The sequence below is a fragment of the Lissotriton vulgaris genome, chromosome 12 (assembly GCF_964263255.1).
Source record: "Lissotriton vulgaris chromosome 12, aLisVul1.2, whole genome shotgun sequence".
NCBI classification, from domain to species: Eukaryota; Metazoa; Chordata; class Amphibia; order Caudata; family Salamandridae; genus Lissotriton; species Lissotriton vulgaris.
The window spans coordinates 63,590,980-63,662,349 of record NC_141700.1 but is presented as its reverse complement, the minus strand read 5'-3'; the positions used below and the strand labels follow the sequence as shown (position 1 = coordinate 63,662,349).

The following is a 71,370-nucleotide window of genomic DNA, read 5'->3' as shown; positions in this document are numbered from 1 at the left end:
GGCAGCCACTTGGAAGTCGGTTCATACCTTTGCTAAGCATTACTGCCTGGACACTGACGCCAGGGCAGACGCTCAGGTTGGGCAGGCTTCGCTGCGGAATTTGTTCGCACAGTAGTGGCGTTATTTTCTTCTCCACCGCCGCTTTGGTGTGGGGATGGGCTTGCCATTCTATTCACTAGATTATGACTATACACAGAGATCCCCCTACTACAGAAGGAGTAGTTTCTGTCCTGTAACTCCAGTTCTGTAGTAGGGGTATCTCTGTTATAGTCATAAGCGCCCGCCCTCCTCCCCGGTGGAGATATTTCGTCATGTACGGAATGCGACAGGTCTGGCGTGCTTCGCCTTCAAAAAGAACTGAAAGTAGAGGGACCTGCTATGCATTCTGGATACTGGGAGAAGTTCTGGAAAGTTCTCTTAAAGGCACAGTATCCTATTTAAGCCACATAATGGCAGCCTATGGGGCTTGTCTGTCCATGCCTTCCTCTCTATCATTCCAGTGTCTTTTACTGGGGGAGGCAAGTTTCTCTATGGTAGAAACTGGGCAGGCTGTATTATGTGTGGTGTTATTTGGTGGAATTTCTAGTTGAAGTACTGGACAGTGTAGCCTGTGGATATAGGCTGCATTATTTGTCTTTAAATTCTCTCTTAAGTGTCTTTGCAGTTTTCTGCATGTTTTGACAACTTACGAGATTATTTTTGATTGCCGGGGTCCACGCACATGGGCGGGACTATTCACTAGATTATGACTATAACAGAGATACCCCTACTACAGAACTGGAGTTACAGGACAGAAACTACTCCATACCCACCATGCTTGCGTGGGTAATCTCAAGGTGTTCTAACAGCCAGTGTGAGTTGATCTTCAGGACACTATGCTATTAAAAGAATGTAAACAAAAGGCGACGAGGGACACAAAGGATTTTTGGGTTCCAAATACAAGGTCAGGGAGGATCTTCACTTGGCATCTTTGACACAGGGAAAGACCCTGCTATTAGAATACCTGGAGGACCACCACAGAGGGTACTGACCGTAAGGTGTCACTGATGGAGAAATACTTGGAGTAGATGAAAGGGAGGTTGAATGAAACTGAGAACAAGGTTGCCTGTATGGAGAAACATGTGGATGAGCTGGAGGTGAAAACTTAAGTCTACTACGGCAGACCACTTCAAGATGAAAGACTGTCCACTGCCCACCATTCTTCATCTGGTACAGCAAGAGGAACTTTGGGAAAACTTGGTATGGGCTGCCGAGTTGAGATTGTTGTGGGGGAGGTTAGGGGGGGTGTCACCTATTTGCACCCGCAAAAATGATGGAACACTGATGCTTGTGTTTTTTAAACCGGACGTAGAGAGGCTCAAAAACCGGGTTGCACTGGACACTTGCAGGCTACCAGGTTACCAAAAAAGGGCCCAAGTGAAGGCACCTGATGGAGGCACAATCTTGCTAGACTCAGACCCAAAGTAATTTGGAAACAAGAGACCCGGCGAAGAAAACAAATTACTACAATTCAGGGGTAGCAAGATCCTGTTCTTCCCTAAATGAAGTTGCGAGACTTGAAAAATAAGGGGCTACAGTTGAACTGTTGACCATGAACTGTGATATGTATTCTTAAGATTGCCTGCACAACGCAGTGTCTTGTGAATGTAGGTCATATACCTTCACACAATAAGAAGTTGCCAGACCTTTACTTAAACACTGAAAGTAACACTGCTTACGACTACAATATACAGACCAAAATTGGTCAAGAATGGTTTTAATCTAGATACGCAAGGGCTGTACCCTGAAATGGGGGACAGGCTCCGAAATAGATGGTCTTTTAAGTAATTCTGTATGCCAGCACGAAGTCAGTAACCTGGCGCTACACTGGCTTAACTGGAAGACTGCACTAAGATGCCACACTGCAGCGGCAACTGAACTGCGGGCAGTAGTAAGAAGAGTCAACGAGATTGACTCCTGAGTAAGGATAACAGGTCAATGAAACCGAGTTCACCAGTTCTAAAAGGATTAGGTGCTTTATAGCCAGTGGTTTGGAATGGTAGCTCCTGAGAGCTCAATGAGAGGCCGGGAGAGGACGGAGTCTCACAATGGACCCATTGAGGGGTCCTGTGGGCCATGAGACGTAGGGATTGCACGTGGACAATGTTTTCGGCTTGACCTCACGCTATACATGGAGATGTAGTGATAGCCTCAGTTGTGAGCTAGGGTCACTGGAGAACAATGCACCCCCTCAGTGCGGCAGGCTGCACTCAGAGATATGACGATAGCCGCAGTGATGACATCGGAGGTCACTGGGGAACAGTAAATGCCCTCTTGACCGTCCAGGCTCAAAGATGCGACGATAGCCTCAGCTCTGACGTGGGTCACTTGCGAACAATGTCTCCACTCTGCCCAGCTATCTTGATTTCGGGCCTTCCAGTGGCTCCTTGGACGATGGGCTGGGCGGTCTCCGGGCACGACCTTTGGCCTCCTCAGACGTGGGGATTCGGCGTCGCTCTGGGCCCAGCCACTCTCTTAAAAAAAACAAGCAATGCCCCCGGAGTCAAGACGCCCACACTCACTGGGTCTTCTGTGTCGGGGCTCTTCTCTGGTGCTACGGCATTGAGCGGGGCTCTTCTTCACACAGGAGAGCCCCCGCTTGGTGCTGGCCTCTTGTCCGGTCCTCTCCTGGGACCGGAGCCGGGGAGGGCTGACGGCGAGATTGAAGACAGCTTCCTCCCGCCTGGGGGAAGCTGAAACGGCGCAGGCTCACCTCTCTGCAGCTCACCTCCCTCACTCCTGGGAGCCCAGTGGAAGGCGCTGGCTGCAGGACTCTGCTACTGCACCCCGGGGTAGCCCCGGGGAAGAGAGGTCACTTCCGGGTGTCTTGTCGTCCCGCCCCCGGCCAGCCTGACTTCCGGGGTCGCGGCTGCGGCCAATAGCAGCGCGGCCCTGGGTTGGGGGGCGGGACAGCGCCTTACAGGATCCCCAGGCTGGCGGCGGTGATCTTCACGGCGGGAAAAAGACACGGCAGGGACCAAGATGCGGGAGGGGGGCATGCAGGCACATGGACAGCGGGAGGGGGGCGGCAGGCACACGGACAGCGGGAGGGGGGAGGGAACGGCAAGAAAGGCACTCACCTGGACTTCCTCGGCGGCGGTCGGCCTGCAATAACAAACCTTCCCCCCCCAAAAAGAATAGGAACCGCCCACCGCCGCGATGACGATCAGAAAAGGGTGGAGAGGGAAGAAATCGCGGGAACGCCCACGAATCTGGTCCGGCCATGACGGACAGATCTCTGTTCCAATGGCTAGCCTCCATTTATGGAGCTAGCCAATGGAACAGAGGGCGGATTCCCAAACCAGTCTACTGTTCTCATTAGGTTTTCACCTGCGTGAAAATCTGCGCAGTGCGCAGCTTTCACTTAGACGAAACCTAAAAATCTGGTACTAATTTGTTAAAGTTAATCCACCACTTTCACTGATTGGTTTTAGCACCTCCAGAAGTACTGGCTTCAAAGCACAAATACTTATCAAAGTATCTGAATATTGAAACAGACATCTGAAGGTGAGCCATAAAGCCACTTCAAGGCACCAACCGCTTTATGGTCCACTCGCTTGCTATCGACGCACCACACACAAGACTTTCATGCCCCAGGCCCATTCCAAAAGATGAGTGCACTCACAGCAACATGCCGCCGCCATGAAAGAACTATCGCATTCATACTCCACTGGACGGAATCAATTGGACTATATTTTACCACGTGTCCAGTAACCGCCTCCCTCTGTCTGAACATTATCTAATGAATGCCTAGTGAATCTTTACTAATGGCTCCCATGATACCCACATGAGGTTCAGGAAAACATGTACTTCTTGCGTCTTCAGCGCACTTACCGTGCTAAATTCAACTCCTTCCAGTTTGTGGATGCAAGTTGGTGGTGTCTGAGTAAACCTTCCTCAGAGGGTTCATTACTGAAATTGAGCGAGAATATCCACCATTAAAACTAAGGCAAACACGCTGAGAAATACTGCCTAGGTTTCCTAAAGTAATAAGTCACACAAATGTCCTGTGGGACTCATTCACCAACACTTCTACTTTTTCTTTGAAAGTGTGAAAACTCAATTACTAACTTGTATTATAACCAATACTAAAGGAGTGAAATCAATCTTCATACACAATATTGTACCCTTCTTCAATACCATTGCTCATCAAACATGTTAGTAATTGAGTTTGCACACTTTCAAAGCAAGTAGAAGTGTTGGTGACTAAGTCCCACAGGACATTTCTTTCTTATTTCTCTTACTCTGGTTCTCGTGGGCATCCTTGTGTTATATATTCATAAGTTCCTGAAAAACCACTTCACAATCTAGTCAAGCCTTTAAAATGTTGCTACACAGGGTAATCTGTGACAACGTGGCTTATGTTCTATCCACCTTTTTGTGCAGTGGTGTAACAGGCCCCCGCGTTATGGGGGGCCCCAGACCTGCAGGGGGTCCCCTCAGCACAGTACTCAGGCCTAGGAGCTCCGGATAAAATCCGGAGCGGAGGGCCCTTAATCTACCTTTCAGGGGGCCCCTTCAACTTTCGTTATGCCACTGGCAGTATGGGAACTACAAAGCACTTGTGAATATTTGAACACAACACCAACCACGTTCTGACTGCTGACAAAGGTGTTGTGTCGAGCAGACAATGAGCAAGTCCATGATTTCCTCAAGTAGAGACACAGAAATTCTACAGCAGCTTGCCTATTGAAGTAGTGGCCCATGGAAGGTAGGTATCCATGTACAGCCATTGAAAGGTTTACGTAACGGAAGCTCCACTTTTAGTCAATTTCCCAATACTTCACTTTTGTATGGTACAATGTGAAGACATCAGAAAAACACAGTGCTGGGTGAGATGGGCACTGGGGACAGTATGCATGCTTGGAGCAGACTTTACGATGATGATGTCGTGGTTGAATCAGTTTAGCTGTTGCAGGAATGCAATTAGCAAAGTGTCGCTCCTGCTGCCTTGCCACATCCTCCAGAGCTTATGATATGGAGGCTGCTGCTTCTGTAGGAGTAAGACTTTCAATGACGGAAAACAGAAAGTTGAGGAAAGGCATAAGTCTTCTTTTGGTTGTCTGACGATAAACAACGTACGCATTGTATGTTGCCATCTCAAATCAGGTGGATGAACAGTTTCTTGTACTGAGTGCGAATTTTACGACTCGCATTGTATGGCTGAAGAACCTGAAGGCTCCTATTCACTCTGCCCATGTACTTGTTGTAATTAAGTATACCGGTTGGCTTGTGAACTTTGGCCGTCTGACCCCTATCCGTGACTGGGGAAGTGCTATTGTCATGAATCTTAGGGTGCACATACACGTCATGCCTATCAGAGAACTTGACTGCGAGCAGTTCGTTGGAATGCAACGCAGTGCTCCGAAATTTCTGGAGTTTCTTACAAACCAGCTCCTGCAGGAGTCCTTTTGTGGCGATACTGAACTGTACTGCAGGCCACAATGCCAGCTTCGTACAGCTCACTGAACAGCTCTACTCCTGTATGGAAATTGTTCTCATAAAGGTTATAACCTTTGTGAAGAAGTGGCTGGACAAAATCCCATACAATCTTCTCTGACTTCTAGCGGGGATGTATAACCTACAGAGTTTAAGAGTTGAGTCCTTCCCTGTATACACTCTCAAGCTGTTCACACAGCCAGTAGAGCACGTCACACAGCATGTACAGCTAATGCCATAGCAAGCTCATTTGCTCGCAATGTACTATCTGAGCAGCAGCAGCTCTTTGTACAGGACCAAGGACTCGTTGATGGCTACATTCTTTCTGGGAGTATAAATCTCTGGAAATTTGGCAGACAAATGTTCCACGACAGGCTGAATTTTGAACATGTCATGGTCTGGATGGTCTTGGGACAGTGCAGATGATGAAATGCAGCATGCCCTGCAATAGCACAATAAAATCTCTGCTTATGTACGGTACGAAGATGGGGGCTACACAAACCATGCCAGTGGACCAGTAGGACTGCAAGGTTGGTTTGTGTTCTAACCCCATTTTGAGCGGAAGGTCCAAAAATATCTTCAACTCTTCTAATGAAGTGGAAGTCCACTTGTAAGCCCAAGAATGAGGCCAAAGAGGGCCTCCATGCTCCCTCTGAAATTGTTTGGCGCACAAATTTGTTTGCTTCTTAATTTGCTCAAGTAAGTCAACATCCAAAAAGAGATGTGCGTAGTCAATTGACAAACAATTGCCCCTATCAACTTGACATTAGTGTCGCCAGTGACAGTTGTAATTTGGGGCTGAACTGAATTGGGGGGGCTGCCAAGAAAGGACTCTGTTTGCCGCTGCATGTGCCTAGTCTCTGGGTTGGTCTAACTTGCTACAGTCGTCCCCCTGCACAGACTTGCAAAGGGACAACAAAAGTGTCCATGTTGAGTCCCTCAGAATTGCTGGAAGATCACTCGTCGGATGGGACTCTGAAAAATCACTTTCAGATTCTGCTCAATTTTCCTGTCCCTCAAATGCTGTCCCAGTATCTCCTGTTTCAGTCTCTGATCCTGTCTCCGAGCTGGACACCATAACCCGGGTTAGGGCCTGGGCAGCAGTCATCCACCGAGATGCTAGCTCTGCTGACTGACTAAAACCTTCCTTCTACAACACTCTCCTATGTAGTAGGCAGAAGTATTGCTCTAAATCACTAAATCAGTCAGTGGGTGCGTGCTTTTGTGAAATGTGTGCAAAGGTAAATAAACAAAAACTTACTTTTTGAGTGAATCTGCAGGTTCTCCAAAGGCTAAAAAAAGTGACGAAAAATGACAGTATTCCTTCATCTTGCCACATAACCAAACCACAGCATACGTGTTTTCTTCACTTATGCAAAACATTATTGTTGTGGGAGCTGCTGGGCAATTTCCAAAAGCCACAAATCAATCTTTAATCTCAAAAAGCACCGGGGTAAATGGGCCTATCGTTACACAAGTAGTAACTTGTGCGTTAGTGCAGCTCGCTGACGTCACAGATGGGCAGGAGGAGGGAGCCACGGAGAGACGTGGAAGCGATTACGTGCCTCACCCAGCATTTTCTTTTAAAAGAGGAATCCTCTGATTCTTTTAAACCCTCCCTGGTGTGTGTGTGTATATATATATATATGTGTATATATATTATTATTTTTGTAGGAAATTCACACAAAGTCTAAAGTATGGTGTGAAATTCTCTATAAATATTCAGACCATGATCAACAGTCTGTAGAGTTTCTATCCACCACGCTTCCTTCTTATGTCGTTTTTTGGTCCTGTAACCACCTTTGTGGCGACCCCTGACTTGATTCATGCCTGTAGGAGATAGCTGGCATGCATGTTTTTTTCCCCAAACTGTAATTGTTAGATGGACTGGGAGGGTCGGCCGAGGACAAGAGGAGAGGTCTCCGGGGAGAGCCGTCTCCAGCGATCGTACAGACGAATAACTTCCCCCCCACAGACGTACACCACACAAGGATAAGGTTTAACGTTCTTTATAAGCAATCTTTAAGTACGGTAGAATGGTACAAGGAGGTCTGGACTCAGGGGTCCCCTCGATTCTAGTCTCTTGGGCGGAAAGGGGGTAGCGGGACAGTCTTGTTACCAATCTGGTAGATGCGATGATAAGATGGATAGCTCACAATCCTCGAGCTCGGCGTTCTTAGATGGACGGGCCGCGGCGGAGCCAGCAGGTCCCGAGATGATCGTAGGTAGCGACGGTCCGCGGCGGCGCCAGCAGGTCCCGGTGAAGATGAAGGGTTCAGAAGGTTTGCGGCAGCGCCAGCAGGCAGGACAGTAGTTCACAAGGCAGGGCTACGGCAGCGCCAGTAGTCCGTCAAGGATGAGTTCGTCACGGTGTCTCTCGACTCCAGGATACAACTGCCTTCCTGCTCTGGAGCTGCCCCAGTTATAGGTCTGGCGTCCTTTGATGTCCGGACCCTCGCACTTGGAGGTCGGGAGGTCCGGGATGAGGGAGTCCAGACACCCAGCAGGGGGGTGGAGCCAGCGCCCGGGGGAGCTGGGGGCGATCGGCACCTGGCGGGGGAGAGCCATCGACACTTCTTTCTCCCATTGACCTGCCAAGTGGGCCGCTCACCTCCTGGGTGGATGGTGGTGCCGGGATGTCGGGCCCTGGCCAGGCCCAGGGTTAGGGTCGATCTGAGGCCACGCGGCCTCGTGGCGGCCGGGCCGGGCGAGGGAGCCAGTAGTGATTCGGCCCCATGATGCAGAGATGTCCGGGGGCAGGAGTCCCGTATGAGACGGGGTGCGGGTTGGTTCTGTGGGTAACACCTGGAGGGCCGGGCTCGGGCCCTGTCATGCGGGGAGGAAGCAAGCCCTTCACGTGGCCTGTCCAACAGTAATGATGTTGCAAGCAAAAGAACGATGGATTTTACCCAGATCTGTGACTGGAGGTGAATGCTTGACAATATTCAACATTCCGTCCATCTTTTTGTGTTGCATTTTCACCGTATGTGGGAAGGGTATAATCCCCAGACGTGGTTCCTGTGCTCGCTATGCCACCGCTTTCAAGCTAGCCTGGCTGATGAGGGGTGAAGCCCCGAAATCTGTCCCAGGATCCTTGTTTTCCGATTCAAAGAGGACCTGGCTTGACAGATCGGGCAGAACTGTTCCCATAGAGAACAGGGCTGAGACTGATTTTCATATTGGCTGTGTCCAAACTGAAATGGCGGGCGAGCAAAATAACAATGGATTTAACCCAGATCTGTGACTGGGGCGAATGTTTGACAACGTGCAAAGCATTCCGTCCATCTTTTTGTGTTGCATGAATGCTTTGTTTCTTCTGAGCCCTCTTCAACCTTCATCCGTGGATTTTTAAAAAGAAAGTTAAGTATACCATATAATTACCCTTGTGCAGGGCTTTAAGTGGGATAAAAAAACTGGGGGGGTCTCTCAAAGGGGCGTGGCCAATGTAATCAGGGGCGTGGCTTAAAACTCGTAAACCAAAAATCTGTGCTTAGCATAGTGTGCTGCCCGACTTGTATTTTGCTGTTTGTGTCATTGCATCTAAATAGGATACAACAAGCAACATCATACCTACAACAAGTCAGGACTATTGGCTTTGACAATGGTTGGTAGTTGCAAAAGTTAAATAAGCAGCATCTTTGGCCTGTCGATAATGTTCAGAAAGCTTCCACTTAAAGTCCTGGTGACGCCACAACAATGTTGCTGCTCCTGAGTCTCAGAAAGACAAGGGAAATCCAGAGAGAAAATGACTCCCTTCAAAGGATTTCCCTTCCCCTACAACGCTCACCTGGAGTGACCTCATGCCGTCACTTCTCCACTAGTGAGAACTGAGCAGTGTCAGCAGTGCACATCGATGTGCCTGCAGTCTCTAAACGGGTCTCTATCGGGCTCTGTTCTGTGCCCTGGCACTTTTTCCTGGACTGCAGCAACAGCAAACTGTCACTGCAGTCCGGGAAAAAAAGACAGTCTGCCTGTGCCAGGGCTCAAAACAGAGTCTGATAGAGACCCGTTTCGAGCCTCCCTTAAAAAAACTGCTGGTGCTCAGACCCGGAGAGACCCGGCCCACTTAAAGCCCTGCCCTTGTGTCTCCTGCGTTATCAGCTCCCCATCTTCCTTTTAGCTTAAGATCCGTGTCGTTATTGGTGTTAACGGTTATTAATGTTGAAGTAGACCTCTTCTCTACTTCTGTAGCCACTCTGTCCTGAGCACTTTGATGCTGATTGATACTTTCTCAAGCCATTAGTCAACTTGGGTGTGAGAAATTCCAGCAAACCATTTACCTTCTGTGAAACCTCCTGAACACATTCCCCCCTCCTGTGGAGTTGCCCTCTGTCATGTCCTGCAGGGGGTCAGTTCATCCTCCCAGTCCATGATCAAGGATCGGAAACTCTTCTGACCTCCTTGAAGACTGTTTTTGCCTTTGACCTCTATTTTTCTTTAGTATTTTCCTTGTGTCCTTCACTTAGCAGGACATCGGGTGGACTTTACAAGACTTGCTGTTGAGGAATGGAAAATTCCATGCTGTAAGAGAACAGAAAAGTCTGCTCCAGAACAGCAACAGGATATCACCTGGTCATTGTCGTGGAAAAAGAACCCAGAGCAAAAATGTAATCCTATTTTTGATCTCATTGCAGTAATCCGATGGTTGAAAATGCTGATGGTAAGGTTATTGTTGGTTCATCAAATTCGTCCTAGCCTACATCAAGGAGATCGCATATGCGCCTTAGATCTTCATAGGGAATACTTTTCAATTCATTTCTGCACAAAGCAAAGTATTTATAAAGTTTCCTCTGATTCAGAAATGGAAATATACAAGTGACACCTTTAGTCCAGCACATTTACATTTACATTCTTGTGTGTTACCGCAAACAAATGATGGACGGAATGCTGACAATGCTAACATTCTCCCCCAGTCCAAAGATCTGGGTTAAATCCATCGTTATTTTGCCCACTACGCCACCCCAGTTAGGACCCAGCCATATGCAAATCAGTTTTGACCCTGTCTGTGCTCCATGCGAACAGTCCCGACCAAACTGCCAGGCCAGGTCCTCCCTGGACCAGAAACAAGCCTCCTGGGACCGGTTTCAGGGTATGTCACCCTTCTTCAGCCAGGCTAGCTTGAATCCAGTGGCAAAGTGAGCAAGGGACCCACGTCTGGGCATACCCATCCCACTTAGGGCAAAAAGTGTTACAGCAAACAAATTGTTTTTTTGTGGGATGAAGTCCCTGCTCCTGGGCTTTCTCAAAATCTGGTGCATGTTTTCTTCGTCACAGAGCATTGATGGTTTATCTCTTGGGGACCAGGTGGCTCCTATATGCGGCTCTCACCGAAGGGCCTTCTGGTGGGGACTTCTGCCTGCAGACTCCATGATTCTGAAGTCCCCCTGAGGTGCCAGAATAGACTACGGAAAGTTGAACCCCTTGCATGCTGATGACTGTTCCCGTCCGTCATGCATCACGGTGGGCGTGTGCTGATGTCGGCTGGGGGCCATCATGAACCCGCCCACTCTTCAAAACGGCCGCACAGGCGCAGAATTACACCTGCGCCCAAGGGGTTAAATGTCTCATGCCTGCAGATGTTGCCTTGACTCAAACCTGACTTCAGTGCCTCCCTGGATGTGAATTCTGGCAGCTGGTTTTCTGCAGTTCTGGACAGTTCTCGGGGGTTATACTGCGCATCTCTGTTGGGCAGCGGTGGGCATGCGCAGATGTGCACTGTTGCCTCTGAGCAGGCCGATTGAGCATGCATCTCCATGCACCTTATTGGGAGTACCGGGTGCTCAGTTCTATACCCCGTGGCCACTGTCTAGCGATGTCTGAACGCACCATCTAAAAACGTTTTTAAAACTTCTCGTGAGTGGGTCAGGAGCCTATATCTCTCAGTGGCTTCTCTGTTGGCTCGGGGGCCCCAGCCTGGCACCGCCAGGTTTGATTCTGGGACTTTCTCCACCTCTTCCACCTTCAGACCGTCTTCCCCCAGGACTAACCTTGACCCAGGCAGAGGCCTCAATGGGGATATTTTTCAAATTTGAAATAAGTCCAATATATATTCTTTGAATCAGTAGAAAAAACCGGCACGAAACGTGTTCCAATTTTTTTTGTTAATCTTGCACTCTGATATTATTTGATAAAACCTAGTTTGCACAAGTAAAATTATTTATATAAGCAAACCATTCTTGCATGTTTTAAAAGTTATTTCGAACTTTTTTTAAAAATTTTCTTCCCTGGTGTAAAGTTATTTAATGTCTAATAATGCGGGTGGGGCAGTATGAGTTTGCACAAGCAGCAGCGGTGCTGTACATGGCTCGGCCCGGCTCTCTCCCCGGTGCCTGGCGGCTCGCCCTGTGCAGGGCAGGGTGCTGATGGACAGGTCGGGAGGCTGGCCTTGCGGCCTCCTCTTCCTGTTGCCATGGAGGTGTCCGCGGTGCTTTGTTGACTGTAACAATGCACCCATAGCCAGGGCTTGGACGCCTGTGTCTGTCACACTCTTGTGGCGCCTGGACCCCTTGCACGGGCGGCAGGCAGGCGGGGGGCGTTTGGGGATGTCTCGGTTGGACTGCCGGGACCCGGGGGCCGTCCCACGCAGGACTTTGGAGGCCGACTTTCCGGCCCCCTTGAACAGGTGAGCTGCTTTCGGAGTTTAGTGGAAAGCGCTGGCAGCTTGCAGTTATGGACTGTTGTGTTAATATAGCGCTTACTAATCCTATATGGGGCACCGAAGCGCTTGGTACAAGGCGCTTTGTTTTGGGCGTTTTGTGTTTTTTTTTTAGCTGTGCGGAACATGGCCTGGAGAAAATGCAGGGCGGGGGGGTTCCCCTCGAACGTAATTGGTGGACCTTTTCTTTATTGGGACGTGTCCTCAGGAAGGCGCCTGGAGGTTGTTAGATGTGCGCTATATATAACAGAATGAAGATGTATGAACTACATTTACTGGTTCACTATATACCCCGCGGTCTTCTCTGTAATGCCATCTCAAACAAGTAATACAAACGGTGCTGTCACCATGGCAGCCAGGGTCATATATATATATATATATATATATATATATATATATATATATATATATATATATATATATATATATATATATATATGGTCGGGGCCACACAACCACAATTTCAGTATAAATTATGAATGATTTTAGGCAGGACACGAATGTGGTAGTCCCGTGCACGTGTGAAATATTGTGCAATTTGATACAATTTAAGATTGGCCAATTCCGTATTTCATTGCCAAATCTCTCGTGCCACCTCCGAACGCACGAAGACCCTCGTCCCTCATACACAAACACTCCTGCACTGCCGCTCATGCTCAGCAGAGGGCGCTGGTGACCCTTGAACGTGGTGAATGGTGAATTCTCGCCCCGAATTTTAATAATCGAGCCAGACTTCTAGGGATCGGAGGTTCGCAGCGGAGAAAATTTTGTAACAAGCAATGGTAAAGCCAATGCGTTTCACTTTTGGTAATTGACTGCCAGTACTTGCAGACATTTTCCCAGGGGCCTAAAAGCATGGCTTCTGCTGAGGGACCCAATAATGCCAACAGGGTGAGGCCCGGGAATGCGATGGGTGTAAAGAGGGCCTGGGTGGAACGAAGCGTTAACATGATGCGGAGTCGGACTGAGACTCGTGGATTTATTAGAGGGGTTCATTCCATACTGCCCTCTAAATCATGGCCTCATGTCCAGAAGAGACACAGGTTTAACAAAGCTGTGTTATGCCTTGTATTCGTCCCTGTCCACCTACCACCCCTGGGGTAAACGGCAGGGCACAAGTCGTAAACAAGCATTTACAATGCAATGGTCTCGGCAATATTATAGGTAGAGCTATTGGTATTGCTCATTTTTTATTTTTTTTGTATCCCTAAATAAATGGCATTGTCATTTCTATTGGCATTAGCTTTTTTGGCATATGTGATACCTATTGCATTAGCAGAGAGAGAGTTAGGTAGTGAGATAGAGTGAGGTATTGAAATAGAGAGAGAGTGAGGTAGTGAGAGAGAGTGAGGTAGATAGAGAGTGAGGTAGTGAGATAGAGAGTGAGGTAGTGAGAGTGAGGTAGTGAGGGAGAGGGATGGTGTGAGGGAGAGGGATGTTGTGAGGTAGTGAGATATAAGCATAGAGTGATGTTGTGATGTAGTGAGATAGAGAGAAATAGTGAAAGAGAGTGAAAGTGAGTTAGTGAGATAGAAAGAGTGAGGTAGTGAGATAGAGAGTGATTGAGATAGTGAGAGAGAGTGAAGTTGTGAGGTAGTGAGAGAGTGAGGTAGTGATGTTTTGAGAGAGAAAAGTGAGAAAGTGAGGTAGTGAGAGGTGCCGAGCTCCTCGTCCCAGAGAGGCCAAAGAGTGAAGTCCAGCTCTTTGGCAGGGGGGATGCCATCCCCCCTTTAAAATAAGTGGTGGGACGCTGTCCACCCGCGTGGTACCTCAACTTGAGCCCTGCAGTAACCCCCTAGACCTGTGTACCCTTGGGCCTCTAACGCTGGTGGTCTAACAAGGCTCCATAATCCGACACGCCATGCCGGGGCTTAGTGTGGCAGGCTACAGACAGCACTTCCGGCTAGGTGCCAGCTCGGTCTCGAGACAGATACAGAGAAAAGAGAGAGAAGAGAGAAGAAGAGTAGAAAGAAGGGAAGGGAGAGAGAGAGAGAATGAATAAAGAAGGAAGTGAAGAGAGAAGGAAGAGAAGGGAGAAGGAAGAAAAGAGAAGAAGTAAGAGAAGGGAGAGAAGAGAGAAGGAAGAGCGGAGAGAAGGAGAAGGAAGAGAAGGGAGAAGGAAGAGAGGGGAAAGAAGTAAGAGGGGAGAGAAGTAAGAGAGGAGAGAAGTAAGAGAGGAGAGAAGGAAGTAAAGAGAGAAGGGAGAAGGAAGAAAGAAGGAAGATAAGTGAGAAACAAGGGAGAAGGGATAGTGGAGAGAAGAGAGCGAATAGAGAAGGAAGAGAGAGGAGAGAAAAGAGAAGGAAGAGAAGAGAGAAGGAAGAGAGAAGAGAGAGGGGATAGTGGAGAGAAGGAAGACGGAGGAGAAGGAAGAAAAAAGAGAAAAGAGAAGGGAGAGAAGCAAGAGAGAGAGAAGGAAGACAGGAGAGAAGAAGTGGAGAGAAGGAAGAGAGAACCTGGAGAACTAGAGATCTATGTACGGCAAAGTGCATTCTGGAACATGTAGTCTCGCTTTTCTCCTTTCCGCCATGGGCAACAAGTCCAAGCGTGCAGAGGGACAGTAGTTATAAGCCCTAACCTGAAATCGTGCTGGAAGCTCAGGGTGCGACATATGGCACGTGGTCGCATATCATCATGCCTGATATTTCACCCCTGGCACCTGCGCGCGCTGTACAAGCCAATGGGGCGGAGGTGTCAGGTCTGCGGCAAATCTGCCCTGTGCATTACTTAACAATAAGGGGCACAACAGTGACATGTTTCTATATAGTATCTGTTATGTAAGCCTGTGTCTTTGCAGCGAAGAGACGAAGGTGTGTGACAAACTCTATACCCGAGGATGCTCAAGCGGACACAAGGAGGCATGCTATAGCGTCAATGAAGGCAGTAAGGAACGGGGCACAATACCCAAGATCTGCTCTAGCGCCTTGACTCGATTTAGCCCTCGAGACCTAGCGCGCCCGATACACCTCTGAGATACACATGGCATCTGCTGCCACGTGCCCCTTCCGAACCCCCCCCCCCCCCCCCCCCCCCAACTACTCTCGCTGGACTCCGTGGCCACTCGAAACGCACATAAAAGTAACACAGACCAAGATACAGGTAAAAGAAGGCACCCGAGCCGTAGTGCTTTTAAAAGCACGAGAAACAGCATGTGCCGTGTACTGCACTCTCTTACTTAACACTGCGATAGAGTAAGCCCTCCGGATTGCGAATATATCCAGTTTAGTGCAATAAAGCGCTCAATACTGACTCCAAGCGCTCTGTGTTGGCAGATAAAGGAAGTGAGCCACAATGGATGAAGAGATTTGCCCACGATCACTCAATGTGGCCAAGTGAAAATGCTGTTCGAGCCTCCTGGGTCCACATTAAACACATGCCAGCTCGCCGGGGACACCATGCATCCCTCCCCACACACACACACACACATGCATCCCTCCCCACACACATGCACACACAACCCTTCACGTCACACCCTGCAGCCTACGCTCCCCCGGTCAACATCACTGACAGATGCCACCCCCGTACCCCCAACAAACTCTTACCTGAGGGCCGTGGTCAGAGGCATAGCCAGAGGCCAGAAGTGGGAGGCCTCGAGCCCTGCTCTAGCTGTCAGCAATAGACTGCATCAAGACGCTGTTCTGACAATATATTTGCCATCCATGGGCCAAAGAGAGCGGGATTAGAGGGGCCTCTGCCAATACGATCATGAAAAATGTGAGGCATGGAGCTGCGGGCTGACACACATAGCACTGGGAACAAATCACCGGTTAGCCAGTGTCAGCACAGACATTATATACAGCGATATGATTACAAAAAGGGGGGGTGGCGAGGGGCGCCGACCTCAGGCTAAGTTTCACGGCGCTCGCAGCTCTTGACCAATAGAACAGCATCAGCTACGTCAGCATTAATAGCAATGGGCTTTCGTGGCGGGGCAGCGGACTGGAGTTCAAAATACCCGCAATGGTTCTGGCATCAAACTAATACACGTGAGCGCCTCGACATGCGGTAACGGGAAGCAAAGTCCAGTAGCAGCAGCGCTTCACCCACCAATCTCGGGGTAACCATACTCACTGTATTGAGGAGCTCCAACCACCGGGCAGGGTCTTAGAAAAATAGGCGCAGGCACGGAAGGGAGGCCGCATCCAGTGATATCACACTGGCGCCGGTGCGGACATCCGTCTTTAAAGCATTACAGCATATCAGCCAGCTTTACAGCATATCAAGTCCCCTTCCCAAATGCGCAAAGGACTCACTTTCCCTACAGCACGCGCCTGGGTGACCTGAGGACGGCACGCGCCTGTTAAAGGTGACCCGTGGAAGCGGAGGGCCGCACTCTGGCCTCGGCCCCCGCTCGCATGCGGCCGGTAATTGCGTGAATAAGTGAGCCATAGAGAAGCTCTTAATCCGGGACGGGCCCGATGTTCACTCGTGCTGCGCTAATAAACCCAATATTGACAAAGATGCCGGGGATGGAAAGCTCGTCTTTCCAGGTACAATTCGTTTTACTTCAAAGTCCTACTGTCACACAATTGTTTTAGTTTAACGAGTGGGCTAAGCATGTCGTCTTTAGTAGCGCCAGTGGTTTATGACTTTAAATGAACCCATGTCCAGGTTACCTTACTCGCAGAGTCCACCAGCACACTGGAATCTTTCCTACCATATTACTAAATGCGGCTCGAAGGACAACAGCCACCACCATGTTGCCTACGGTATCACAACCACATGAAGCGCTATACCGTCAGTAAGGAGCGGGGCACAATACCCAAGATCTGCTCTAGCGCCTTGACTCGATTTAGCCCTCGAGACCAAGCGCGCCCGATACACCTCTGAGTTACACATGGCATCTGCTGCCACGTGCCCCTTCCGACCCCCGGGGCTCTTTTTACACAGGAGAGCCCCCGCTGGTGCTGATCTCTGGCCTGGTCCGCTCCTGAGACCGGAGCTGCGCAGCGCTGCCTGCGAGCTGTAGAACAGCTTCCCCCCACCTGGGGGAAGCGGAAATGGAGCCCACGAGGCTCTTCTTTGTCCCAGCCGGCCCTCCCGTACCCCCAACAAACTCTTACCTGAGGGCCGGCGGCAGCTCCAGGGCCGGAGACATCAGCAGGGGGACAGAGCGCTCGGTCACCGGAGGAAGAGCGGGGGGTGGGGCAGAGGGCAGATGGACGGCGCTTAAGCTGCAGGCGGGGAGCGGGGCTCTTTTTACACAGGAGAGCCCCCGCTGGTGCTGATCTCTGGCCTGGTCCGCTCCAGATTGTTTAAAAGACATGCCAAAAGGGGCGCTCGCAAGAAACAGCTGCAGACCTCCACTGAAAAAAACCCCAACTAGTGCAAGCTTCGCTGAGAGGGGGAGGTACCTGCTCCGAGCGGCGGAGGATGGAGGAAGGCAGCTCGTCGGAAAGCCCAGAGCCCCGGACCGCCATCCGCCGATACTGCAAGGCCGTACTGTTCCAGCACTGAGGGCCCACACAGGCTGAACTGTGCACCCCGCTCCTTGCCTGCAGCACCCCAACATTCCATTACCAAGTTTTTGGGGAGCGGACTTGCGTGCGAGCCTGTAGGTGCTCGGAGGGACAGTTGCAAAATGGCGGCTGGAAGCGTCTGATTTTTTTCGGAATTGGGGGCGTGGTTTTGTGGTTCTGACTGACAGACAACGTCACTGTCTAAAGAACGCAAAAAATCACGCCCCCAAATCCGAAAAAGACGGAGCTTCTTTCGAGGGACGGCTCTCTCCTCCAATGGCTGGCCTCTGTTTAGGAAGCCAGCCAATGAAGGAGAGACGAAAACAGAGGCGGGGATAAAGCAGCCTACTAAGTCACAATAATTCTCGGACTTCCGGTCTTCGACCGGATATTACAGAGACCTAAAAAATAAGTGGGGGGGACGGACACTGTCACCGGAAGTGACGTCACGAAAGGTGCCGAGCTCCTCCTCCCAGAGAGGCCAAAGAGTGAAGTCCAGCTGTTTGGCAAGTGGGGGGACGCCGTCCACCTGCGTGGGACCCCGACTCGAGCCTTAGTAAGCTGCCTCCGCTTGCTTTTACAAAGTCAACTATGCAAAGGAAGTACACTGATTATTGAATGAATAAAATAGCACCTTAGGCCTCAAAATCTCCATATTCTTTTAGTCTCTTATCTGTAAACATTAGGAGTGCTTAGAAACAGGCTCAGTTAAAGTAATAAGTAAAAAGTATAAATTGAAATGCTATATAAACGCTGACTCCCGCTTTCCTGAGACTTGCACTATAAACATTGCTTGTGCACGGAGCGTTGAATCTGTTCTTCTAATCGTGGTTGGTAATGTCTGTGCACACGCTTCCTTTATTGCTTTTGAATATATATATATATATATATGGCTGTGTATTTTTACATTCTTGTGAAAGGACTTCTGAATAAATCTGTGCACGTTTTTCTGTGGATCCCCTAATGTTTGGTTGAGATGTGAATTACAGATTGTAATCCAGTAATTTGTGTATTTACTTCAACGGTGAAGACTACTCCTTTTCACCTTTTGTGTGTTAACATTCAGCACTGAAGTTAAAGCCGAGCTGTACACACACAATATTTGAGCAAATACGTTTTAAATTGCTGTATGCGGTTTCCTTGAAGTCCTGCGTAGAAACAGAATTGTTGAAAAGCAGTGTATGAACTAGGGCTCATGGTGAATGACCTTTCACCCTTGGCATGCACCGTTGGTACTGTGTAGACCAGCAGTTACAATGCTGTTACAATTTTCCGAATGGTTCGCTACATAAGAGCAGTGGAAGGATACAAGTAGTCCATTCAAAAGGATGGTAAAGAAGCTGTGCTGCAAAGGAAGGTCATGAAAAATATGGCTGGTCAACAATCTGTTAACACAGACTTAGCTGCGCACAACACTAATGAAATTTATTGATCAAACTTCACTTTTTACATTGTACTCATTTTTAATTCATATGTATCTTGACATTCAGTCAAATCTTTTCAAAGGCATTCTATACCCATTAATCAACACAACATTTACAAAACAATATACAACATTATGTACAATAAAGAACATTAGATTCTCTTGTGTGTATCGTAGTTCGCCCAATGCATTTCGGGACAAAAGTAGGGTCCCTTCGTCAGGGGCAATGCTGCAAAATAACATGTACAGGCGCATAAGTCCAGTTGTAAATATATAGCAAGATCACATGGTTCATTACATTTCATTAAAACACCTCCACCTAAAGAAATAACACCCAAAGTGCATAAACAAAGAGACAACCAATGCCCTTAAATAGCATGTAGGTACTACTCACATATACACGAGTAAATAAATCTTCTCTTTCTTCTGAGCTTCCTAGGTCCAACACAACTCTTAAAGAATGATGCATAAAAAATCAAACTGTCACCTCGGACTATATACAAACAGACTCAAACAACAACAAGCTCTATCGATATAAATACAATTCAAATGCATACCTGCAGTTATTCCAGGATAATGCAATGCATGGACACACTCCCGCTTGAACGCGCAATCGATTTTCAATACCTGTACGCAATAAAGAATGAACCGCTTTATGAGTTGTCCATATGCGTAGCCGCCCTTAGTTAAAACGAAATGCGTTTACCCAAATGCCTGCTCTTACCGCTTTTCAAAAGGACGTAGCTCATCAGTAATCCACCGGGTAATCTTCCAACATTCGAAGTAACCCGCGTTTGTGTAAGTGACAACGTTTCCTAGTATAACTACTCTAACGCCTCACCCTATTGGAGGATTCAGCGATCAAGTCCTCCAATCAGAAACGAGATAACACTCCTTTCTACCTACGTAACGAGTCACTACGGTAACCGCCCTCCCGTCTCAACACAACTCGCCACCTCGAATACCAACTAGCGTCGATCTATGACATTTGAATATATCGACTATAAAAAGCATGACAATCAGACTTCAGTGTCAATATCTCATAGACACCGCGTTATACCGTTTGAAAAAGCCGTTTAACGTGTGTCAACACTAAATCAGCAGATAACTCAACTGTGCGTGAGTCTCTAAACCACGTGTTTCAACAAGTCAAAAAACTTTACTGAACCCAACATGAAAACAAATGGCACTGGTTAGGCGCGACAATAACTCTATGTGATTAAATGAAAACAAGCACTAGCTACCACAAATTTGTACACTTATAACAAAAGTGAACAAAGTGAACCAAAAACGAAAAAAAGTGTGAGAAAAAGGAGTAAGGTCATGAACCAACATTACTAATACATTTATGTTTGTGATAAACAAAACAGTCAGTTATTTACATTCCAAACAACAGGTACAAGTATTATCATTAGGGACACAGTAATGATATTATTCACAGGAAACTACTCAATTCAATCCGGTCATTCAGTCCCCCGGGGGTCAGAGTACCCAGCATTTTAATCCAAAATGATTCTCTCTGTAGTAATTTTTTATTCTTGTCAATACCCTCTTTCAATAATACTATTTCAAGAATGGTGAATCTCAATTGAGCTATAGTGTGTTTTTTTTCTAGCCAATGTGTTGCTAAAGGTGATGTCATTGATTTATTTCGTATTCTACTTTTATGTTCTGAAATACGAAGGTCAAACACAAGAGGAGGAAGAAAAGCCATTGGTTATTAGCAAGCCAATCAGATTGGCAGTGGGCGGGCCCCAAGCTCACTGTAGGTATTGGTAGTGTCCACAATAAGTTTTCGACTGGTCAGACCTAAAAACAGGTGGGCAGATGGTGCCTTTGCAAGGGCAGAAGATTTTGAGGAACTGAATCGAAAAAGTAAATATAAGCAATAAAGGTTGTTTGGGAAAGTGTCACAAATGCCGATTTACTAAGGGAAGGGGTGTAGTGTGTTTCTCCCGTTTGTTTACCAAAGTAAATGTCCACTCAAATGAATGCATGTAAGTATTGTGTGATAAAAGCGGTCATAATGCAACAATACTTTTGAGAAAACGTTTACATTGTAGTACAAATATGTGTGCACATCTGCAGCCATGTACGCTTCCTGAGGCAATTCGGTTCCTGGTTTTTTAACTCCACGTGCTGTCAATCTGCAGTCATTGGTCCTGCACTCATGACTGACACCACCCACTGAGAGTAACTGAAATGGAAACCTGCTTTCTACTTTTCAATTTTTAAAAATACAGTTAATAAAACCAGTTTCCATCTGTATTTATGTGTAGAGTAAAACGAATGTCAATGTAAAACCTATTAGTTCTGATTACCCTTGAGGTCTTCAAATCATGTCAGTGTAACAAGGGGTAGTGCGGGTGATGTAAATAAACCTTTTGAGTGTGATGTCCTTACACCCCCAGCGATGAAGTGATCACGCTGCCAGGACCCCTCAACGCCCCCATAATAAAGCAGGCGGTGAGATGGAAGACCACGCCCATGGGCAGAGACGCGCAGTCTCAGGTGTGGTACACGGGGCTGTCCAATGGCAACAATCGTGAGGCCTACAACCGCTGGTACGACTGGTACAAGAGGCGTGAGCTGAAGTCTGTGCCGCACGGTAAGGAGGGGTACCACATGTGGGTGAGTGATGTGGAACAGGGGTGATTTATTTCTGGGTGTTTGCAGATAACTTTTTTAAGTTAACCAGGTGAAACTGCCCAATGCCCTCTGTCTCAGTCTCCAGAGTGTCATCACAAAAAGAGATAAAGCTCATTTTGTTTCTGAAGAATAATACAATTCAGGCCATATTTTTAAATTTTCACCAAATACTAATTAAGTTAATACATTTTTATGCAATATTCTTATAGATCACTTTTTCGTTTTGTTGCTTGTTTACATTGTTCCATTGCAACAAGTAAACCTAAACTAGCACTTCTTCCTATTTTGACTAAGGGGCTCTTTGTGGTGTCGGGCAGAATCACTTCCTCCTGACACCGACTCTGGCATGGGACTGACCGATACCCGGTCAGCGGTCCCGACCGCCCCATTAGGATGTGACCGAAACTGTTCAGTTGTATTCCTATATTTCACTTTGGGAACATGCATTACGGCCATCAATCGGCTAGAAAGCATTCTCCCATAGTGAACTGGGAGGTGCGGTTCATCCCTGCAACCCGTGACAGGCACCTCAAGGTGGCTGAGTGAGCAAAAGAATGGTGATGGATTAAACCCAGATCAGTTGACTGGGGGTGAGTGTTTGATTTGCTCAAATGCTCCGTCCATCATCCCCTTTTGTTTCGCTTTGGGATCCACAGGAGGGCACAATAGATGCCCTCTCGGCCTCCAACCGTAGGCTGGGCACCAAAGGGGGATCTGCTGGGTGCCCTCTAACAGGCTTTCCGACATAGTTTCCATGTCGGTCGGACTGGCAATTAAACCATGTCGGAAACTGTGATAGTAAGTAATCTCAAGGGTAGAAAGAGCCGCCCTTGAGATTACATTTTTTTTTTCTTTTCAAAAAACAACGGCCCTTGACACAAATTCAAATTGGAAATAGTAATAATTATAGGCCACGATGTGCGCTATAACAGCAAAAGAGTCCAGCCGGACTTGCAAATGTATTAAATACTCAGTTTAAGGAGCAATAAAATAGTGGGACACAGTCCTGTATCCACAACGCTTACATAAATTAGGAGACAATACAAACACAAAAAATATATCAGGCAAGTAACAAAAAATGGAGCAAGAAAGGAAACTCTACAATGTGCTTGCTTCACATATGTGGCAAACAAAACAGATTATGCACATAATAGTGAACTAGTGTTAAGCCCACATATCATGTCGACGGCGTTTCGATCCATTCAAGAATGGTGGATCATCATCAGGACTATTGCTCACAGCTGGTTAACCGTGGAAGGCTGGCGTGCTTGTGCCGAGTGCCCAGGCGGGGATGAGGCAAGGGGATCGGCACCGCAGTAGAAAGAATCTGGAAATAATTTAACAGGGTAGTGCTGCGGGGATCTTGGTAGCGCTATAACTGGGGGTGATAGTTATGGCAGTTGGCGCTTGGATTAGAAGTTGACCTGGGATGTAGCGCGTCTCGAAATGGGAGGCACCGATCTGTGAAGCCGGTGGGGGTCCAAGGGAGTGGGGGACCCTCGGTTGCGGCTATTAGTGGAGCTGAGTGGCTTCCTACCTTCGTCCTCGATGGAACGACAGGAGATGTCCCGGTGCACGATCGCGCCGTGGAACCCAAGAGATTACAGGCCAGATTCCAACAGGCGGACGGACGGGCTCTCTGAGCTTGTCGGAAGCCGGCCATAATGACGGGCCGGTTTCCTTTCCAACCCCCTCCATCATAATGAGGCAACCGGAAAGGAAACCGACCGGCCTATTCGTCGGAGCCTTTACAGGTCGTATTGTAATCGGCCCCAAAATGTTAATAAAATAAAACAAAATCTCTGACTTGGTTGATATTTTAAAACATGCAGCATTTTCCCCTGCAGCGTTTCGTTGCGCTTAAGTATGTCTTTTCTTAATTACACAATCAGCTTCAAATTGCTTTTGGCTAAATCGCAATAAAGAAAACAACTTATTTATTTTTTACATATTAAAATATTTTCATTATAATAATGAAATTTTTCTTTCACTAAAGTGAATGCAGCTTGTTATTGCTTTATACTGAATGCAAATAAAAATAAAATAACTTTAATTTTTTATTTGCAGCATTGTAAAATACTCAGAACTCACCAAGCTTAAAAAAGAAAGTGGTTAAAATAAAACCAGTTTGCAAAGTTGCAAACTTTTTATCTCCCAGTTTTTTGTTATTTTCAAAACCTTACAGCACTAAGAAAACTATGATGTATGAATTCCCTGAAAAAATATTTGAACATAGGTCTTGCAAAAAACTTTTAAAAAAACCTCACAAAGTATTTTTAAGAAACATCTTCTGATAGCATAGAAGCAACATTTTGCAAAGGTCTATAACGTCAAGACCCTCAAATTGCTACGTTTGTAAAGGTTGCAAAATTTACTTTTTCAAGTTACCAGACCCTGTAAAGAATACTTTTACATCAAAAAGTGCTCTAATCCGAAAAGAAAACAGAAATTACAGAAAAAATCCTGTAGGTGCTTTGTAACAACACCTTACCTGCCAGCAAAGTTGTGCAAAATCCATAAACTTTGTAACTTTATGATTTGCAAAAATTGGGTAAATCTAAGGCATGGCACTGTGAACTAAATGCTTTACACTGAAGAAATGCAGTATTTTAGAAGTGATATAATTCTGCATCCTACAAGACAGACTCCTGTTTCCTTTGTCGGTGACTTGGGTACCTTATTTTGGGTAACGGCAACATCTATTATTTGCAGTGCTTAGAAACAGCAGACCTGAGACCTTTAGTGTTGGATAAAGATCAGACTACTAATACTTCACTGTCAGAATTTTGATTTTGCCCACATGTATAAGTGGACAAATTAGTTATTTTAAAGTTCTAAATATTTTATCGCAGTTAAAAATTTCGATATTTGTTATGAATATATTTTTAAACACAGTTTATCAAAATAGTAGAGGCTTTCTTAGTATAAAGCAATAATAAATTCGAGCCACAAGATGTTAAAGGAAATGGTCTACGATTAATATATATTAGAAAAAAGGCTTAAAATAACAAGAAAACTAGCAGCGCAGTGCAACAGCCCCAAATGCTGCGTTGCATGTGAAGAGAGCAGGAGAGCGCCACATTTACAGAAATATGGCACTCTCCTCCCATCTCCCTAACGCAGGCGCAGAAATGTGTGACTGCGCGTCACAGACACACCTATGCGCCATAGTGCAAAGGTGTCTCTGTGAGTCTAACATACATTTTGTAGTGGAAGGATACCCTTATGGTGCAAAATACTATGCTTAGAGTAACTTTAAACATTTCCCTCACTGTATTTGTGCAGCACACATGCAAAGTCGGAAAATAAAGAAGAAAAGAAGCCTTTCTCCTTCATAGCGCCTATCTGAAATGGGCGCTTTTTTTCAGACGCTAAACCTTGTCAACTTTTTTAAGTAAATGGCGTTTAGTATTAGAAACCTTGGGTGGTTGCATAGGAACGTCCACGCACCGCCCAGGGTATGCCACCTTGGCGCTAAGGAATGTGAAGCAGCGCTATGCATGCTTTTCACTCCATGCAAGGGATTTTCCAGCATAAACAGGTCTTATGCTAGGTAACCAACGTTTGTGTTTTGCTTTTGCATCACTTTTGTTCGGCAAGCACGGTGTTAAATCTTAGTATTAGACCCCAAATGTGTGTGCAATAAACAAGGCCACAGGAATTAGACGACGAGGAGGACCTAATTATTTAGAAAAGTTGACTAAATTATGTGGTAAGATGAGGCAAAATATGTGCCGCAATGCAGTATATTGTGACCGTATCACTGCATTATTTTGTCTTTTTTTTTCCTTTCTACTCATGGGCACACTGTCCAGGGAAAGGGCCCGCCTCATTAGTTTAACGCTCAAAAACAGCAATAGGCTATTGTCAACCTTTGTGAAGCGCCTCCCACTGCTTAGCAACACATATTGCAGCGTCTTTAGTAACTGTTGATCCGTTTGAGCTACAAAGATTTTTTTTTATTGGGTAAAATATGCACATTATGCAGCAGATGATGCATTATGTGGCAAACGCGGCGAACCCATAATTATGCGGGCAACCCTTCCACCGCAGAATTACATAATTCTAGTGGCTTTGGGCATTCTTAACAAGTGGCTCCCGGAATACCTGCTTTGAGGCAAGTTGCTGTGTGGTTTGATGCACAGGCCCAACCAGATACCCCATATGTCACGTTATCATATGCATCTTAATTTGGTAACGCGAGATGCCGTTTGCATGCTGTTCACGCGTGGCCTGACACACAAGCTGTAGCCGGGCTCTTCGCGAGCACTTGCAGGTAGGCGACAGTAGATGGCGCTCCAGGTCAAGGCTTCACAGCGGACCCATATTCACCTTACGTGGCACCGAGAAGCTGGCCATGGGTCAGGAGGAGGCTGCTCCTGCTGCCAACCCCTGGCACACTCCACTGGCGGCGGTATGTGGTTAAGGCCCTGCCCGTGCGGCGCGTGATGCGCTATGACGTAGTCACAATTAGCGTCTTATTTCACAAGGGGATGATGTCACCTTTTGGAGGTACAAAAAGGCCCTTTTGACGTACTCCAAACATTACAAACGGACATAAAATTGTGGGCAGAGGAGTTTTAGCTTTTGAACGCGCGCCAAGCCGTTTTTCCTCAAAGGAGAAAAACTGAATTTACACTCATCAAATTATTTATTTACTCGGAGAAACATTTTTCTCGGTTGGAGATTTACTCTTGTCAGGGCAGGAGTAAATATATTTTCAGGGTATTCATTTAAACCGGTAAATACAACTATTGGTAGAGTTGTACAAGGGGTTTCTGACTGGAGAAAAATATTTCCCCATTGGAAAATAAGGTTAAACGATGATAGCCAGTACATTTGCACTTCAATTCAGTAACTCACTTTTAGAGAGGTAGAAAGGAGAGATTTACATACAGTTGGGATGGGTATTGAGGAAATACAATAAAATCCATAATTTAGTTAAGAAGGCAAAGTATAAAAACATATTTATAAAAATCCATTTATACAATTCCAATGTTTGGTTCATAAAAGCAATTCATTGTTCTACCAATATTTAAAAGAATCCGAGCAAGTACATTTGCACCTCTGCTGTATGGAAAAAAAGAGAGACACGTGCAAGGATAGAATTCACAAACGGATTTCCGGTTAACACCTGGAAACTGCGACGACAGCAGATTTGAAGGAGCATTCTTCAAACCATTGTGAACTCAAAAGAGATAGGACAACTGCCCCATGCGAGGTAACATGCCTGCTGCATAGTTTTGATTTTTTTTTAAAAAACATCAGGCCCCTCACGTGACTTTAACTGCTGTCAATTCACACATCTGTGCATCAAACACGCACTTGCCACTCTCCCAGAGCCGGGGGGAGGAATCCGGGGAGGGCATTGCTGTATGTTCGTGTTATATTATATTACAATATTATATGACGTTATATTATATGTTATTATATTAAATGACGTTATATTATATTTTATTATATTACGATATTATGTTATATGATATATTCTATTTTATTACATTCTATTTTGTTATATTATATTTTTATTCTATTATATTACGATATATGATGTTATATTACATTATATTACGATACTATATATTATGATAGTATATTTGATATTTCATTCTATTTAACTATATTACATTATATATTTTATTATATCATGTAATATATCATAATACATATTGAATCATATATTATACCATATATTACATCATATATTATATTATATCATATTAAATCATGTCATATTATATCATATTCTGCTGTTTCTGCTTCCCCCCTCCAGCCTACGCTCAGCACCTGAGGGAGGCGTGCTTTTACGACCCAACAATCCCGGCCCAGTACCTGCACCCCGGCACCCGGTGGGGGCCCTTCGAGTGGAACGACAGGCCCATCCCCCGGAAGGAGTTTGGTAAGGATGAATTGTTACCCGATGGCTCCAGGTCACCAGGAGCACCGTTGACCAGTACTGGCGTTCCTTTAACATCCTGGTGCATGATGGGAGTTGTAGTATTGGTTTAGTTCAATTGGACCGACCAAGTGCAGCGTCAGAGCTGAACACCATGGTTTCTAGATGGAAGCCCAGGACGTCACACAGGGACCCGGATGACATGGGTTCAGTAGGAACCCTGATATGGGGATGCCCAGTGTTCGACCTAGAAGGGGGGGGGGGGGCATGGGGAGAAAGAGGCGCCTGGGTTGGCCGGGTGAAATGTGCAAGTAGTACATTGTGCCCCATTAGGTGAACAAGCAGAGTTGGGCGAGCCAACAAACCAACAGGGAGAGCCGAGCCCTGAAAATACTTGGCATATAAATCATGCAACAAACATCATGTGAAAAGATAATAGACTCTTTAAAATCAAAAAAGGTAGTTCTTTAAGGTGCAGATTATTTTTGTACAGCACCCACCTTGAACTCACATATTGGGTGGCTCCCTCATTTGTGATATGAAGATAGAAGGTGGCTCTATAAAATAAAATATTTGCCTAGGATCACACAATTTGGTCAAGCTGGGATGGCAGGATTGGTCCCAAGTTCCAGATCATGCAATTCACTCACAAGATGGCTACCTACCTCTTTCCCTTCTTTTTAGCACCAAAGGTTTATGTTTTGTTTTTACTTATTGGCGCATGATGGTAGGGCGTGGGTGGCAAGCAGTGGCCACGTGAAAGCTCGGCTCGTTTTGGGCTCGGGGTCCAAGCGGACCTTGAGCTGAGCCAGGTCCGGGCTTTAAGTGGCTGGCCCACCTCTAACGACTAGAGCTGAGGCCCCCTCCAATGACAATGAAGGAGGCCACACAGCCCTGACTGTAAGTATCTGGCACAGCCCTGCTCCCTAGGGGCTCACACACACGACACACCCACTCCATGCACTGGCCCCTGGACACTTCCTCCGAGACCTGCCCCCTTGGGCCTCACTCAGCCCTTCTCCTCTACTGCCCTCCTGGAAGCTTCCTCAACGCCCTACCCCCTAGGAGCTGACACACACCCACTCCATGTACTGCCCCCTGGACACTTCCTCCGAGACCTGCCCCCTGGGGCTCTCTCAGCCCTATCCATCTACTGCCCTCCTGGAAGCTTCCTCTCACCTACTTTATGTTCTGTCCTCTGGCGCATCCAGCGGGGGACCCTGCCCCTCCGAATAGGCTTCCGGCGGCAGAGCCCCCACCCACTCCTGCGAAAAATCTAAATTTCAACAACATTGCCAGTGGCGCCCCCACCCCATCGAGGCTGCACCCGTGCAGTGATTTCAGGGAATGCCCCATTAACCCTTTGCTGAGGGAGAGGCCGCGGAGCCTTCACCAGGAGCGGCCCGGCTCGGCGTGAGAAGACGCCGCAGGGCCGGCCGGTGAGGCACAGAAATATGAATTTAACGAGGCACTGGGTGTGAACGAGGGCGCTTGACGTCAAACAAACAGGATACAAATGGCCGAGGTACTAAAAGGGGATGGACCGGCTCAGGCGGTGCAAGGGTGCGGGCACTAGTGAAAGCACTCGTGCGTGCGTGCCTCGGGTGGAGCTGTGAGCCCAGCCCTGTGCACCCGTGCAAGCCGCCACCATGGAATGTGGCACCGCGGATCCGCGGCCAGAGAGGGCCAGGGTGAGTGGCAGCTGATGTAGTAGGCCTGAGGGCAAGATACGAGCGATGCCCAGCGTGCCTGGGCGTGGGCCCGCCCTGTGGGGTGCGAAGTATTCGTCAAGGTGCCCATGTGGCCCAGGAGATGGCTGGTACTGAAGGCCAGCGAGAGATGGGGGCCAGCTGTGAGCAGAGCCACGTGCGCCCGGGTGTGCCGGGCCACCCGAGGTGGGCGCAGGCAGAGGCATAGAGGGGGTGAGGCGGTGACCCAAGGCAGCGAGTAACACGTCAGACCACACACAGAGGCAGGCAGGAGCCGAGAGCTGCCCCTGCGTCCCTGGGGCCGCCATGACCCAGTCTGTCCTTGTAAATCGCTTCCGGGGCCCCACGTATCGGGTCCCATGGACTGAACCGAACGTCCGATGGTGATGGTGGGGCTTCTCAGTTTTTGCTGCTCTAACCTGTGGTGATGCTCAGTGCAATGTGAGGTTCCAGTGAGTAGCCCCCCCCCCCCCTGCCCTTTGGCTGCGGCATGCATCTTGTTTACAACCTACTTGGACTACACAAGATTTATCACTAACGTTCTGCATAAGCACACGATCTTTACGTATCGTGTGATGACCTCCAAGTGTCACTGGCTAGGTTCCGGTCCATGGCCCTGGGGTTCGGGGAGGCAGGCGAGGCAGGGCTGGCGGCCTGCAGCTCAGCCAGACATCCATGTGTCTGCCACTGGTGCCCCCTCGGTCCATGGCTTGGTTTTAGAGTCTCTTGGCCCCGCCATCCGTCCTATGCGCCCTCCCTCCCCCACACTACAGTTTAACCTCTGTGGGATCTCTTCCTCCTCTTTCAGTGTTCCTATGTTGTTTCCGTGGCACCCTGGTCTACTGCTAGATACGTTCATGGCTGGGCCATGGACGGCCGGACAGGCCTCTTATTTGTCCGGGCATTACCCCGGTGGGTTGGAGCTATTGGAGTACAGTTTTGAAAGCCCAGGGCTGCCCCTGTTTCCTCTGTCACTTTCCCAAGCAGTCTCATGGGGCTTCAGGAGAAAGAACAGACAGAAGTAGGAAGGCAGAGAGAGAGTGACCAAAGACGGAGAAGAGCGAGCGAGAGGAGAGAGAGAGAGAGAGAATGGATGGAAAAGGTGAGACTGCTTCAAGTTGAAGGGAGCGGGGCTGATTTAACCATTTTGTGCCAGGGCTGTTTTTGCTTCCCTGATCTGGCCCTGGTCATTAAACCTGAATAGATGAGTGAGTACTCACCAGACCTGTAGTAGGGGTATCTCTGTTATAGTCATAATCTTGTGAATAGTCCCGCCCATGTGCGTGGACCCCGGAGCAATCGAAATAGTCTCTTAAATTGTCTTCTGTGCAGTCCTGCATAGACACTTAAGAGAAAAGACAAATAATGCAGCCTAAAACTACAAGGCTACATTGGCCAGCACTTCATCTTGAAGTGAAAAGGATAGCCAAATAATATTACATTTTACACATTTTGTAAAGTTTCACATCTAGAGAAACTCCCCTTCACAAAAATCCTTTGTCATGATAGAGAGGAAGGGTGGGACAGACAAGCCCCATGGGCTGCCATTATGTGTCTGGGAAAGGGATACCGTACCTTTAAGGAACTCTCCAGAGACCCTCAGTATCCCAGAATGCACAGCCAAAGACCTTTTACTTTCAGTTCTTTTTTCCGGTTCCTGCTAGCAGGACCCTGGAGCATTGAGCTCTACCTTTTTGGGTATAACTTCAATTTTTGGAAATTTTCCATGTTTTGAGTGTTTCACTCGACATCTGGGGTCTTCCTCTAACAGTTGCTGTGTTTTTTGACCAGTTTTGCCACCTCTATATTGTCGAAATGCCAGCTTTATTCGACAAGTGCCCTGAGTGTGGTAGGAAGAAGGCTAAATCTGACCCCCACAGAGTATGTATACTCTGCCTCCCTTCCACTCTTATCCCTGACTCCTGTGATATCTGTCACTCTTTCTCCAGGAGGACCCTGCGTGACTGGGAGAAGATTCGTCTCCAAGGCCTGGAGCAGAGGAGACACCAAGAACCAGGTGGGACTTCTGGGCATGGAGGGACTCTGTCATTGTCCTCTGCCTGTGCATTGGCATCTGGGGGGCTCCCCAGTCAAGAAAAGGCCCAGAAAAGGCACCGGTCCCGGTCAACGTCGATGACTTCGACGTTGGCGTCGAGAGGTATGACCACCATATACTCCCCGTCGACCCAGGGCTCTGGGTCGAAGCGGCATCGCCATTCGACGTCGAGGGGTAGGACGTTGAGACCTCGGACGAGGTAGACGTCGAGGACTTCACTGGCGCGACACACCATCTACGTCGTGATGTATCCCGAAGACGAAGGCGCTCGCCATCAAGGCGACACCGCCGTCAACGTCGACGCGAAGGTCGACGTCAAGGAGAGATAAGTCGACGTCGAGGAGAAGACACTCGTCGTCGAGGAGTTAGTCGACGTCTGGAAGGTCGACGTTGAGTAAGGAGAAGTCTAAGAGGTCGACGTCTAGGAGACAGTCAAGGCCCTGGATGGTGTCTAGTGCCATAGTGGTTAGTCTGTCATCTTCATCGGCGAGTCCCCGGTTGCGGCGGCCCCGGCACTCGTCCGCAGAGAGGTCTGCCTCCAGAGCATCCTCCCTGAGGCCTGCTCGTAAGAAGAGGAGAGTGCTTAGGTCACCGGAACCTGATTATTCACGAACCTATTCGCCTTCAAGGCCCAGGACGCCTACTACTCCTGCTCTTCCACTTCACAAACCACCTCCTCCTCCTCTGCCTCCTCCGCCACCACCACCTCTGCCTCCTCTTCTTCCGCAGCCGCATCCTGGGGTTCCGGCGCAGCCTCTTCCGCTTCTGCAGGTTCCTGGGCCAGCGGGTCCTGTAAGGCCCAGAAAGCCAAGGTCAAGAGGGAGGCATCGCTCTCGCAGTGAGCGTCGATCTTCGACGAGGTCACACCATCGTCGTCGAAGGGAAAGGTCGCTGCTCAGGGGGGCAGCGAAGTTGGGGATCACATTGGCGGTGCCCACTCCCTCCACCTCTGTGATTTTTTAAACATTGCAGCGCAGACACCTGTCTCGTCCTTTGCTGCCTTTGGTGCCATGACTTGGAGGAACCAGCTGTAGGAAGGTACCTCCTGACTATGGTTGCCCCCAACTTTTTGCCCTGTGTTTTAGCTGGTTAATGACATAGTCGACCTGGGACCCTGCCAATCAGGACCCCAGGCCTACTGCTCTCTCTGTAAAATGGATTCCATGTACCTTAGGTACATTTCCAATTGGTACTGGGCCATCTTATCAGACCCTGTAACTCAGGGCATAGGTGTACCCAGGGCCTACCAGGGGCTGAAGCATGTATTATGCCACCCCTGGCTGGCCTCCTAAATTTGACACAACTGGCTGCATGACAGCTGGGGCAAAGTCGTGTAATCACCCTTTGCTGTAGGTGTAGTATACCTATACCTAACCCTAAAATGGACACACAGATTCCTATCAGTCACTCCTATGGCAGGCCTTGACAATCCTGAAGGCAGAGTGCTTGGAATCGTGTGAGATGGTGCTCTGGCATGAGCTGAGCCTGTCTGCAGCTTGCGGAACCAAGTCCTAATAGCTGTTCCATGATATCGCATACCATATACTCTTAAGTGCATTATAATCCTCGCGGTTAAATGCTAACTTTGGTATTGCTTTATCAAAACATGTCGAGTAAGGTGTCATACAAATTGGAATACTAACCCCTCGCCAATTCTGGCGACGGGGTTAGCATTCCACCCTTCTAGAGGGACACGACATGTATATAACTGTGAACCCCGGTTAAAGTTAAACGAAGCCTCAGCTCCACAAAATGGATGCTGCCACCACAGACACGAGTCTGACCCCCTGCAGCTGGGAGTCCTTCCAGCGAGGGGAGCCTGGACAAAGGGTTTCCTGTCAGGGGCGGTGCTAGCACCGTCCCAGACATGGTTTTGTGTATCCTGGGTAGGCAGGGCTTTTCAGGAAGGTGACTGCTGAGTGGCACCCCGGTGCTCACTATGCATAGGCCGGTCAGAACCAGTTCCAGGGGCACACCAGCCCCTGGCCTGGGGAAAGTCCGGCATGGCAGAGGGGTGTAACCACCCCCCTCCTAGTCCCACCCATAGGCAGGACCTAGTCACCGGGTCAGCCCCCTTTTTTTAGTATAAAGATGGGAGCGGGCCCCCTGTTCAAATTAGATCATCTTTGAAATCAAGACACGACTTTCTACGAAAGGACATCAAGATTTCTTCTTCAAGATTCTCCCTTGTGGCTAAGGGGTAGTCACCCTGCATCCGCAGGCACCATCCTAAGAACACTGCGGTCTGCTGCAAGTCCTTCTTCACGAATCCGACGACCCAGCTCGACGAGACCCGGCTTCCCTGGCACCTCTGACCTCTACTCACCTCTACAGCAAAGCTGAGAACTGTGAGTACGACGAGACCTCGAGGGACCGACGATCGCCAAGACTGCACAACTTCTTTGCAACAAGCCCACCGTGTGCTCCACTGGTGAGTGCTTTGGGGTCCGAGAAGCCCCAACCCTGAGCAGTTCCGCACCGAAGATCAGCCCTCCAGCATCTCCACGATCTGCGTGGGGCCCTTCTGCTTTTGCGTGCTCACCGCGCTGTGTGGCTACTAGCCGGCTGGCTTGTGGCCTTCTTCACGACGCCCGACGACATCACTGCTGCTGGTCTGGTTGCTCCAGACTGGCCCTTGCTTCCTTCTTCAAGAGAGGCACCCCGGACCCTCCTGGTCCACTCCAGACGCCATTTTGAGTCCACCGCGTGGGCTTGAATTTGCAAAGGCTTTGTTGCCCAATCCTGGGTCCAGCGACGCCGACAGCTTCATCCATCGTGGGACAGCTCGCTCCTCCATCCTGGTCGCCGACAACGCCTCCTGGTCCGTGAGATCTGCGAGCACAGCGTCACCCACTCACCTAGTCGAGGTGACTACCATCCGGTGCCCTCCTGGTGCCACCTGACTACTGGCTAGTATTCTCGAACTTGGTCCCCTCTGCTTTCAGGTGTCATCTCCCTTCGATCCAGGCTTGGATCCATCGAACTTTCTTCACTGGTCGCCTGCCAGCAACTTCTTTCTTCCAGGCTCCTGGTCCGTCTACGAGGATTCCCGACGTCTTTTGAGACCTATGCAGCTGCAGCCCCTGGGCTAGGTAACTTCGGCATTTCGGTGCCCCAGCATAGCCTCACTATCCAAGGGTCAGAATCCACTTTCGTTTTCCTCCTACCAGGTCGGGTTCGCCCGAGAACACTAACTTTGCAATTACTAGCTACCATAGACTTTGTCCCGCATCACGCGTGAGAGTGCACACTCTGCACCCGAGTCCCCTAGGCCTCCTATAAGTAATCTGAAGGTTCTATAGTCAAGTCCTAGCGATTCCTAAGCCTATTAGTACTGTACTTACCTGCTAGTAATTTCGCATTCCACTTTCAGAGTATATGGTTTTCCGTGCCCCTCGGGCATTTGTATATACTGTGCTAACTTAAGTATTTTCGTAAGAGTTTTGTTTTGTGCTTAGTACCCTGTCCTCATAAAGAGTACAGGGCTGTTGTGATTCTTAATAAATATCTTGTTTATTTTCATAACACTTGTGTGGTGTCCTTTCACTTGGTGTTCAAGGGGTATATGTGTGGTAAACAGCTGGCTTAACACGCCCTCTCGAGTCTTTAGCCTTAGACTGCTCGTATCCACGCTACTAGGATAGCTGGTCTATAAGGTTGACTTACAACCAATCATCAATAAGGGTTGCTGGACTGATACATAGTGTTCACTAGAATAGTGAGCACTGCATATCAGGCCACCTTCTCACACCAGCAATGGAGCTGTTTCTGATGCCGGCCTCGGTGAAGTCAGCACCATCTCGACTTCAGAAGAAGTACAGGCCCCCGGATTCTGATCCGGCGTTTCTACGGTCAGATCCGGTTCCAGATTCTGTCACCGTGACAGCGGCCAAGAAGCAGAATTCTACTGCCCCTTCATCTACGGTCCCTCTGGACAAGGAGAGCCGTCAGATGGACTCTGCAGGAAGGAAAGTCTGCAGTATGGCTGCCACATCCATGAAAGCGGCAAGTGCCTCAGCACTTTTGGGTTGCTGTGACCGCTCCTTGTGGGAGTCCCTGCAGCAGTTCAGTGAGCTTGTTCCAAAGGGATAGGAGAGAAGAATTCCAAGAAATATTGAACGAGGGTATGATGGTCTCAAATCAGGTCATCAGCTCAGCGGCAGACGCCTCTCTCCTGGCTGCTCATGGGTACTGCCATGGTATCAACTTACGACGCCAGTCATGGTTGCACCTTACCTCTCTTAAGCCGGAGGCACAACAGAGGATCGCTAACCTGCCCTTCTTGGGATCTACCCTCTTCGGGACTCATGCGGATGAGGAAATGGCCCGCATGAAGGCGGAAGTGGAGACGCTGAAGGCTGTGGGTTTGGAGAAACCGAAGGAACAGCGGAAGTCCTTCTGTCCCGTCCAGAGGCGTTACTCTTCCCAGAGGCGAGGGCAAGGTCGCCAAGCTGGCCAGCAGCAACAGCAGCAGCAATACCAGCACCAGCCTTTCCAGGAGCGTCAGAGGGGCAGAGGCGGCCAGCAGGCCTCCTCGGCGAACACGGGCCCGGCCGGGTCTAAGCCCTGAGGAGTTACTTCCCCCTCGTCCGTTACCCGCTCCGGTGGGGGGAAGAATGCAAAATTACTTGGCAGAGTGGATAAAAATTACTCCGGACAAGTGGGTTCTGAATATTGTTTGCAATGGATACACTCTTCATTTTCTCAGCCCTCCTCCAGCAATTCCACTGGTTCGTTCGCAATACCAGCTGTGGAACCTCAGGCGCAGGCCGATACCCTGTTAAGAAAAAGGGCAATAGAAGACGTCCCTCTGTCTCAAAGGGGAAAGGGTCTATATTCAAGGTTCTTTCTAGTAAGAAAAAAGGACAAAAACGAGTTCAGGCCCAATCTGGATTTGCGACAAGCAAACAAATGGATTCGTAGGGAGAAATTTTGCATGCTGTCTTTGCACCAGATTTATCCTCAGCTGCAACGAGGAGACTGGCTTTGCGCAATAGACCTGCAGGATGCGTAATTCCATGTGCCCATTGCACAGAAACACCGAAAGTTCCTGCGCTTCCTAGTCTGCACCAATCACTATCAATACACCGTACTACCGTTTGGACTGAAGTCTGCACCCAAGACTTTTTTAAAAATGCATGGCAGTGGTGGCGGCACACCTGAGAAAGAACAATGTGTTTGTCTACCCGTACCTGGACGACTGGTTGATCAAAGCCTCCACCTTCCAGGAAGCGCAAGTACATTTCAACAGGACGGCTGTTCTGTTGAACCAGCTGGGTTTGCACATTAACATGTCCAAGTCCGTTCCGACTCCTGTTCAGTGCCTGCAGTACTTGGGAGCCTCCATCAATACTCTCTCAGCAAGCGTGTCTCCTTCGGCGGAGCGAATCTTATCGATCCTTGGGAACGCTCAGGCTCTCACGTCCTTTCCATCAACGAGAGTGAGGACGGTGTCTTCTCTTCTGGAGTTGATGGCCTCTTGCATCTTCCTCACACCACATACACGCCTCCACATGAGACCGCTGCAGGAATGTCTGGAGGATCAGTGGGCCCAGAAACGAGGGAGCTGGGACGACAGGATCCGACTGTCTCTACACGCTCAACAGTCCCTGAGATGGTGGTGTTCGGCAGAGAATCTCCTCATGGGGGTTCCATTCCACAAGGACATTCCCATACAGACTATTGTCATGGATGCTTCTCTCCACGGCTGGGGAGCGCATTCCGACCATCTACAGATCCAAGGAACCTGGTCCCAGGCGGAATCCACGTACCACATCAATTTTCTGGAACACAGAGCTGTTCGTTTGGAGCTGAAAGCCTTTCATCCATCCTTCCAGACCATATCCTTGCTTGTACAGACAGACAATACAACCACAATGTATTACCTCAACAAGCAGGGGGGCTCGAGATCGCGCACACTGTCACAGGAAGCGCAGGCGATCTGGCACTGGCTTCTAGCCAGAGGACTGACGATAACAGCTACCCATCTGCCAGGTGGGCAGAATGCTCAGGTGGACACACTAAGCAGGCTGGTCCAGGAAAATCATGAGTGGGTCCTAAACGACGAGGTACTAGGAATCATCTTCGAAAGATGGGGCACTCCAGACATGGATCTTTTTGCCACCGCAGAAAACAGGAAATGCCGAGACTTCGCCTCCAGGTTTTACCAACCGGGGACACTGGGGAATGTGCTGTGGATCAGCTGGTCGAACAGCTTTCTGTACGCTTTTCCCCCATTCCCCTGATTCCGGCAGTGCTCATCAAGCTGTCTCAATCCAGAGCACGAATGATCCTCATTGCTTCGGAGTGGCCTCGACAGTGGTGGTTCACAGACCTGCTCCACCGGTCTCTCTAACCCCACCTGCGGCTGCCATGTCAGACGGACCTTCTCACGAAGTTCAGGGGGCAGATGGTGCACCCCAACCTCTCATTGTTGAGTTTGGTGGCATGGCTCCTGAGATAGTGCAGTATGGACACTTGAACTTGCCTTACAATTGCATGGAAATACTCAAGGAGGCGAAGCGACCTTCCACAAGGACTTCCTATGCCTACAAGTGGAAGAGGTTCTGCATCTGGTGCACGTTCAAGGATTATGATCCTACCGCCTGCAAGGAAGATGTCATCCTTCCATACCTCTTGCTTTTGGCTCAATCTGGCCTTAATTTTCATTCTATTAAGGTTCACCTCGCAGCATTAACTGCGTATAGGAAATGCCCTTCACAAACCTCCTTCTTCCAGATTCCTGTGATTTAAAGATTTTTTAGAGGGATTGAAGAAAGTGTTTCCCCCTGTTAGGCGTCCTTCGCCTTCATGGGAGCTGAATGTGGTGCAGTCCTGCTTGATGAAGGAACCTTTTGAACCTATTCATAAGGCTTCTCTACAGCATCTGTCCTGGAAGGCGGCCTTCCTTGTGGCTATCACTTCGGCCAGCAGGGTGAGTGAAATCCAGGCCTTGTGTTGCCAAGAACCTTATACTGTATTTCATGCTTCTAAGGTTGTGATGCGAACTCACCCTAAGTTCCTTCCTTAAGTGATTTCTGATTTCCATATCAATCAGACGATAACTTTGCCTACGTTTTTTCAACATCCTTCCACTCCCGTGGAGCGGCCTCTTCATTCCCTGGATGTCAGAAGAGTGTTGAAATTCTACTTGGATAAGACCAGGGATATTCATAGGTCTGACCAATTGTTCGTTAATTACGGGTCGGTCAGGACTGGTCTTGCCACCTCAAAACAGTCCAATTCTAGGTGGATTGTGTCCTGTATCCCGTTATGTTGCCAAAAGGCTAACAAAACCTTAGGGGGTAAGCCCAAGGCTCATTCCACCAGGAGCAAAGTGGCTACAACGGCTTTCCTACGTAATGTTCCCATTGCAGATATCTGTAGGGCGGCCACGTGGAAGTCGGTCCATACCTTTGCTAAACACTACTGTCTGGACTCTGATGCCAGAGCAGACGCTCAGGTTGGGCAGGCTTCGTTGAGAAATCTGTTTGCACAGTAGTGGTGTTGTCTGTTTACTCCACCGCTGGTTTGGTTTGTGGGGATGGGCTTGCCATTCTATTCACAAGATTATGACTATACACAGAGATCCCCTACTACAGAAGGAGTAGTTTCTGTCCTGTAACTCCAGTTCTGTAGTAGGAGTATCACTGTTATAGTCATAAGCGCCCGCCTTCCTCCCCGGTGGATGAAACGATAATTTACTGAATGCTACAGGCCTAGCTTTATACACCTTCAAAAAGAACTGAAAGTAAAAGGCCTTTGGCTGTGCATCATGGGATACCGAGGGTCTCTAGAGGGTTCCTTAAAGGCATGGTATCCCTTTTCCAGACACATAATGGCAGCCTATGGGGCTTTTCTATCCAACCCTTCCTCTCTATCATGACAAAGGATTTTTGTGAAGGGGAGTTTCTCTAGATGTGAAACTTTACAAAATGTGTAAAATGTAATATTATTTGGCTATCTTTTTCACTTCAGGATGAAGTGCTGGCCAATGTAGCCTTGTAGTTTTAGGCTGCATTATTTGTCTTTGATTTTCTCTTAAGTGTCTATGCAGGACTGCAGAAGAAGACAAATTAAGAGACTATTTCGATTGTTCCGGGGTCACATGGGCGGGACTATTCACAAGATTATGACTATAACAGAGATACCCCTACTACAGTACTGGAGTTACAGGTAAGAAACTACTCCATCACGTCCACCTGCAGTTTACTCACCTGATTGCATGGCCTAAGTATATCACCAATGCAAAATACCACAGACACACACCAACAAAACCTGCTAAACCAATCTGCCCACAGCCTCATGTACACAATACCAAAGCCACTCTATGCAGCAAAGCAATGCCTCTCAATCACACAACTTCCCCTCACCCACACCAATGCAGGACAAATCAAACAGTCTCACCGCCCACCTTACAATACCAAACTCAACTACTGGGCAGAGTGCTGCTACCCTAACAGTACACCACATTCCGTACACAACCACATTCGACAACAACACACCCACACACACACACAACACAGCATCCAACCCACGTAGCTGGCAAAGCAGTGCCGCCCCAGCATTGCAACACTCTGCTTACACCCGCCAACAATAGTAGATGTACACAATACACATACTAGTTGTATCCTCCTGCACACAAGGATGCACCTGACCAGGTTAGGAGGTACAAAGAAGCCGCCTAAACAGCAAAGCCAACTTCCTGTGTGTTCACCACACACACAACTGGCCCACAGAACAGGAAGATCTGACCATCCGACACCAAACACTGCAACCAACGCCAGTACCTTACAGCTAACCACTAGATGACCCCCACCCACACAGCAGACTCCTCTCTTATAGCAATGACCACAATGCACCCTGTGCGCACCCTCAGGTCACAACGTGGCACCAATACCGCATAAGTACAAGGGGAAGATGTCCCAGCAGAACACCCTGGTGCAACTGGCTGGGCTATGGATGAACTCACTTCACACCCTACCCTATACTAATATCTCCTACTCCACCCCCAGCCACTTTGTAAAAGGCAGTGGGGCCCAAACCAACATGACAGTATTCGTCTCTCAATATTCTATGGTTCACGAGCCCAAACATTCACATCAAACCTCCAATTAGAAGTAGTTATTTCTTCAAGTTGTAAAGCAGACAGAGTGCTGCAACTTTTCCCTGGTTGGTTCTGAGAAAATAATGAGTAGCGCTCTAGTCATATGAGTCTAATACCTTAATCGGCTTCATTCTGACTATCTTCTGGTACTGGGAGAAACATGGAAGTACTCCTGAGGCCGGGCTTACATCCCCCCCACCCACAAAGAAAAGTAACATAATGGGGAGTCACGGCCAATAGGTCAAGGGAGCCCGGGTCAAAAAAGTTTGTGAATCACTGCTTTAAAGCAATTAACCCCTTCACTGCGGCGGCTATTCCGCCGCAGTGCTAAGGGGGCGGGGCGGGAGAGTGGCAGGCGCATGCTGGTGACGGAACCGCTCCGTCACCAGCGTCGGTTGCGCTGTGCTTGTGACGGAGCGGTTCCGTCATGGCCCGCCCCGCTCAATAGAACGTCAGCGCAGGCGGAATTCGCGCCGCGCAGGCGCGCCGAGCGGGCCATGACGGAACCGCTCCGTCATCAGCACAGCTCACCCGTAGCTGATGACGGAGCGGTTCCATCATCAGCACTTAAGGGGTTAAGAAACACCCATATACAGACAACATCAACAATAATTCTCGGATCTCAATGGAAAGGCACCCAGGCTGCTGGGAGCGCTACAAGGCCATCCAGATGGAAAAAACAGGCTGTAGAAATGCTGAAAATGCAACAGAACTTGCTTCAACAGTGCCAGAGGTGAGGTGTAGACCATGTACAACTGTAGGGATGGGCCTAAGGCGAGGGCATCAGCCAGGACTGGTGGTCCCGGAGGCGGTTGCCATCCTCGTTGAGTCCATGGGCTTTGACAGGGTGCGAGAGCAGCTATCTGTGATAAGAGGAGAGAAAGGCGGGAAACGAGATCTGAGAGCCAGTCTCTGTTATCCTGGGGACACGTGCTCGGATACCCGATTCGGGTCAAGTTTGCGCTATATAAAACTCTGTAAAATAAATAAATGGGCGCACTTGTTGATGCCACATAATGTATCCACGGAAATGGGTGAACTAGGCTGACCACCTCACTCCTGGGTCGGTCCGGACACTGTCTCAGGTCCGGCTTCTGATTTCAGGTGTTTGTAAAACAAGGTCACTGCACCAGAATGCTTCCGGCTCCCACGTAAGCAGAGGACTGGAAACACTGTCTGCACTGACCCGGAGGGAGGTAGTTACCCTAGGGTGAGCCTGGGTGGGGAGTGGACTTTGATACAGGAGAGAAGGGAAACAATGGGGGTGCTCATGTTTGGGTACAGACACTTCAATATAAAGGGGGACAGGGCAGGAGTGCATTCTGTGATAGGGGAGATAGAACCATAGGGGATGACCCTAGGGGATCAGAGGTGAGAGGATGAACCAAGCCAAAAGGGCCACTGGCGAAGGGGAGACCGTGGCACTGAGGGACCCTGGGGTGGGTACTGCGGTCCACGATCGCGCATGGTCAAAGGAGAGATGGGGCCATTGGAGTGACCTGGGGAAAGGGCAAAGGGCAGACTTGAGGAAGAACAACAAGAGCGGGTGGGCAACCTGGATCGGTACAGAGGACTCAACAGGGTTAGAGAGTATGCCCTGGCTATCTTGGCATGGAGGGTGGCACAACAGCTGAGCTAGAATTAAGCAAACCCAATGGTGCTGCAGAGCTACCGTGCACGGGCCGCCTCTCCAAGGTCTGACCTGGCTCTCTGTGCATGCACTTGCGGCAGCGCTTGTAATAAAGAAAACTAGAATGATCAATATTCCTCAAGATAAGTAGACAATCCAGTAACAGAGCTCAAAACCCCACACCAGGAACCTTTGCCAGACCCTGCATGTGAAGAATGCCGCCTGGTAGTTCCCTTATATGGACAGTAGGCGGCAGTAATGCGGACAGGGAAGTCTGGATGGATTTGGTCTGTGAATTACTGGTGGGTGAGTGGAGTGCTTTAGATGTACCGAGGCGGGTTTTTAAGGTGGTGGTGATGGAGGTGGATGAAGGGACAGATAAAAAACGATTGAGTGGATGGATTGATGAAATTGCGCAACTGGAATTTAGGACCTACAGGGGAAGGAGGGAAGGACAGCTGTATGATACACAAGCTTCTTGCAGACATTTGAGACACCCTTTGTATAGACAAGATTATGCATGATGGAAAAGAAGTAGAAATGTTTGCTTCAGATTATAATTTGTTGTATAAGAGCGATCTTGCCCCACACGTTTCCCTGAGAGTTTCTCAGGCACAGTACATTTGGTCTGACTGATCACCTCCAGAGATTCACTTAACTAGACACCTTCTGACCTTGTCATCTCCCAGCCTCAACATGTTTTCACTGTTACTTCTTACCTAGATGCATTTTAACCATCATTGCTTACAAACGTGATGCTGTCTAGTCTTGGTGTCTTCGGATCTAGCTGCCTCCCAACCTTATTGTCTTCTGTCCTTCATATATTCTAACTTTGACATTTTATAACCTTGATGTCGCCTTAAAGTCATCTGTCCTTGACACCTTTGGACCTTAAGTTCTCCTTGCTGACAATTTTTAACTTAGATGCCTTTCGAACTTGACCTGGGTGTCTTGAAAATTGGCTAGTTAGGACTGAAGCATCTCTTGGCATCTCAGCCTCCCTTACTTGATGGCTTGTGACTTTGGCATCTTCCCTTCTTAACTTCTTGCAAACTTTGCGATTGTAATCTCAACTGTGTCTAACTTTTGGTGTCTTCCATCTTTGGCTGTCTGTTAATGTAGGCATCATACAACATTCACATCTTCTCAGTTTGGCTTCTCTTTCGCTTCTCAGAACTGAGACAAATGTTGAATTTAGCCCCTGTCCATAACATCTTGTACCTAAGAAATCTTTAGACCTTCACCAACAAATGTTTTTCTTTTCCAGTTGTGAACCGACACACGTTTGGCACTCGACCTGGCCAGACTGAGGAATGCCTTCACCCCTACATAGAAAAATTCTGAAGATCCACGAAGAAGAACTGGCCCGAAAAAACATGAGTGACTTGTCTGTGGTAGTTCAACAAGCATCACAATAAACGCCGCCTGTCTGCTCAAATTTTCCAGAGTCTGCTTCTTCTTGTCTGTGGGTTGGGAGGTGCTTAAATCATCCCTTTTATAGTGCTCCCCTAATCTCTTCTTCATCTTGTGGGAGAATGCACTCTTGTTGTAGCTGCATACATTTCAGTCACTCAATTAAAATGCCTACAGCATCCGTAAGGAATCACTAATAGACACACTATATATAAATAGGCCCAGTAGACGACGTTCAGCCGAAACGCGCTGGCCATATGGTTTATTTTATTTTTTGCACCCATATATGCTTATGCTCACCTGAGGTTTGTAATAAAACATATATATATATATATATATATATATATATATATATATATATATATATATATATATATATATATACATGCAAACACATATATACATCTGGGTACATACTATATTTTAGAGAATCCACAGTGTGTGCTTAAATGGCTTCACCAGTATATTAGTTCCTATGAGTGATTAAATCGTAATGCTCCACTTTTCGTAACCCCACTGTATAAAAGTCACACTATACGAGAAGAAAACTTCTCTTAGACAGATGATACTTTGGGCTCAACTTCATATGATACCGGAATGGATAAAAGGCAATAATCCGTAGACAATCCAGAAGGCATTGGTGCTATTGGAATATCGATGCATATTTATATAGATCACTAAACTTGGGTTGAATGCAACGGAGGACTTGCACAATTTTCTGTAGGAACATCCATTTTCGTACAAAAATCTGCATTAAAATGTACATAGGGATCATGATGTGAGCACGTTGAATATAAATGTAAATAACGCGTGTGTATGTATATATATGAAATTCTGAATAACAACACCTATTTTTAGGTATTCTGTAGTCCTGTTCCTACAAGGGTTTAACTGCCTTGGTTTTTCAAGCAGTTCAGTTTTTTAAACAAACACATGGAACTTTAGTTATATGTATTTTGGTGATTAATTTGCACTGGTAATTTATTCAGCACTTTTTTAGGGATACACACTAGTTTCGATGAAATAATTTCCTGTATAAATTTGATTGGGATATATTAATAATGTACAGATGTACATATATAGCCATATATAGGAATTCGAATCTATGTTATATGTATAAATATATATTATATTTGGGTGTTGTTGTTGGTATACAGTTTTTAGTCATTTGTATGACGGTCTTAAGCATCAGATAGCAGTGTCAATGCCATGAATTACAAGATTTATTACGGACTGTGGAGATTTGCTTTCACACTTAATGAGACAGATTCTGTTGTATGCATTATGTACTTGATTACCTATGTTTGAATTAACCGTCAATATTGGTTCAACAGCGCATTTATGCGGTTATATTTTGTTAAGTCTGTAAGATGTATGGGACAACTACCTAATTAATAGCACATTACCACATGTGCATTAATAGTGTCTCTGTGGACAAATACATATGCGCATTCAAGCGGGTATATTTTTCTAGCAACTCTTGTAAATATGTACTATGCATGGACTTCGTATGTGGCAATTAATGTCTCTCAGTCGCAATATTATGCGCATTCAAGCAGGTATTTTTAAAGCAATTCTTGTAAATATGCACATTTCATTAGCTCAACAAATTTACTTTTGTAGCAATGCAATTATATAAATGCTCAAACTTGCATAATTGGGCACTGTACCTTTAATACATCTGATGTTGCAAATGTTTTACCACGTGACTCACGTTTGGAGGTGGGACCTGATGGGTGTGTCCACACTGCTTAATGATTCAAAAAGTTTCCACTTTGTGCAATGTGGTGTGTGAACAAGACTACGCCAGTAGTCGAAACGTTGCATTTGGAAGGCACAGGAACCAAATAAAACATCTTGCCTGGAACAACGTGGGGTCTGTCTCTTCATTCGCCGCTGGGCTGTGGAAGTGTGAAGATTCTGTGCTGATATATATATATATATATACATGCAAACACATATATACATCTGGGTACATACTATATTTTAGAGAATCCACAGTGTGTGCTTAAATGGCTTCACCAGTATATTAGTTCCTATGAGTGATTAAATCGTAATGCTCCACTTTTCGTAACCCCACTGTATAAAAGTCACACTATACGAGAAGAAAACTTCTCTTAGACAGATGATACTTTGGGCTCAACTTCATATGATACCGGAATGGATAAAAGGCAATAATCCGTAGACAATCCAGAAGGCATTGGTGCTATTGGAATATCGATGCATATTTATATAGATCACTAAACTTGTTTGGGGATTTACATGAGCTTTTCTCAACTTGGATATATATTATTAACAAGACGTCACAAGATTCTTGGCTTTCAAGATTTCACATTTGTAGATTGCTTTGCTGATCTTCGTGATCTGATTCACCACCCTGATGAAGTCCATCTATTGGACGAAACGCGTTGGCTGGGCTTTATGCTTCTGATTGGAAATGAAAATAAAGATTATATGAAGAAAAGAAATGTCAAGACTCCTGCACTTTAATTTTGCTTGTGAATTTGATATTGTTTATAATCTATAAATGTACTATATTTGATTAAATGTTTCTTTTCATTATTTCTTTACATCTGTGTATATGAAAAAAGGAAGCAGGGAGCTCTGTAGATACCAAGTATAGGTGGAGAGCAGCTCTTTTACATGGAGCACCCTACAACACCAGCACCACTCTGAATTTGCTCACCTGAAATGCCTGCTTTTCTAGCACAGTTTTTAGGCATAGGATTAGCACAGTGCCATCCATGCAGAGATGCTTGTGTTGCACAAGGGTGACCTTCTCACTTCAGGTAATTTCTGTACAATGCTTCCTGCCCTCAACATTTCACATACAAATGATTGTTTTCAAGTGTGTTCGTATAATTAGTTCAATGGAAGAAAAACAAAGTAAATTCAGGACTGTAAAAAGACACCACAATATCCAGGAGGGAGGCGGTGCACATTACAGCTATGCGTAGACCCTGGATGCTGGCCTCCGACAGAGAAGCTTCCTAGAACTGGAAGAGAGGACAGATTAAAACAAATGAGCCTAAAGGGTGTGTTTAGAGATTGAAAGTCAGCTCTTTCTGCCCAGCTCAGAGGAGAGACAACGCCTCCATTATGCCAACGAGTCCATGTACTGGCCTTCCTTTCTCTGGATGAAGGTGCCATAATATTAAAGATGTGAAGCATAAAGGAAGATGGAATGGAAGAAACAGTGGGCAAAGCCTTGCTAAGTTTCCCAGGTTCATGTGTGACCAGCTGCTCTAGCCCAGGTTTTTTTTTCCTTTGAATTCTGGGACTTGTAGACCTGTTTATTCCATTATAAAACTAAGACCACAAGTCCCAGAATTGAACGGGAAAACTGGACTAGAGCAGTTTATTATGCATAGAACTGAAAAACTTGGCAGCAATGAGGGAGGTGGGAGATATAATGGAGGAGGTATAACTAGTGATTTCCAGAGACTTGAACACAATTTATTTACTTTCATAGAATTATCCCACGTCAAATGCCGAAATGCATTGGGAAGGAAAAAGACTGAACATACATTTCTTTTATGAAGAATAATGCATTATGGGATATGAAGTTTTGAAATGTCAAATACATGGAATATGAATCTTTGAATGTCAAACAAAAGACATATTCAATCGTTTGGTGTGCATTTAACACATCGATGTGAATAAAGAACTCTAATCAAGCAACAAAAATGCAACAAGTTTTTATTGAACATAGCTGGGAATCCAGCACCCACTGAGCCTGTGCCCAGGGAGACAGACCAGGGGGTCCTGTGTCTGCAACTTTAAGAGGGTAAAGTGAAGTGACATCACTTATTCTTTGACCCCCTGCCGCCCATTAATCACACCATAGGATTTTCCCTTGTCTCACCTTTTTGCCCCTACTTGCTGATGCGCTGGGTGTAGGGCAAGAAGGGGAAAATAGAGAGACCAAACCGGACTCTGCCGTTTTTAGAGCCCTGTTGAATTCTGTTCCAGTTGCTGACTTTGCCCCTCGGGGTAAGAAGAGCAGTGCCAGGGCTTCGAAAAGGCAAAGCATGGGGTAGTAGCTGCTACCCCTAATCGACGTCCATGATGAGCCCACCCAAGTAAGAATGGCTGGGATGAACTAAGCAGGGGTGTGGGGCAGGTTTTTCCCCCACAATCTATGTTGTGCTGACTATACAATGTTTCTCCTTTTGGCCCTGCCTTTACCCAAGCAATGTTTTTCGCATTGAAAGATCATTGTCAACATGGAGGGAGATACCTATCAAGGGTAACAAGCTATCCTTTTGAATCCAAATAACTGACTAACCTATCCACCACCCAAATTACTTTTATATGTTTCACTATACTAATTCAACACTAATCCTTTATGGGTTCCGGAGCGGCGTGTTACTTGCCAAAAAAGCGCTTTGACGCCTCGTCAGGGGTAGTAAGCGCTATATAAATGCAATTACAATAAATACATTAGAATGGGTCTCTCTAAACAAGTGATTCTCAAAGTACGGCCCGGGGGCTGCTTGCGGCCCTCTTGACCTTAAATGTGGCCCCCCTGGTGAACAGCAACACCAGCTGCTGAGCACTAATATTCAGAAAAAAAAGTTAAATTAATGGGCAAGCATTTAGTAACTTGCAAATAAATGCTTGCCCGTTTAACGTCTTTGAACCTCCTTAAACAATCCCTGACCCACCTAGACCCCCTACCGCCACCTTGCTGGCATCAGTGCGGCCCTCGGTCACACCACAAACCATACTTTGTGGCCCCTGGGCAAATGCTTGCGAGTGCCCATGGTCCACTCTAAACGAACCCAGCCGCGCTGGACAAGGAACAGAGAATTCATCTTTGTATCTTTACCTCCCGCTGAGCATTGCTACAGAACCCTCAAGTGTCCCAGATCTAGGAGCACCGTCCCTAGGCAGCTGATCCAGTCCAGGTTTTTGGTTGCTTGCTGAGATTTATGGCATTGTTTAACTCGCTGTAATATCAGGACTACAAGTCCCAGAATGCAAGCTCCTGGAATGGCTGGGTAACTAAAGCACCGAGCTGGAAAACCGAGAGCTCCATTTCATGTACGTAGAAAAAGAACACCATTGTACCCTGATTGCAACTTATTCAAAACCGTTTTTTGGCGTTAATTATGACGTGAGTGCCATAAATTGGTACCAAAGTCAAGATTTGCTTGCGGAAGTGTCAACGTGAAAAAACGAGACATCGAAAGAAGTTGCAACATTTCCATATACTTCGCAAAGTTTGGTAAAATCTTGGCACCGCCCTGGAAATATGCACGAGTGGTCAGCTGCTTCCGGGATGTGGTTGGGCTGGTCACGTGTTCACTTTAACTAGACCATTGGTTCCGCATTCTTAAGCACCTGGTGGGTGACGCGGTGTCAGGGCGGGGGCTAGCCCACCTTAGCACTCCTTTGCCTGAAGGTGGGGCAGGGCAGGGCACGGTCAAAGAGGAATGCATTCGTTCACCATACGTCCTGTCACTTCCATACCCGGCAGGCCTTGCCAGCCTTTGGCATGGGTGAAGCAGCTCACAGCCAAGGTGCCAAGCTTCGGAGGGGCATACTGCGGCACCAGCATGAGGTCAAACGGGAATGCATGCGTTCACCATAAGTCCTGTCAACTTCCATGTCCAGCAGGCAGTGCCAGCCTTTGTGATGGGTGAACCAGCTCACAGCCTAGGTGCCAAGCTTTGGATGGGCACACTGCGGTGTCCGCATGAGGTCAAAGAGGAATGCATGCGTTCCCCATACGTCCTGCCAGCTTCCATGCCCGGCAGGCCTTGCCAGCCTTTGGCATGGGTGAAGCAGCTCACAGCCAAGGTGCCAAGCTTCGGAGGGGCACACTGCGGTGTCCGCATGAGGTCAAAGAGGAATGCATGCGTTCACCGTACGTCCAATGTCCTGTCAGCTTCTATGCCCGTTAACAAAAACAATGGTCCTTGACCTAATTCAATACAATGATTATATCAAAAAAAAGGTCCTTAATTTTCTAACTTGGAGCCCAAATAAATTTTGCTCTTTGGAAAAGATCCAGACTAATTCATACAGTCACAAAGCCCAACAACTGTGTCATATTTATAGAAAAAAATATATATTTTTATTTTTACTAAACCATGCTTGTAACCTCTTAGAATTCAAAGGTTTCAAATTGCAATTTTATCAGGTTTTTTTCAATATTTACAATGTTTTAAAGGTACGTATAAAAGGTGCTCATGGAGAACGTGCATAGAGTTAGTGCTCGAAAAAATGGCGCGAGTGATTTAAGAGAAAGGGAAAGAAGAGTAGGTGACAATTTGTACAAGTGAATATACTGATTCAATACTAATAAAACAAATCAAAATGTCCTGTCCACTTTCAAAAGTTCACAATCCAGTGTATCAAAATATCATTCTTTTTTGCACGTTTTTACACTAGATGTATAGTGATCCAGGGAGTCTTAATAGGGGTGTCGACGTTTCGACCCGACTTAATGCCTTGGGGAAACTGATAACCTCTGCTTGCGGGTCTTCTTCAGGACTAGAGAGCACCCTCCGTACCTGACGTGAACCAGTTCCTAAGGATTTAAGCATAAAATGTATAAGGGCCTGTCTGTGAGGATTGCATCAATTTAGGGTATTTAATATAAAGTTTGACTTACCCTAATGGTAATTCAAGTGGTCGTCAGCAAAAATCGACCTAGGATCTATGTGTCCATCTCTCAGATTGGAATCCGTAAGAGTTAATCTGTGGGCAATAGTATAAGGTTGAAAGCGCGGAGAGGTATTTTACATGGTGTTCTGAACAGTTAGATATTGCTGACAACTTACCTAATCTCAATGGTGGTGAGCTCACTCAGTCTATGTATCCGAGTTGCCAGAATGCTTTTGTAGTGCCGTCAAAGTAAATCTGTGTACAATAATGTGGGATTAGAAACTCTTTACTCCTACTGCATTCAATGGCCAAATTACGCCCTCCTGACTAACTCACCCATTCACCAGCAAAGTAAGTTCCAAAGTTGGGGACTCCCTCACATTTTGAGATATCCGATGTTTCTTCCCACCTCAATGGGGGATATTATATATTAGTGCCGGTGTGGTCACTGCAATGTAAAGAATATAAGGTAGCATTTTAGTAATTGCCCCTTAGTATTAACGTGAATAATGACAAGCGCTAACTAAAGTATCAAGCGCTAACTACAATTTTGAAACCTGGCGTCTTACCTCTTGTTAGATTTCCTGTGCGCCAAGGTTTAACGCAGGAATGGGGGTAGTCCGTTATCCTACGCCGGTGGTTTCTCACTGCTCGCAAACCAGAATGACTACGGATACTAAATCGTAAATCGGAAACTGAGTGGTCTGCCAGTGGCAGCGTTAAAAATATCGGAATCTCCCTTAGTGAGTTAATAGGCGCCCCTTGCGATTTAGACAACAGTCTAATGATCGCGTTGAGACTCGAACGTAACGAGAGGAGGCAGTCTTTCTTCTCTGCCTATAGTCACGTGAGCTCTGACGTGCTCTCATGGGAATTCACTTCCTGGTTTGCGAGCAGTGAGAAACCACCGGCGTAGGATAACGGACTACCCCCATTCCTGCGTTAAACCTTGGCGCACAGGAAATCTAACAAGAGGTAAGACGCCAGGTTTCAAAATTGTAGTTAGCGCTTGATACTTTAGTTAGCGCTTGTCATTATTCACGTTAATACTAAGGGGCAATTACTAAAATGCTACCTTATATTCTTTACATTGCAGTGACCACACCGGCACTAATATATAATATCCCCCATTGAGGTGGGAAGAAACATCGGATATCTCAAAATGTGAGGGAGTCCCCAACTTTGGAACTTACTTTGCTGGTGAATGGGTGAGTTAGTCAGGAGGGCGTAATTTGGCCATTGAATGCAGTAGGAGTAAAGAGTTTCTAATCCCACATTATTGTACACAGATTTACTTTGACGGCACTACAAAAGCATTCTGGCAACTCGGATACATAGACTGAGTGAGCTCACCACCATTGAGATTAGGTAAGTTGTCAGCAATATCTAACTGTTCAGAACACCATGTAAAATACCTCTCCGCGCTTTCAACCTTATACTATTGCCCACAGATTAACTCTTACGGATTCCAATCTGAGAGATGGACACATAGATCCTAGGTCGATTTTTGCTGACGACCACTTGAATTACCATTAGGGTAAGTCAAACTTTATATTAAATACCCTAAATTGATGCAATCCTCACAGACAGGCCCTTATACATTTTATGCTTAAATCCTTAGGAACTGGTTCACGTCAGGTACGGAGGGTGCTCTCTAGTCCTGAAGAAGACCCGCAAGCAGAGGTTATCAGTTTCCCCAAGGCATTAAGTCGGGTCGAAACGTCGACACCCCTATTAAGACTCCCTGGATCACTATACATCTAGTGTAAAAACGTGCAAAAAAGAATGATATTTTGATACACTGGATTGTGAACTTTTGAAAGTGGACAGGACATTTTGATTTGTTTTATTAGTATTGAATCAGTATATTCACTTGTACAAATTGTCACCTACTCTTCTTTCCCTTTCTCTTAAATCACTCGCGCCATTTTTTCGAGCACTAACTCTATGCACGTTCTCCATGAGCACCTTTTATACGTACCTTTAAAACATTGTAAATATTGAAAAAAACCTGATAAAATTGCAATTTGAAACCTTTGAATTCTAAGAGGTTACAAGCATGGTTTAGTAAAAATAAAAATATATATTTTTTTCTATAAATATGACACAGTTGTTGGGCTTTGTGACTGTATGAATTAGTCTGGATCTTTTCCAAAGAGCAAAATTTATTTGGGCTCCAAGTTAGAAAATTAAGGACCTTTTTTTGATATAATCATTGTATTGAATTAGGTCAAGGACCATTGTTTTTGTTAACGTTCTGTACCCAGGTCCCAGACCGGTTTGGGATACCCCATTTTTGATAATAGCTTCTATGCCCGGCAGGCAGTGCCAGCCTTTGAGATGGGTGAACCAGCAGCTCACAGCCAAGGTGCCAAGCTTCGTATGGGCACACTGCGGCGCCAGCAGGGGGCGCTAGCTGCAGGGCTTCTGTGTCACTTGCTTTTGATCACGCTCCCCGCCCCGTGATGAGGGGGCGCAGGTGCTCGTTACCCCGACGCCCTGGCCGGGTGGCCGCAGGGCAGGGCCGCACCGCTGGGAAACCCCACCGGAAGTCTCGCCCAGACTTGGAGGAAATGACAGCCCTGCGCCGCGGGCCAGGACGCGCCTTGGCAGGCGATGAAAGACGCGGCTGCCGCGCGCGCCCAAAATAAGGAATCATTTCAGGTCCTGGTCTCCCGGCGTCACACAGAGGAGCTGCCGGCCTGGCACAGGGACGTCACCTTAAAAGAAAAAGTTTCAGAATAAAAAAATAAAAAATAAACATCTGGTTCTATTCAGCTAAAGACTGCTCTAATGTATGCTGTGTTGTCTTAGCAGGCCTGGAACTGGGTCACCCAGCAGACACGTGCCTTGTGTGGTGTGGGCGGCAGCAGGGTGTGCACACCTCAAACCACACCTGCCCTGTGCCAGGATCAGGGGGCAGGCCGGGTCAGGCACCCTCTTACAGTTAATGCAGCACCCACACAGCTCACTTGGAGACACACACACTTCTCCCTTGGGGGCACCCACACTTCTCCCTTGGGGGCACCCACACTGCTCCCTTGGAGACACCCACACTGCTCCCTTGGGGCACCCGCACTTCTCCCTTGGGGGCACCCACACTTCTCCCTTGGGGGCACCCACACTGCTCCCTTGGGACACCCACACAGCTCCCTTGGAGACACACACACTTCTCCCTTGGGGCACCTACACAGATCCCTTGGGGACACACACAATGCTCCCTTGGGGGCATCCACACTGCTCCTTTGGGGCACCCACACAGCTGCCTTGGGGCACCACACTGCTCCCTTGGGGGGACCCACACTGCTCCCTTGGGGGCACCAACACAGCTCCCTTGGGGCACCCACACGAGGCATTACATCAGTGAAAGGTGGACCTTCTGTAGGGTGACCAGAATTTTAAATCCAAAAACCGGGACATTGCAAGGAAATAGGACTACAATTTTACTTCAAGAATGACAGCGCTTCTCAGCAGAGAATTTACCTGTTAGGCAGTTAGAACATACATAAAAAGCTATTGTTTAAACCCAGTAGCTTACCTGATAATTAAATTGTTTTCTTGAAACAACTGATAACTTTCCCTGCTTTGTAAACATTAACCCCTTCGCTGCGGCGGCTATTCCGCCGCAGCGCTAAGGGGGAGGCGGGGCAGCGCGGCGCTACCGTGCTCGTGACGGAACCTATCCATCACGGCCCGCGGGTGAGCTGTGCTTGTGACGGAACGGTTCCGTCACGGCCCCGCCTGCTCTTTAGAACATCAGCGCAGGTGCGGAATTCGCGCTGCTCAGGCGTGGCGAGCGGGCCGTGACGGAACTGTTCCGTCACCAGCACAGCCCACCTGAGGCTCGTGACGGAACGGTTCCGTCACGAGCATGGGAGGGGTTAAAAAGCACCTCTTACCGTTTTCAGTCGACCCTCTCCAAAAACCGGGACAGGAGCTACATTCCCTGAAATCTGCCGGGACGGCTGGAGAAAAACCAGGACCCTCCAGGCAACTCCGGGACGCCTGGTCACCCTAACCCTCTGCCACTCTGCTGGTGGCAACTGGCCTGCACTACAAAGGGGGTGCAGAGACCCGCTTGTATTGTATTGTAATTGCATTTATATAGCGCTTACTACCCCAGACAAGGCATCAAAGCGCTTTTTCAGCGAGTAGCACGCTACTCCAGAACCCATAAAGGATTAGTGGTGAATTAGTATAGTGAAATATGAAATGAATTGGAGAGGAGGACATGTTAGTCTGTTATTTGGATTAAAAATGATGGAAGGATAGAAGAGGGAAACATTTAGACTTTTTTTGGGGAGGTCACAGTGGTAGTGGGAGGCTGGGAATGAGTAAGAGGGATGTGCAGGGGAAGAGTCAGAGGGAAGAGTTTAGAAAGTCTTGTTTTGGGGGATCGGTATAGTAAAAGAGGAATCGGATGATGTAAGGAGGGGTAGAGTAGGGGAGAGTCTAGAAGGGGTTATTTTGGGAATCATATTAGTGGTATGGGGGTTGGAATGAATGGCAGAGCAGAGGTAGAGGATATATTGATAGAGGTATAGGTTGAAAATATGGTATGCATTGGAAGGAGTAGCAGAAAGAGGTTGGGATGAGTCAGTGTTGAGGTAGAGGATATATTGAGAGAAGTATAAGGTGAGGAATAGGGTAGTACATTGTATATGCTTAGAAGAAAGTAATACATATATAGATCCATAAGTATATGGAAGGTATATAGATGCTTAAAGGAAGTATAGATATGTGGATTATTGATGTATTAAATAATGGCACTGTGGCTGAAATGGAATGTGCTTGGGGGTGGTGTGGCAGGGTGGCCCAGTGGACGGAATAACCTTTGAAGCGACTGGAGGCATGGTGCAACCGAAACAAACCAAAATGGGGCAGCAGGCGAATTCTGGACCACCGCTTGCAGAAGAGGAGCAGCTGGAAGCACACGGTGAACACATTCTGGTGGCGATGAAGGACACCAAAGTGGCTCTTGAATACCAGATTAAAACAGTGACTTTAGACCTGGGGCTACTTCGTACCAGTCATAAGAAACTGGCTGGGAAAGTGTCCGAAACAGAGAAAGTACTGGCGCACACCACGCCTCTGGTCATAGTCACATAAGGGCAACAGGATCCCCACCCCACAACAAAGCATGCATCCCGCAAATAACACACTAGACACCAGTGTTAGATTGGGAAAAACTGCTGCAGGTTTATTACATACAACGTTATGTAATCATAGTGGGTTATCTTACGGGCGATCCAAGGGCAGGCCGCATTCTCGCCACCTGCCCGCCTGCTGAGCCAGGCAGCACCGTGGCGAACCACCTAAGTGCTGCCCCTTATGGTAATGATTATACACATGCCCCTTGCGGGGTGTAGCTAGGCAAACCCCCGGTTGCACAGGCCCACAACCGCCCGAAGGACTACTGGGGTGGCGACACGGATTACCGGAACCTCCCCTGAGGCCCCAGGTCTTAGGCTCTGGCACCCCTATGTGCCTGCTGGGGTACAGTGCTGCACCTCTCTGCTTCCGGATCGCCCTGTAACTCCGCCTGCAACGAGAATTAAAACATTAAAACGTTCAAACTGTCCCCCCCAAGCTGACACAAAGGGTGAGAGTTCTGGAGGGAAAATGTGTGTCCCCGCTGGCGAGGTCAACAGGACGCGTCCGGTGCGGCAAAGAGGCATGGAAAATGGCGAGGGGGACTTAAGTACCCCTCACCCTGCCTGCTGCACTGGACGTGACCACACAGCCCCTCCTACCCTCCCTTCGGGACTCCTCCTGTCCCGAGGAGGAGAGGGTGCTGGAAGGGGGTGGGGGAAGCCCGCTGTGACTAGGAGGCCGCCCTCCTAATGGCCACTGCGTGGCCTCGGGCAGCCGCATAGTCACATAAGGGCAACAGGACCCCCCACCCTACAACAAAGCATGCATCCCGCAAATAACACACTAGACACCCTTCTCAGTTTGATAGTTATTCATATTATCAATCCAGATATGAGGTGTAAATAGCAGATATTGAAGATAAAATTATCGAAAAGTGGGTCTTTTTGAACCCGTGAGTATCCCTTATGTTAAGGGAGAAAAGTATAACTTCCTAGGGACCTAGACAAGTAACACTACAAATTACACCTGAAACAGATATCTTATATATTAGTACATCAACACAAATTAAGAACCGTAGAATGAATCGCATGTCCGTGTGTAAAAGAATGTACTAATATGGGATCTTTGTCAATATGTTTTTTTTTTTAAATGTATAAGAGAAGTTATATAAGACTGAGACTATGTTTGTCTTGAAGGTTAGTAACATGACCATGTACTGATCCTATATGATGGAGAGACTATTAGATCACATATTGTGTAATGATATTATTTCATCATCCAAAGTGAAATCTTTCACTCAACTAGAGTTATAGATCTGGTCGTCGAACATGATAATAGATTAACGATATAAAGAGATGCCTTTAGTTATACTTTTCTCCCTTAACATAAGGGATACTCACGGGTTCAAAAAGACCCACTTTTGGATAATTTTATCTTCAATATCTGCTATTTACACCTCATATCTGGATTGATAATATGAATACCTATCAAACTGAGAAGTATGTAAATAACCTCATTAGACTACGAATTTCTATTAAGACACTTCAAAATGGCTGCTGCCTTAACTTCCCATGAGGCACAGGGTCAGACTGATTTGCATATAGCCATGTCTGAACTGGGGTGGCGGAGTGGGCTAAAGAACGGTGATGGATTAAACCCAGATCTTTTGACTGGGTGTGAGTGTTTGATTAATTCAGATGCTCCGTCCATCACCACCCCCTTTTGTACCGCCTTAACTATAGGCTATGAGGTACTGTGGGACACTGCTCACGAGATAATAACAGAGACAGTGTATTAACGGGCCGCTTGTAAAATTAAATAATGGTGAATCTAGGATTATTATAAACATATATAATCCGCTTAGATATAATTTATATGTTTACATGCTTGACATTAGAAATTATAAATAGATCGCAATTTATGTTAAATTGGGTATTTAACATAGAAGGTCGTAGGATAGTAATTTTAGACGGATTTATTAGAATTCATATCAAATAAATGGTTACAAACTCGATCCGGCCAGACTATATTCCAGATTCGGAATTGTTAGATACACGCTAAGATGGCCGCCACCCAGACCGCCAAACCCAGCATGCATGTGGACGCAAGTCACATGTTATCGTATCCAACCAACGATTAGTAAAACACGGAAGTACTAATACTGAACTATACGGCGTGCAAATAGACTTGTATCCGAGCGGACACGCTGCTCAGTGAACGGGGGACTCCTACAGGATATTTGGACCGGCGAAAGGTAGGCGATTAAGGATCAAAAGGGCTTTTTGTTCTGGATATAGTGAGACATTAACTCTAAATTCTGAACTGCGAAAAATATAACTTTTCGCTTACATTTGCAAGTATTAACTGGGAACTTGGGATGCGATATCTAAATGACGCGCAATGTTCTTTTATTAACATGGAACATTGAGACATACGAGCAGGGCATTCTATAATCAAAAGATAATAAATAATTAAAAATGCTCCAAAACGTGCTTGGAAACTATTTTAGCATGTAGACTCGGTTACGGTAAAAATTAATGGGCTGTAATTGTACGGGTCTAGTCTAAAGGGCATATGGCACTCCGGCATCAACGCGTCTTTAAACATTTGACATGTATCTGTGCAAATTTAAGCACTTTTCGAATTTGACTTTGAAATATTAAAATATTGTCAATAATATCCTTTCAGCCACCTTGAAGATATTGGAGCCATAATTAAACAAAGATATTACACGGATTAGAAACAACGGACGACCCCCGGACTCGGTGGTTTATACACCACCTCGGCCGAAGATGCCCCCACCTCCTGTACCTAAGGAGGATCCTGTGTGTGAAAAGATTCCTAGGCAGTAACACACTGGAAAACATAAGGCATGAAATGACAGCAAAAGCAGACTAAAATGAAATGTAAATTTAATAAACACATTTAAAAATCATACAGTTTATAATACAATATGAGCTCTATGATAAGGGAAAATTAAAATCAGAATTCATACACATTTAATAAAAACAATATCATCAACATATACACATTTTAGCAGTTTCTATCCATAGAAACCAGACAGGAAGTGGCGAATGGAGTCGACGCGCGTTTCGGCGTGGGACACGCCTTCTTCAGGAGCCACAAAATTTGTAAAAATAGTAATCTGAAACATGTATAAAAAGAAAAACCATCACATTTTAATCATTCACACTACTACATGTAGAAGTGCACTAAGTACTTTCTAAATTCACATAATGCATTTCATATAATTATAAAGGAGAACAAAGCTTACAACTGTCATTTCATATCCTAAATATTTCATAATGTTTTCCAAGGCCTATTTGAATATAACATCATAATATTCGAACGATGAGTACCCACTGAATTAGACATAATTCAAACTTATGTAAAAAATAGGGGGGAAGGAAAAAAGAGACAGGGTGAAAAGGGTGAATGAACAAAGGGAGGATAACATAATTAATAAAAAACATGGATGATTCACCAAATCAAGACAACTTATTGTTGCAAAATAGTATTGACAGACACAATGAGTCTCAATTAAAAATAGTCTCTCGACAGTTTAATGTTTGTATTGTGATGGCCCAACTAATCTCTAATAACAGTTAATGACAACTTCATATGAGAATGAGAGAAGTGGGAGACTTACTTTTAGTTACAAACTCACTGCATATAAAGGTAACCTCAATATGAATCCGTTGATTGGGTGGGAACAGGAAACGATAAGCTCCTAATTCTATAACAGATATAATGTTTCAATAAATTATTCCTTATCCTCACAACTATTCATGATGAGTCAGTCAATAAACAAATTAAACATCAGATGCCTCGTGGATGCTATATTCCATAAAGACAGACAGAAAGTGTTGCCACTTCACTAAATAAAAGTTCTTCATTGTAGCTAATAAAGCCAAAAATAGACATTTATGGCAACATCTCCGGTGTTACTTTCTAATATACGCGTATATTAGAAAGTAACACCGGAGATGGATAAGGAATAATTTATTGGGCCATCACAATACAAACATTAAACTGTCGAGAGACTATTTTTAATTGAGACTCATTGTATCTGTCAATACTATATTGCAACAATAAGTTGTCTTGATTTGGTGAATCATCCATGTTTTTTATTAATTATGTTATCCTCCCTTTGTTCATTCACCCTTTTCACCCTGTCTCTTTTCCCCCCCCCCCTTTTTACGTAAGTTTGAATTATGTCTAATTCAGTGGGTACTCATTGTTCGAATATTATGATGTTATATTCAAATAGGCCTTGGAAAACATTATGAAATATTTAGGATATGAAATGACAGTTGTAAGCTTTGTTCTCCTTTATAATTATATGAAATGCATTATGTGAATTTAGAAAGTATTTAGTGCACTTCTACATGTAGTAGTGTGAATGATTAAATTGTGATGGTTTTTCTTTTTATACATGTTTCAGATTACTATTTTTACAAATTTTGTGGCTCCTGAAGAAGGCGTGTCCCACGCCGAAACGCGTGTCGACTCCATTCGCCACTTCCTGTCTGGTTTCTATGGATAGAAACTGTTAAAATGTCTAGGCCCTGAGCGCTTACTTCCCCTGCATCCGTTACCCACTCCGGTGGGGGGAAACGTTCAATTTTTTCTGGCAGAGTGGAGAAAAATTACTCAGGACAAGTGGGTGCTGAATATTGTTTGCAATGGATACAGTCTTCGGTTCACCAACCCGCCTCCAGCAATTCCACATGTCAGCTCGCAGTTTCAGCTGCGCGAGCTCCAGGCGGAGGCCGATATCCTGTTAAGGAAAAGGGCGATAGAAGACGCACTTCTGTAGTAGGGGATCTCTGTGTATAGTCATAATCTAGTGAATAGTCCCGCCCATGTGCGTGGACCCCGGCAATCAAAAATAATCTCTTAAATTGTCAAATCATGCAGACCCTGCAAGACACTTAAGAGAGAATTTAAAGACAAATAATGCAGCCTATATCCACAGGCTACACTGCCCAGTACTTCAACTAGAAATTCCACCAAACAACATCACACACAACCCAGCCTGCAGTTTCTATCATAGAGAAACTTGCCTCCATCAGTAAAAGACTCTGGAATGATAGAGAGGAAGGCATGGACAGACAAGCCCCATAGGCTGCCATTATGTGGCTTAAATAGGATACTGTGCCTTTAAGAGAACTTTCCAGAACTTTCTCCCAGTATCCCAGAATGCATAGCAGGTCCCTCTTACTTTCAGTTCTTTTTTCCGGCTCCTGCTAACAGGACCCTGGCATTGAGCTCTCCCTTGTTTCAAGGGTTTATTGGATTTTGTCACTTTTCTGTATAAAAGTGTTGAGTTTATCTTTCTTGGTGCTTTTCTTCTCCCCTATGTGTTGGTTCAGGCGTTTTAGGGCTCTAAAATGCCTGATCTTTTTGACAAGTGCCCAGCATGTGGAAGGAAGAAGGCCAAGAGTGATCCACACGACGTCTGCATCGTCTGTCTCCCTGAAGAACATGTCCCTGAAGACTGTGTCATCTGCCAGCAGTTCTCAGCAAGGACCCTGAGGGACAGGCTGAAGATTAGGCTTCAAGGCCTTGAAGAGAGACGTCTGCAGGCTGCAGGTGGGTCGGGTCGACGGTCCCGGTCTCCGTCGACGTCGATTGTATCGACGACGACGTCGAGAGGGATGATGGCGGTGTGTTCCCCGTCTCCCCGGGGCTCCGGGTTGAGACGGCATGACGATTCGACGTCGAAGGGCCTGGAAAGGCCGCCTTCGAAGCCACCGTCGACGGCATTGTCGTCATCGTCGACGTCGGAGTCGACCTATCGACGTCGAAGACGGAGCGACAAGCATCGGCGCTCGCCGTCGAGGCAACACCACCGATCGCCGTCGAGACAACGGTCGACGTCGAGGGGCTCCTCGACGTCGAGGACCTCGAGAAGGAGGAATCGATGCTCGTCGTCGAGAACGGAACGTTCGACGTCGCGGAGGCGGCGTACGGCGTCACGAAAGAAGAGGTCGACGTCGCGGAGGCCTCGTTCGATGTCGTGGAGGAAGAGATTGACGTCGCGGAGGCGGCGATCGACGCCGGAGTTGCGGAGGCGACGTTCGACGCCGGAAAAGCGACGCTCGGCGTCGAGAAAGAAGAGATCAGCGTCTAGGAGTCGCTCTACCTCTCCTAAACGGCGCAAGAGGAGTTCTGGCCCCAGAAGTCAGACAGGATCTAGTGGAGGACGCAAGAGGAAGCGATCGCCTGCTGAAGGGGCTGGATCTCAGCCCCCTTCGCCGAAGGGGTCACCGGGCTCGGTGTACTCGGTGGTATACACGCCATCTCGGCCTAGGTCACCACCTCCTTCTATACCTAAGGAGGACCCTCCCACCAACCCTCCACTTCCGCCAGGCAGACCACTGCCACCGCTTCCACCGCATGGGCCTGCCCCTCGGTCGGTGATACCTCCGGTCCCTCCGCCGAGGTCCACGTCATTACCTCCTCTGCCGACACCTCCTAAGGGGACACTGAAACCTAGACCCCAGGAGGAACCGAGGAAGACTCCCCCGCGGGAACCTGTGGAGCGGCCACGGGCTGGCAGATCACGCTCTCGCTCTAGGAGGAAGGAGCGATCGCGCCACAGATCGTCCACGCAGTCGAGACACCGCCATAGGAGGCACGGATCTCGCTCTCACAGGAACCAGGGACTACTCTCCGACCTCGTCAGGATCACCGGACACGAGGGTGTCTCCGATTGATGACCTGGTGGCGTTCCATGATGTTCTTTTGAGAGGCGCTGCAAAGTTGGGCATATCTTTAACGGTGCCTACGCCTAAGACATCAGTCATTTTCGAGATATTACATCAGAAACACCTGTCTCGTCTTCTGCTGCCTCTGGTGCTGGGCCTGGAGGAACTGGCCATGGCCCTTTTCCTCACCCCTGCGGTGACGAAGACGGCTCCGTCGAGATTGCTGAAAAAGTACCGGGCTCCCGATTCGGACCCGGCCTTTCTAAGGGCGGAACCTCCTCCGGATTCTGTGATTGTGACGGCGGCCCGCAAACAACATGCCACCACCCCGTCATCCACGGTTCCCCCGGATAAGGAGTCTAGGTGGATGGAGTGCCACGGCTTTGTTGGGACGCTACGACCGCGCCCTCTGGGACTCCCTCCAGCAGTTTGCGGAACACTTGCCTCGCGAGAAGCAGGAGGACTTCCAGGAAGTGCTGAATGAAGGGATGCTGGTGGCGAATAAGATTATCAGCGCTGCAGCAGACTCATCCCTATTAGCGGCACATGGTTTTTGCCATGGAGTTAACCAGCGATGTCACACCTGGCTCCGCCTTACATCACTGAAACCGGACGCACAACAGAGGGTAGCCAACCTTCCATTCTCGGGCGAGACCCTCTTTGGGAAACATGCGGATGACGAGATGGCCCGCATGAAGGCGGAGGCCGAAACGCTCATGGCTGTGGGTCTGGAGAAGCCTAAAGAAACGAAGAAATCGTACCGCCCATTCCAACGGCGGTTCGGTGGGCAAGGCAGAGGACGTGGTCAGGCTTCGGGACAGTCGCAACAACAACAACAGTTCCGTAAGCCGTTCCAGAAACGCCAGAAGGGCAGAGGAGGCCAGCAGCCGGCTCCAGCGACCAAGGGCCAGGCCGGGTCTAGGCCCTAGGAACCTACTTCCCCCGGATCTGTTACCCACTCCGGTAGGGGGAAGCATTCAATTTTTTCTGGCAGAGTGGAGAAAAATTACTCAGGACAAGTGGGTGCTGAATATTGTTTGCAATAGATACAGTCTTCGGTTCACCAGCCCGACTCCAGCGATTCCACCGGTCAGCTCGCAGTTTCAGCTGCACGAGCTTCAGGCGGAAGTGGATATCCTGTTAAGGAAAAGGGCAATAGAAGACGTACCTCTGTCTCAGAGAGGAAGAGGTCTGTACTCCCGGTTCTTCCTGGTTCGCAAGAAGGACAAGAACGAGTTCAGGCCCATTCTGGACTTGCGACAGGCAAACAAATGGATTCGCAGGGAAAAGTTTTGCATGCTGTCGTTGCATCAGATGTATCCTCAGTTGCAACAGGGAGACTGGCTATGTGCTATAGACCTACAGGATGCGTACTTCCATGTGCCCATTGCACACAAACACAGGAAGTTCCTGCGGTTCCAAGTCGGCGCCAATCATTATCAATACACAGTACTCCCATTCGGACTAAAGTCTGCGCCGAGAACATTCTCGAAGTGCATGGCGATGGTAGCAGCGCACCTATGAAAGAACAAGGTGTTTGTCTACCCGTATCTGGACGATTGGTTGATCAAGGCATCCTCCTTCTCGGAAGCGCGAGCACACTTCCAGAAGACGTGCGTTCTCTTGAACAAGCTGGGGTTGCACATCAACATGTCCAAGTCTGTCCCGACTCCGGTCCAATGCATACAGTACTTGGGAGCCTCCATCAATACGCTGTCAGCAAGCGTGTCTCCTTCGGAAGAGCGACGATTATCTCTCCTTCGGAAGGCTCAGGCTCTTATGACAACTCCATCTACAACAGTGAGGACGGTGTCTTCTCTACTGGGATCGGTGGCCTCTTGTATCTTCCTGACGCCACATGCACAGCTGCACATGAGACCACTGCAGGAGTGCTTGGAAGACCAGTGGGATCAGAGGAAAGGATCCTGGGACGACAAGATACGACTGTCTCTGCATGCTCTTCAGTCTCTGAAGTGGTGGTGTTTAGCGGAGAATTTCCTCAGAGGGGTTCCCTTTCACAAGGACATTCCCTCGCAGATTGTCGTGACGGATGCTTCTCTCCTGGGGTGGGGAGCGCACTCCGGGAACCTACAGATTCAAGGAACGTGGTCACCGATGGAGGCCACGTATCACATCAATTTCCTGGAACTCAGAGCTGTTCACTTGGCACTGAAGGCCTTTCTTCCGTCCTTCCAGACCAACTCTCTGCTTGTACAGATGGACAATACCACCACGATGTATTACCTCAACAAGCAGGGGGGCTCGAGATCACGCACTCTGTCGCAGGAGGCGCAAGCGATCTGGCACTGGCTCCTAGCCAGAGGACTGACGATAACGGCTACCCATCTGCCAGGTGTGCAGAATGTTCAGGCAGACGCACTGAGCAGACTGGTTCAGGAAAACCACGAATGGGTCATAAACGACGAAGTACTAGGAGAAGTCTTTGCAAGGTGGGGAACTCCAGACGTAGATTTGTTCGCCACCGCCGAAAACAGCAAATGCAGAGACTTCGCCTCCAGGTACTACCAGCGGGGGACGCTGGGGAACGCGTTATGGATCGACTGGTCGAACAGCTTTCTGTACGCTTTTCCTCCCATTCCCCTGATTCCGGCGGTGCTCATCAAGCTGGCCCGGTCCAGGGCTCGGATGATACTCATTGCCCCGGAATGGCCCAGACAGTGGTGGTTAACGGACCTGCTTCACCAGTCTCTCCTTCCTCATATTCGGCTGCCGTGCAGGCCGGACCTTCTCACGAAGTTCGGGGGACGGATGTTACACCCCAACCTCTCGTCTTTGAGTTTGGCGGCATGGCTCCTGAGATAGTGCAATATGGCCATCTGAATCTGCCTGAGGATTGCATGGACATACTGAAGGAGTCTAAGAGACCTTCCACTCTGACTTCCTATGCTTACAAGTGGAAGAGGTTCTGTATCTGGTGCAAGTCCAAGAACTATGACCCGCGACGTGTAAGGAAGATGTCCTCCTTCCTTACCTTCTACATTTGGCGCAGTCTGGCCTTAATGTTCATTCCATTAAGGTTCATCTCGCTGCGTTGACTGCCTACAGAAAATGCCCTTCACAGACTTCCTTCTTCCAGATCCCTGTGATCAAAGATTTTTTGGAAGGCTTGAAGAAAGTATTCCCTCCTGTCCGGATTCCTTCACCCTTCATGGGAATTGAATGTGGTGCTGTCCAGATTGATGAAGGAGCCTTTTGAACCTATTCATAAGGCTTCGTTGCAGCACCTGTCCTGGAAGGCAGCGTTCCTCGTGGCCATTACATCGGCCCGCAGGGTGAGTGAAATTCAGGCGTTGTGTTGCCAAGAACCTTATACTGTATTTCATGCTGCTAAGGTTGTTATGCGTACTCACCCTACATTTCTTCCCAAGGTTATTTCTGATATTCATGTTAACCAGACCATAACTTTTCCTACGTTTTTTCAGAATCCTTCATCTCCATCGGAAAGGTCTTTACATTCCCTGAATGTTAGGAGGGTGTTGAAATTTTATCTGGATAAGACCAAAGATATTCGTAGGTCAGACCAATTGTTTATCAATTATGGATCGGTCAGGACGGGTCTTGCTACCTCTAAGCAGTCCATTGTAGGAAGGTGCATATCTGACTATGGTTGCCCCCAACTTTTTGCCTGGTGTTTTGCTGGTTTTTTGACTTAGTTGACCTGGGGCCCTGCTATTCAGGACCCCAGGCCCACTGCTCTCTCTGTAAAATGGATTCCATGTACCTTAGGTACATATCTAATTGGTTACTGAGTCACCTTATCAGTCCCTGTACCGTGTACCTTAGGTACCCAGGGCATAGGTGCACTCAGGGCCTACCAGGGGCTGCAGCATGTATTATGCCACCCCTGGCTGGCCACCCAAATCTGACACAACTGGCTGCACGACAGCTGGGGCAAGGTGATGTAATCACCCTTTGCTTTAGATATAGTATCTCTATATCTAACCCTAAAATGGACACATATATTCCTATCAGTCACTCCTATGGCAGGCCTTATCAATCCTGAAGGCAGAGTGCTTGGAATTATGTGAGATGGTGCTCTGGCATGAGCTGAGCCCGTTTGCAGCTTGCGGAACCAAGTCCTAATAGCTGTTCCATGATAACGCGTACCATATACTCTAAAGTGCATTATAATCCTCGCGGTTATTTGCTAACTTTGGTATTGCATTATCAAAACATGTTGAGTAGGGTGTCATACGAATTGGAATACTAACCCCTCGCCAATTCTGGCGACGGGGTTAGCATTCCACCCTTCTAGAGGGACACGACATGTATGTAACTGTGAACCCCGGTTAAAGTTAACTCGAGCCTCAGCAAAACAAAATGGATGCTGCCACCACAGACACAAGTCTGACCTCCTGCTGCTGGGAGTCCTTCCAGCGAGGAGAGCTCGGACAAAGGGTTTCCTGTCAGGGGCGGTGCTAGCACCATCCCAGACAGGGTTTTGTGTATCCCAGGTAGGCAGGGCTGAGAGGAAGGTGACTGCAAGTGGCACCCCGGTGCTCACTGTGCACATGCCGGCTCAAACCAGTTCCAGGGGCACCCCAGCCCCTGAGCTGGGGAGAGACCGGACAATGGCGAGGGGTGTAACCACCCCCCTCCTGGTCCCACCCATGGGCAGGACCTAGTCGCGTGCCAGCCCCTTTTCTTAGGATAAAGGTAGGAGCGGGCCCCCTTCCCAAATTAGATAATCTTGAATCTTGAACTACTTTCCACGAAAGGAACTCTTGACATTCTCTGAAGACTCTCCCTTGTGGCTAAGGAGTAGCCACCCTGCACCCGCAGGCACCACCTAAGCAATTGCGGTTTGCTGCACATCCATCCTCCGAATCCAGACTGACCAGCTCGACGAGACCCGGATTCCCTGCCATCTCTGACCTCTACCTACATCATCAGCCCAGCTGAGATTCGTGGGTGTGACGAGACCTGAGGGACCGGCCATCTTCGAAACCTGCACGACGCTTAACCAGCACGACCGCCGAGGGATCCTCGAGTGAGTGCACTGGGGTTTGAGAAGCCCCAACCCAGAGCAGCACCAGCACCGAAGTCCAGCCCCCCAGCATCCACGAGATCTGCGTGGAGCCCTTCTGCTCCGTCGCTGCTTGCCACGTTGTCCGGTCACTTGCCCGTTGGCCAGTGACCTTTCCGACGACGTACCATGATGGTTTCACCGCTGGTCTGGTTGCTCCAGACTGGCCCTTGCTCCCTTCCAAAAGAGGAGCACCCCGGACCCTCCTGGTCCACTCCAGACGCCATCTTGACTCCACCGCGTGGGCTTGCCTTTGCTAAGGCTTGTTGCTCCAATCCTGGTTCCAGCATCGCCGACAGCAGACACCATCGTGGGACAGCTCGCACCTCCAGCCTGGTCACCGACAACGCCTCCTGGCCCGTGTGACTGCAGAGTCCAGCGTCGCCCACTCACCTGATCGCGGTGACCTCATCCGGTGCCAACCTGGTGCCCACACAATCACTGGCTAGTGATTAAGAACTGAGTCCCCTCTGCTTTCAGGTCGTCTCCATCACCGATCCAGCCTTGGATCACACCGAACATCTTCACTGGTCGCCTGCCAGCAACTTCTTCTTTCAGGCTCCATAGACTACAACGAGGATTCCCGACGTCATTTGAACCCTATGCAGCCGCAGCCCCTGGGCTAGGTAACCCGAGCATTTCGGTGCTCCAACGCAGGTTCACTATCCAAGTGTCCAGATCCTTTTTCGTTTTTAGTCTACCTGGTCGGATTCGTCCGGAAACAGTAACTTTAGAATTACTAGCATCCATAGACTTTGTCCCGCATCCCGCGTGAGAGTGCACACTCTGCACCCGAGTTCCCTAGGCCTCCTGCTCCTAACCTTAGAGTTCAGTAGTGTAGTCCTAGCGGTCCTAAAGCCTCTGGATCGTGTTACTCACCTGCTACTATTTCGCATTCCACTTTTAGAGTATATGTTTTTTCGTGCCCCTCGGGCATTTGTGTAAATTGTGCAACTTGTAGTATTTTCGTAAGAGTTTTGTATTGTGCTTAGCTCCCTGATTCATAAAGAGTTCAGGGTAGATTTGTTATTAATAAATATACTTTATTTTTATAACAACTTGTGTGGTGTCCTTTCACTTGGTGTTCAAGGGGTATATGTGATGGTAAAACAGCTGGCTTAACACGCCCTCCAGAGTTTAGCCTAAAGACTGCTTTTGTCCACGCTACTAGGATAGCCGGTCTATAAGGTTGACTTACAACCAATCATCCATAAGGGTCGTTTGGAATGATACACAGTGATCACTAGAATAGTGAACACTATATATCAGGCCAACTTCTCACATCCATCTCTAGGTGGATTGTGTCCTGCATACAGCTGTGTTACCAAAAAGCTAATAAGACCTTAGGGGGTAAACCTAAGGCTCATTCCACCAGGGGCAAACTGCCACGACAGCTTTGCTCCGTAATGTTCCAATTGCAGAAATCTGGAAGGCGGCCACTTGGAAGTCGGTCCATACCTTTGCTAAGCATTACTGCCTGGACACTGATGCCAGGGCAGACGCTCAGGTTGGGCAGGCTTCGCTGCGAAATCTGTTCGCACAATAGTAGTGTTAATTCTCGTTCTCCACCGCCGCTTTGGTGTGGGGATGGGCTTGACATTCTATTCACTAGATTATGACTGTACACAGAGATCCTCTACTACAGAAGGAGTAGTTTGTCCTGTAACTCCAGTTCTGTAGTAGGGGTATCTCTGTTATAGTCATAAGCGCCCGCTCTCCTCCCAGGTGGAGAAAGATATTCATGTAAGGAATGCTACAGGTCTGGCGTGTTACGCCTTCAAAAAGAACTGAAAGTAAAAGGGACCTGCTGTGCATTCTGGGATACTGGGAGAAGTTCTGGAAAGTTCTCTTAAAGGCACAGTATCCTATTTAAGCCACATAATGGCAGCCTATGGGGCTTGTCTGTCCATGCCTTCCTCTCTATCATTCCAGAGGCTTTTACTGGTAGAGGCAAGTTTCTCTATGGAGGAAACTGGGCAGGCTGTGTTGTTTGTGTGGTTTTTTTGGTGGAATTTCTAGTTGAAGTACTGGACAGTGTAGCCTGTGGATACAGGCTACATTATTTGTCTTTAAATTCTCTCTTAAGTGTCTTTGTAGTTCTGCATTTTTTGACAACTTAAGAGATTATTTTTGATTGCCGGGGTCCACGCACATGGGCAGGACTATTCACTAGATTATGACTATAACAGAGATACCCCTACTACAGAACTGGAGTTACAGGACAGAAACTACTCCTTTTCAGACACTCACCCCCAGTCATAGATCTGGGTTGAATCCATCATCATTCTTCGCCACCCCAGTTCAGATCCAGCGATATGCAAATCAGTCTTGACCCTGTTCCTCGTGGGAACAGTCCAGCCCGAACTGCCAAGTCAGGTCCTCCCTGGACCCGAAACAAGCATCCGGGGACCGGTTCGAGGTTTCATCCCTCATTAGCCAGGCTAGCTTGATTCCAGTGGCAAAGTGAGCAAGTACCCTCATCTGGGCATAAGGCTGGGTCTGAACTGGGGTGGAGAAGTGAGCTAAATAATGATGATGGATTTAAACCAGATCTCATAGTGACTGCGGGTGAGTGTCTGAAACGTTTCAGCACTTCGTCCATCATCTTACTGTGTTTGCATTATATTAGGCACGTATGTAGCAAAAGTCTAACCAGAGTTCACTTTTGACACTGTTGTCAGTGTTACCCAAAAGAACATATTTGATCAACTTCAGAAGAATTGAAGGGTAATTCATACTATCAAATATTTTAACCTGTAACCTGCACGTTGCATGCAGATCTTTGTATCAAACAAAGGGCTCCCCTCTGCCTTTTTTCCTATGTGAAATGCAGGTCGGATGGCAAGGCACCCTTCGTTGGTAGCCCTTCTATAGTTTCTATGATGCAGGAAGTAAGGCGTATAGTGATCAACTGAACTCTCGTTTAAATGGAAATAAAAACAGAATCATAAAGGAAGGCAAGGGAGCGTTCATTAAAGGCCGCTTTTGTTTATTTGCAGAACTGATGCTAAGCCCTAAAGATGGATAGCAGAGGAAGAAGAAATAACACAAAAGGAAGGAGAAGAGGAGAAAAGGGGTGGAGGAACACGGGAGGTGGGGGTACAAGAGGGAGGAATGGCCAGTGTAGAGGCTAAAGTGGAGGAGCAGCAGATAGAGGAAGCTGTTATGAGGTCTTTTTTTTCTTCCGTTTTGAGAATCCTGATTTAAAGATGGCGCCCAGGGAAAGCAAAATGGGCATTTTAGTATCAGGGGTCCCCGTATGTCAACAACAAAAAAGCCAACACTATGGCCATGACAGCATCAGGCTCAAATTCAAGGGCTAACACAATAATTAAAAAAAACTGTAGCACTAAAATATATATATGGATTGATTTGCATTTGAAATGCATGTAAAACTTAAGCAGTTGTGTGCGACAAACAGTGATATACTGTGTGCACTTTTGAAATGCAAGCACTCATTTGGAGGCAGAAAGATACACCCAAACAGCCAATCGCATTAGACAAGAGAGAAATACTCCACTGATCTCAGCAGAGACGAGCCTGACAAAGTCCTTGTTAAATGGTTGAAAGAGGCTGGTCTAAAAAAGCCAATGGGTGAAGAATGCGGTCTCAAAACCCACTATAAGCGTATTAGGAACAAAATGTATGTTTGCCAGTGGTGCTGTAAAAAAAACAAAAACAACAGGGGTACCAAGTTTGTTTGGAGTGCGCAAGGCTGTGAGGGTCTTCAGTAGTGCGTGCGTATGGAATGTTGGTGTGTGAATGGATGGGTGATTTGTTGCATTCATGTCAGACTGTGGGTTTTGAGGTACTTGTTGTTGCTAGTGAGACGTGGCTTTTTTGGGTTTGTTAGAAACAGCAGAGAGGTGACTTCGAGTTGGGTTGCGTGGAGTATGCGGAGTATGCTATGGTGTGAATTGAACTGTCTGGTTGTGCTTGGCAAGGGACGGCCTGTTTTGGTGTATCTGGGAGCTGTAAGTGGGATATCTCTGTGTGTGATTCATGGTGGGCAGGCTTTTAAGAGTGTGAGAGAGTTCAGTGTTGACTCATGTGTGTGAGTGTGTTTGAGATGGGTGCCAGGGGTATGGGCGTGTCTGACTCATCTCTGATCAGCATGATGCATGTAGGTGAATCTGCCTACCATGGGTGTTTAGCTGTGTCTGCGTTGGCTGTAGGGGGAGGGGAGTGCTTGATGTGACCTGGTCTCGTCAGTGGTCTAAGCATTGATTAGTCTGTGCAGGTGGTGGGCGCTGCCATTCATTTTTGGAACTGTGACCCACAAGAAGAAGGAGAAAGATAGTAAAACAGTGAAAAAGGGAGAAATACATATAATTCATAACAGGCAACTGTGTAATATGGACCTATGTTGCCATCTGGGGGTTCGGGTGACATTTACAAACCATGAGGCCGAAGGCCAAGTGACTATT

General features: G+C 47.5%; 1 protein-coding gene across 1 annotated transcript; it reads left to right on the top strand.

The window, feature by feature from the left end:
* Nucleotides 1-11,885: 11,885 nt before the first annotated feature.
* TEKTIP1 (tektin bundle interacting protein 1) lies at nt 11,886-43,499 on the top strand. The gene is made up of 4 exons (XM_086947127.1): nt 11,886-12,100; nt 21,427-21,623; nt 27,438-27,563; nt 43,329-43,499. The coding sequence occupies exons 1-4, from the start codon at nt 12,021-12,023 to the stop codon at nt 43,403-43,405; spliced, it is 480 nt and encodes a 159-aa protein (XP_086803253.1). The 5' UTR covers nt 11,886-12,020; the 3' UTR covers nt 43,406-43,499.
* The last annotated feature ends 27,871 nt before the right edge of the window (nt 43,500-71,370 follow it).

Coding starts and splice junctions, on each gene's coding strand:
- TEKTIP1 (XM_086947127.1), top strand. CDS start 12,021: ATGTCTCGGTTGGACTGCCGGGACCCGGGGGCCGTCCCACGCAGGACT. Junction 21,624..27,437: donor GCTGAAGTCTGTGCCGCACG/GTAAGGAGGGGT, acceptor TCCCCCCTCCAG/CCTACGCTCAGCACCTGAGG. Junction 27,564..43,328: donor CATCCCCCGGAAGGAGTTTG/GTAAGGATGAAT, acceptor TTTCTTTTCCAG/TTGTGAACCGACACACGTTT.